Raw genomic sequence first — 68,767 nt, forward strand, 5'->3', positions numbered from 1 at the left:
TTGTTTATTAACCTCAAACCAGATTGTTCAGAAAAGGTGCTTGAAAAAGCTAACCCTTTTAGCATGCTAGTGATCTGCTATGATACAGGTTGAACAGTTCAAAGAGTTGGGTTGATATTCTAATACTTATGTCAACTTTCAGTTGCTATTTATCATAGCTTCAAGGTCTGCTTCAGTGTATATTGATCCTATGTTTATGGTTAATTTCACTAGTTGCGGATTACAAGCTTAGGGCCCTTAGCTTTTGCCCAGTATGAAGAAGGACAGAGGTAGCCCAGCAATTGTCCACCACATTTGATTTCCCTCATGTTGCAGTCGCTTGGATAGGGGGACGACCCCAGAGGTTTGTCCTGAGGTGTTGTTATGCGATGTCCGCCAACATAACAGATATCACATGTTTTAGTCCATCAAAGAACTTCTTTGTGCCCACACTGATTTCAAGAGTGTATTATGGGTCGATCCAATGAAGTGTGGCCAAGTAAAGGATATGACCACAGTCTAGATCAGTTGGGGATCTTTATTGAGTAATACCTTTATACAAGTACTATGACTAAATATTAATAGTACATATACTCACCCCCTGACTAAAAAAGCCCTTCTCACTTTGTTTTATCTTCTGGGACCGGGGCTTGGGTTTCTCCGAGGTTCTTCTTGAACTGCGTTACCTCTGAACCCTGTCAGCCGACCATGTGCCCGGGTCATGTTTTAGGAAAGGCATGTTGACATTTGCGTGCGTATGGACTTATAGGTCAGGCCAGCTCATGGGAGGGGGGAGGTGGAATATGACACAGAAACACATATAAATACAAAACACTCAAATCCAAAGAAGAGTGTTGGTCTTAGGTTCAATACTCTAGGGCCCATAACGCCTGAAAGACTTGAGATGTTTTTGTTTAATGTGGTAATTATAAATCATCGACTCATGCAAATGTAATTTGTGGTACACCGTTAACTACTTTTTATAGAGATTCTAAAAAACCCTAGCAGTAATTAAGAATCATACATCTTAACGTTTCTAATTGACATAAAGTCTCTGCAAACTGAATAAGCTGGACCGACTTTGTGTAAATATGTTTGTGTGTCTTTAAAATGCTGATCCCTGGGCTTACCTGTAATTTAGAGCTAATTAACCTTTAATGCATTAGTAAGGATTATTTGTTACATTTGCTAGGTTTGATATGTCAGGTTCAGGTGCAGAAAAAACAAAAAAAACAAACAATCGACCTCTGCCTTCACAGTTACAAAATGTCTTTCCCTCTCAGTGGAAAATACCAGCGAGATAAGAAAAAACATGGCCCACATCAACACTAAGCCACAAATAGTGCTGTTAATCAGCCACAATTGTGCTTTCTGATATAATTGGATCATTAAGCATCCAGTCTTGTTTGGTGGAGTTACTTAGGAGATGAACAAAACCACAGGTGGAGAGAAAATAAGAGTAAAGCAGGAGAAACTACAAATAGACCTTTTAGTTGCCATGGCCACCTGCACTGCTGTTATTTAAACCTGTCAAACTGGACTGGTGAAGCAGATGTTTTCATTTGCAAAGGTCTGCATCAAAGAGTTTGACTTATCTCCTCCTGAACGGTTGCTTTAGTTTGTATAGTTTGCCTGGAATGCCCCTCTTTGTTGGCTGACAGCAATAATTTAATATTATTAGATGGATGCCAAACAATGTAAACTTTGTTGTCCAGTCTCTTAAAGACATGGCCAGGGCTGTGTCTTCAGCAAGAGGCTGCAAAGTTTTTTCCAACCACAAACTGTTTAGTTCGGTGTAAATTGGAAGACATTGTCATCTTTTTTTTATCCTTTGCCCACGAAAGAGAAGCTAATCATCTCGAAAAATGCAATAGCACTTTAGCAAAAAGTTTAACTTCTAGTCTTGGTCTTGATCTTTTTCAGAGCGAACAAGCGTCGATTGTTTTATTAAAACAAAAAGGCATTTTCTATAATTACTTGTTTATAAAGATCCCATGAGCCAGAGCGAAATGCATCCACGGATAATACGAGAAAACACCCCAAATCATAGCTATGATTCACTATGTGTAGACTTCGTCCAAAACTTCCCATAATAAACAATCAAATACACATATATCCGGAAAACCCTGCTGCTAATCCATAGCATGAAACGAAGAGGAAAAAATAATGAATCAAGGAAATTCTTAATAAAAAGAGAGCCAGTGGAAAAACATCGATAAGGACGATTGGCCTCAACACATATTTTCTCATAGTAAGGTAATATACATATACTCCTAGAGTACCTCGTAAGCTCTACTTTTGGATCAGATGACCTTGCATTTGGATCGTTCCATCTATAGGGGTGTCCAATACTTTTTGACTCTATGAACATAACAATTGTTATCTTCATATTAACATTAATATATACAATGTAATATTATTTCAATTTTATAATTTATTCACATGCATTCATCAATATTTACGACTTATTCTTTATGCAATGCCACAAACAACCAAAATGTACTCCCCCCCTCTCTAGGAATGGACTGGTCTTCTGCTGAAATTCCGAGAATTGAACCTTCGTGTTTCTTAGAACTGGATTCTCAGAACTGGTGATGCACAAAGTTTCGAGGAACCTTTTACAAGGTGACTTTTTTTCTATTTTTCTCAGTATTATGTCAGGGGACTTATGAACTTGCAGATGCGCATTTGGCTGCGTTGATAGCTATTGGGCTTGTATATAAACATTAGAAATATTCAATCTGTTCATGAATATAGGTTAATTTGAGATGGCATAGTTTAACTTCTGAACTTGAGTGTATATTTGGATGTTTAACCCTAGGATGCCTAACGTTGTACTTCTGAGTGAGGGCGTGCTAGGGAAGTTTAACACAATCTTTCTTATGTCTGCAGTGTTAGGCTCTTAAAAGCTATATGTTAGGATATATTTACAGGACGGAGTTCCTCATGTCTTGCACTGCCGCGCAATATTTTATCCAGGCAGATTATTATACGGATTGCCTTTAATTGGCGTGCACATCCTATTTCCAGTATTGATTGAATTTTCCTATGTTTTCATAGTCGATTTATTACTGAACTATTATCCCGTTTTCGCCCGCTTTGCTGAGCCAGACTAGTGTAATGTTAGGTGCTTGTTACAGTAGCCTGCTCATCTGCTAATGCTAAACTTCTAGTGTGTAAGTGAAGGCCACGCGTAAAAATACAGCATGAGTCCTAGAAGGAAACAAGATCTCACCAATCTGGCTCATAGGTAACATTTCAGATATAAATAACGTGTTTCTCTCGTGTGTCAGTAGCGTTGAACGCTAAAGGGAAAATAAGGTGTGCTGTGCTCGTATCGCGGAACAGGAAACCTGCGGGTCGACTGGCCACAGATATCTGCTCCGGGACGGAATGTGCTCAAAGCTAAACACACTGGTGGCATACTGCCTCGAACAACACCGGGCAGAAAGCCGCAGATCCGCTCGATCGAGTGATCTCTGGACACTGACAGCCCGATCATTACCAGCCTTATAATAATGTATAATAATGTACACACGGGGATTCTCAAGTTCAAAGCAACGTCGAGTTTTCCCTTCGTAGGAAAACATGTTATCGTTTGAGTTGTGCAGCTGTGGGCGCCCTGAGAAAATGGTTAGCAAACGCGATGTGCTTTTTAAAAAAACGTAACCCTGATAACAAAGCTACTATGTTGGTGTTGGAGTTTTCTTTTTGATATTCTACCCTGAAAAATAAAGTTTTTCTGAGTGCTCCGCCTCACTGCCGTTTCTGCCTTTACAACAGCGATCCCTATCGGTCACATGAGTTCATAACACGTTCTGAACGCTGTTAAAAAAAAATACAACTGTATAATCCCAATTAAATATGTTCCCATGATTTGCTTAAGCTTTTGTGCCAAGGAAGGCCGGTATGGCTTGGAGGATATGGATTTACTAACATTTCCGTGGTTCCCATACCTTTCTCCTCCAGATTGCGACGGCATGGCCACCACAGCTGATGGCTGCATACAGTTCACACGGCATGCGGGAGACGTCCTCCTCAACCTCAACCGCCTCCGCAGCCGCAACATCCTGACAGACGTCACCATCCAGGTGGACGGACAGCGCTTCAGCACGCACAAGACCATCCTGGTGGCATGCAGGTGCGCTCTATCACATACTCATGGTTGTTTTTTATCATCTGTTCATTGTAGTAATTATGATTTTGTCAACTTTAACTGTCCTAGCACCACTATGGGAATCGGTGGCATATTTGAGGAAATAAAACTAAAATGGCGGTCTCTGGGAAATCATGCTAAATTGATAACGGCACAGTTGAAGATTCCTATGTCGTGTCTAACCCCCCTTTCGTGCTCTTAGTGGGCTCTTCTACTCTATCTTCATGGACCCTGAGAAGGCGGACCTCAGTGTGGTCACCTTGGACCACAAAGTGGACCCCACGGGCTTCTCCATCCTGCTGGACTTCATGTACACGTCCAGCATCAACCTGAATGAGGACCTAGTGGAGGCCACCATGAGCACAGCCCTCTACCTCCAGATGGAGCATGTGGTGGACACCTGCCAGAGGTTCATCGAGTCCAGGTAACGGACCTCGCCGTGGCGCTCATACACCACGTGTGAACACACATCGTCCTCGTTGATGATTGTACTCATTTAAAAAGTGTCTCCAGGAAACTGCGGAGTTCTCTGAAGCTGCAGTTTGACGGCGAGCTGGGCGGCTCTGGCAGTCTGTCGGCCGAGGAGGTCTGGGCACTGCGGCCCCTCGGCGAGACGGAGACCAACCTGCGCTCCAGCCACACGGTGTCCCCCCCGCAGGGCTCGGCCGCCGCCGCCGCCTACGCCCCGAGCGTGGTCAGCGGCATCAACACATCGGGCTCGTACCACGTCTACGCCGCGCCGCCCCGCGCCGCCGCCGCCGCCGTCCTGGGCCGGCAGCAGCAGCAGGCGGAGGCGCGCCTCCTCAGTGGCCTCCCGAGGGAGGGGGTCTCGTCGTCCCAGACGCCCTGCCCCTCCTCGCCGCCCGGTGCCAACGTCCCCGTGGCCCCGCCCACGCCCAGCTCCACCCACCACGGCGAGGCCAGCCTGAGGAGGAGCGCGGCGGTGGCCAAGGAGGAGCCCGGCGCGGTCCAGTGCCCGCTGGCGCCGCCCACTCCGGGCTTCGGGAAGGGCGTGATCTGCAGCCCGCAGAGCCCGCTGCGCTCCGACGGCCACCCCAACTCCCCCACCGAGTCCAGCAGCAGCAGGAACGCCAGCCTCGATCTCAAGAGGCCCTCGGCGGGCGGGGAGGACACCGCCGCCGCCACCAAGGCCCGCAACTGGAAGAAGTACCGCTTCATCGTCATGAACCAGGCGGCCGACGGCGGCGAGCGCGGGGCCGAGGGCTCCGACGGCGGCGAGCGCGGGGTCGAGGGCTCCGGCGGCGGCGGCGGCGAGTTCTTCGGGACGTCGTCGAGTCACTACCAGAGCGGGCGGTCGGACACCAGCGGCGAGGGGCCGGCCGGAGAGGCGGGGCCAGATGACCGGGGGTTCCCCGTGTCTCCCATGGCTCGCCGCGCTGAAAGCAGCTGCCGGGACAGCAGGTGAGGGCTGCTGGGCTGACGCGCGCCGTGGCCAATCACCGTCACGTCCACATCAATCGCACTCATTGAGATTCAAATCTATAGTTCCAGAGCGCCCTAGTCACTGACGCAGCATAGCGAATAGACCCAGTTAGTTTGGGGAATGACCAGAGACCCTGCCTGCTGGCCCAGTATAGATGAATCCTGGTGTCTGGGGTATGTAATGCAATGTGTGGCGGTCTCTGTGTTCTGCTCCTTCAGCCACCTGAGATGCTCGTCGTGTGGTTATGACAGCCCCCAGGGGGTCGGGGACATGGAGCCCTACTCCCCCGGCTCCTACAGCAGTGAGGACACCAACAAGGCCCTCTCTGAGAACTACCACTCCAGCTCTGGTGAGGCTTTCTTCCACTGCAGTGCAGAGCCTCCCTGTATTCAGGAGGAAATGGAACGACCTCGAAGGCACGCCTACCGATTTGAACTGTTTGAACTACGCGAATTCAGACCACAACATGCGTTAACGAACGTACTAACAACTAAGGCCTGATAAAAACAAACCTGTACCAGGCCACACACGTGTACAGGCCCCAGTAACAAGTGCCCAATAAAGAACATTAAATCAGGTCCGAGGCCCCACGTGTTGCTGAGACTGCTGCAAACACTCAGACCCTCTTTCGATTTGAACTTGATTTCACATGATTTTGCATTGAAAAGCTGCAGCATAACAAATCAATGAGTCTGTGGAAAGCCTTTGGATAACTGATGTTTATATCGAAGGATTTCTGTGCACTTTACAGGACAGTGTCAAAGGATTACATGAAGGGCTCAAGACTGCAACCATTTATCTTGTGTGTGCAAGGTTATATTTAAGTCTAAATATCTAAATATAAGTCATCGGGGCCGGTAAAAAGTATATAGGCCTATTTGGTTCACCCAATGTGGCCTATACCAATTCCTAATCTGAATTGGAGTATATTACCCAATTAGCAACAGTTATTATTAGACTGAGACTCAACCTGTTTACGTCGGTGAGGGATTACCATTCAATGAAAATTGATCGTGTCACAAACTTGGCGTGCATAAGTAAAGTCTACAGAACCGTCATTTGTCTGAAAAATGTGCAAACAGGCCGCGGCCTATATTTGCGTAATCACGGTACTAACTGTCTAACGATGCAGGTTTTTTTTGTTCAGAAAGCCACACGTTCTTCTGCAACGAGTGTGACTCCAAGTTCACCGAGGCGGACTCCCTGAAGAGCCACATGCTCCAGGACCACAGCGACAAGCCCTACAGGTGTGACTGCTGCCAGGCCGCCTTCCGCTACAAGGGCAACCTGGCCAGCCACAAGACGGTCCACACTGGTAAGGCTCCCACACTCAGGGGGTGTGTGCGTAATATTGGCTTTAAAATTAAAATATGAACACGAACTCATTTTGCCGACCACTTGACCACTTGTGCAACGCAAATGTTTAACTATTCATGTGTTGTTGGTGTTGACCTTCTGCAGGGGCCAAACCGTACCACTGCAACATCTGTGGTGCGCAGTTCAACCGGCCAGCCAACCTGAAGACCCACACGCGTATCCACTCAGGAGAGAAGCCGTACAAGTGTGAGACCTGCGGCTCACGCTTCGTACAAGTGAGTACAAAGAGCGCTGGTCCTATGACAACAAAAACCAAAGGAAACAGTTTTTTGCCTTTTTTTTATCAAACTTTATTTAGGTTATTTGCCTGGTTTCCTCTGCCCTCCTTAACATTAAATGACACTTTCATGGTGTCTACGGTTGACATTGACTAAATTGTTTCAATTCGATCAGTTATTTTGGCAAATCATTGATTTGCTTTCGCCCTCGGTGCAATTCCATTAATAAGCCCAAAGTAATGATCTGAGAAAGGATTTAAAAAAAATTGTATCAGCAAACTTTGAATGAGGTCATTAACATATGTATGAACTTGGTTCCTCCCAAGGTGGCCCACCTCCGCGCTCACGTGCTGATCCACACCGGGGAGAAGCCGTACCCCTGTGTGATCTGTGGCACCCACTTCCGCCACCTCCAGACACTCAAGAGCCACATGCGCATCCACACGGGCGAAAAACCCTACCATGTAAGCCTCCCTCTGAGCTCCTCTCTCTCCCAGTAATGCTCTGTGTCAGCTGGTGAAGCCCTTCCGAGCAAATCCCTTCTCTGCCCCCTGTGAATCAACTGGCTATCAATAGGGACAAGCTCTTTGCCACCAGCGCTAATCCTAAAGCAATGTACGCTCTGAGAACCTGGCTCAGCCCAGACACTGCAGTGAAACTAAGTTGTTTTTTCCGATCTATCAACTCATAGTAGTAGTAATAGGTAGTATTTCCTGGGGTATTTCTGTAGTTTCTGTTAGTTCCCCTGTTGGGGCACCTAGCAGACCAAAATACCAAGAGTGTCCGCAGGTTTGGTTCAATATTCTTTTGTATGCATGTTAATTACTGGCTGTAGAACAAATACAACAGTCTTTTTTTTTTTTTAATTGACACACAATCCCTCTCTCCTCCCTTCCGTCTGCAGTGTGAGAAATGTGACCTCCACTTCAGACACAAGAGCCAGCTGAGGCTCCACCTGAGGCAGAAACACGGGGCGGTCACCAACACCAAGGCCCCCTACCGCCGCGCCCCCTCTGCCCTCGGGGTCTCTGCCTCCTCCTGATCCCCGTTACCACCGCCCCCTGGAAGATGTTCTAACAAAACGGTGGTCTTAGTAATCTACAACTGTGTTGTATTTTCTCTTAAATGTGAACAAGGTGTTAAAAAAAAAAAAAGAAAAGGCAATCATATATCCTATGTTTGCCTTTGTTAAAGAAATTCACCCTGTATGGGGTCTTGCAAAAATTGACCGTTACGAGAAATGTATGTGGCTTTCTTTTTCTGTGAGAATGACCAATATTGAATGTACACACGTGGATTGTGGCATTGTGCGTATTTTGTTAGTGTATTTACTGTGCGTGATCGTTTGGAGGCAGTGTTGCTGTTAAAGGAATGTGTCATTCCTGATCAAAGTGTGGTGATGCAGTGTTATCTACCCTAAATGCGGAGAGGAGAGGGGCCCTGCCCTGATTTAGTGCTGAAAGGTGCCTCGTTTCTTGGCTAGCTTATTTTCTGTAAAAGATAATATATATGTCTATCTATATGGGCAGATGCCATCTGCTGGCAGACTTCATAAGTTTTGTTTTTTTGCTAATGTTTCATGTCTTACTGCGATAGATATTTCCTTATTTTTGAGCAAAAATTACCGTGTACGTTTTTCAGATGTTCTTGTACAAATGCAGTATATTGACAGTGCCTTAAGAGTTGTTTTGTACACGCTTGTCTGGTACTTGTTGTCAAGCTTATTTTAAATAGTGTAAAAAGCTGTAAATACACCAGAGCGCAAGCTAAAACATCCTCAGGAATGTAAGCAGTATCCAATGTATTTGTTTTTAACCAGAGTTTATATAAATGTTTATATAGTTATATATATAAAATAAATGCATTATGAAAAAAAATCTGTTGTGGTACAATTCTTTTACAAAATAGGCTAAATGCTCAATGACAAACATGAGCAAATCGATAATTGAGAGTGGCAGGAATCCTTCCAACTTGGCTGGAGCTTAGTTTTAAGGGTGCTGACATGTTTGGCTACTTTCCCACTGTTGAACTTCAAGATAATTGCCATTTGATTAATAAGTGATTAAACAATCCAAAAAGAGCACGTGTCTGAACAAAGAGGGCACTGATGGTTCAAGGGGCAAGGGGAATTAAGGGCAGGGTGTTAAACGTGAGTCACTCAGGAGTCCAACATTCCTCCAAGGAGTTAAAACGTTCCTTGGTGGAACTTCATATCTAGTTCACCCTTTGAGTTTTAGTATGTCGCCATCTGCTGGCTCAGCAGCAAGATGACATCAATGATTTAGAACTTCCAAGCGCTGATTTAGTTGCAGTTAGATTGTTTTGAAATTCTATTACACGTTAAAAAGCACATCTACTTGCCATATTTCATGTATTTTTCATATTTATTTCATATTTCATAGAGGCAAAATGCATTTATTTTCCAACACCTCGTTCCGATATATCTACAACACAATCATCATAATCCAAATATGATTAACATGAAACATTAGTCTTGAATAACAAGCCAATCATACGTTTTTCATTGTTTAATTTGCCCTCAGATCATGTGGAAACAAAGCCATCCTTTTTTCCCATGGCCATCATAGATTTTAGCTACACTGCAACAGGTAAATGTCACCTTTTTAATCAAAAGAAAAGGCCTGACTAGCCATGGCACAAAAAGAGCAGGAATCGAGTTGGAGTTCGGTATGGTTAAGTCTCATGATATACTCGTTTGTAAATAGCGCACAATCCTACAGTTCCCAAAAATAAATCCCTTCCTTTGAACACCAGGACCAATCAAACCTTAAAGCGCCTCTCCCGTGCTGTTGTTTTACATGTTAATTTGATCAACGGTGAACGCCATTGGCCGCTTAAGAGAAAAAAAAAAGAGATGGAGGTCTGCCCCGTGCGTCATCATTAGAAAATAACCTGTTTGGTCTGAAGGCTTGATACTTGTCCCCTCCTCCACGGCACGCCGTCTACATGGAAATATTATGAACCTACGTCCCCAGAATATACCAGACCCCTTAGCACAAGGATTCTAAATGCCGCAGTGACCCAACTAGTGTTTCCTATGCAAAGGCCTTGATCTATTGATCAGTTGATCTATTGACACACACGCACATACATAACCATTCACACAGCGCACACTCTTCAACAAGCATTACAGCATCTTCAAAAATACAGAAGGACTGAAAAAGCAAGTGCTACAAATGGACAGAGTGTAATTGCATTGAATAAAAATACAAATCTAAGGTTAAATGAAGAGCATAGATGTTGGCAGTTGGTGGCGCTCAACCCTCCTTGTCTAAGATAGCCTTCACGTCAGCAAACACCTGAGGAAAACAAAGATAAAGAGAATAAACAGGACTTAAAGGTCAATCGGATGGTTTCCCCCACCGATTCAATCCATATGCCCAGCAACAAGGCACACACCAAAAAATGATATATACAGCTTCTCACAAAAGTGAGTACACCCCTCACATTTTTGAAAATATTTTTATCAAATCTATTCATGGGACAAAACTGAAGAAATGACACTTTGATACAATGTAAAGAAGCCAGTGTACAGCTTGTATAACAGTGTAAATGTAGTGTCCCCTCAAAATAACTCAACACAGCCATTAATGTCTAAACCGCTGGCCCCAAAAGTGAGAACAACCCTAATAAGTGAAAATGTCCAAATTGGGCCCAAAGTGTGAATATTTCGTGGCCACCATTATTTTCCAGCACTGCCTTAACCCTCTTGGGCGTGGCGTTCACCAGAGCCTCACAGGTTGCCACTGGAATCCTGTTCCACTCGTCCTTGACGACGTCACAGAGCTGATGGATGTTACAGACCGTGCGCTCCTCCACCTTCCGCTTTAGGACGCCCCACAGATGCTCAATAGGGTTTAGGTCTGGAGACATGCTCGGCCGGTCCATCACCTTTACCCTCAGCTTCGTTAGCTAGGCAGTGGTCGTCTTGGAGGAGTGTTTGGGGTCGTTATCATGCTGGAATACCCAGGCCCAGTTTCCGAAGAGAGGGGATCATGCTCCGCCTCATTATTTCAGAGTACATGTTGGCATTCATGGTTCCCTCAATGAACCATAGCTCCCCAGTGCTGTAGCTAACCCTAGCACTCATGCAGCCCCAGACCATGACGCTCCCACCACCATGCTTGACAGTAGGCAAGACAGACTTGTCTTTGTACTCCTCACCTGGTTTCCGCCACACACGCTCGACACCATCTGAACCAAATAAGTTGACCTTGGTCTCATCAGTCCACAGGACATGGCTCCAGTGACACATGTCCTTAGTCTGCTTGGCTTCAGCACACTGTTTGCAGGCTTTCTTGTGCATCATTTGTATAAGAGGCTTCTTTCTGAGACGACAGCCATGCAGACCAATTTGATGCAGTGTGCGGCGTATGGCCTGAGCACTGATAGGCTGACGGCTGACGCCCCACCCCTTTAACCTCTGCAGCAATGCTGGCAGCACTCCTACGTCTATTTACCAAAGACCTGGATATGATGATCAGCATGTGCACTCAACTTCTTAAGTCGACCTTGGCGAGGCCTGTTCCGGTAGAACCTGTCCTGTTGAAACGTTGTATGGTCTTGGCCACTGTGCTGCAGCTAAGTTTCAGGGTGTCTGCAATGTTCTTATAACCTAGGCCATCTTTATGCAGAGCAACAATTCTTTTTTTAAGATTCTCATCGAGTTCTTTGCCATGAGGTGCCCTCAGTGTCGGTGGGTCAATAGAGGGCGCTAGGGCGCCACCCCTCCGTGAAATATTCACTTGAATATATCAGTCAACTATTAATCAACTATTATCAATACAAAATAAATCAACAAAAATACATAGCGTTTATCCTCATTTAATTGTGTGATGTGCTTGTCACTGCCAGCAACCAATTAAATGCATCTGAACATCAATGCTTTGTGCTAGGCTAGTTATTGGTCATTTTAAATAAAGCCCTCCTCAAAGCCCTCCTCTTTCATTGGCGGCGCAAGAAAATTCGCCCTAGGGTCGCACCAGTGTGCGCCCCAGGCCAATGGTATCGCTTTTCTTTTTTGTTTTCACCACATGATTGGACAACTCAGAGAATCAATCAAATAGGCTACCTCCCTCAGCAGCATTCGCGCAACACAACTACATGTAGAGAAGAGACAGATCGCTAACTAGTAGAGAGTTGAAAACACTTTCCACCCTTTTCAGTGGAGGAATTGGACTCTCCAAGCAATGTTATACTTAAAAGGAACAAGTAAGTTACATATTAATTTAGTCTTTCGGCCTGTTGCATATAAACAAAATTAAGCAACTGTCCCATATTTCTAACTGCATTTGAAGTAGACATTGAGACTCACAAAAAATGGACGCTATAGGACATTGATCATGATTTGTCTCAATATGAGAATAACAACAATGGGTCAAATAGCAATGGCTGGTGGACTGGCCATAAAGTAGGTGTGTATATGCAGTGTAAGCTTGTCCACCCCCTGCAAGTCAGGATGTAGGCTATGAATCTGAATGAATAGTAGGCAATGGGTAAACCCCGAAGCCACCGCCATTTGCGCCATTTTGAATTTCAGCCACCGCCAGTCAATAATTGTCTAAGCCACAATAAGCCGCCATCTGATAAACTTTGGCTGAGCCAGCTAGAATTATTTGCATCAAGTAATAATTCTATCACATAGTAGGGCTTTGACTCCGAATGAAGTATTGATTAGACAGCGATTTATTAGAAACCTAATAAACCGCTGGAACACGCAAGACCGGTTATCATAGCAACGCCGGTAAACAAACCTCGCAAAGCCCAATCAAGGTCTTACTGAAGGCATTTAATGGTCAGAATAATGAGATATAGTAAATCAGTATAACATAGACATGAAGTGTGGCAGCTTCAGCCATTTGTAGCCATAACAATTTGGCGGCTGCAGCAGCCATTTAGGTTTTGGTTGAGCCGGCTAGCCAGCCAATAACTTCATCAGCCAGCCATTATTCTCAAAACAAATGGCTTCGGGGTCTAGTAATAGGTAATAGGAAGTAGCCATCCCCAAAATGCACCAGAATACAGGAAATCAAATCTATTCAATTCAATTTATTTTATAGGGGGGGGGGGGGGGGGGGGGGGGGGGGGGGAACCCCAGATCCTCTGTCTATTACTGTGCCCCACCAACATTTTTGACCACCAGCCGCCACTGGGTGCCATGATGACTTCCAGAGACCAGTGAGAAAGCAATAACACCAAATTGAACTAACCAACTCCCCATTCACACCGGAGACCATTTAACACTAACGAGGCACTTGACACTGGGGAGGGGAAATGGTTAATTGGGCCCAATTTGGACATTTTCACTGAGGGTTGTACTCACTTTTGTTTAGACATTAATGGCTGTGTTGAGTTATTTTGAGGGGCAGTACATTGACACTGTTATACATCAAGCTGTACACTGACTGTGTTGTCCCATGAATAGATTTAATAAAATATTTACAAAAATGTCAGGTGTGTACTCACTTTTGTGAGATACTGTGTGTGTGTACACACACACACACGGGCGGGACTCCCCAGCAGGGGGAGCTCATATATATATATATATAAATAAGAGAGAGAGAGAGAGAGAGAGAGAGAGAGAGAGAGAGAGAGAGAGAGAGAGAGAGAGAGAGAGAGAGAGAGAGAGAGAGAGAGAGAGAGAGAGAGAGAGAGAGAGAGAGAGAGAGAGAGAGAGAGAGAGAGAGAGAGAGAGAGAGAGAGAGAGAGAGAGGAGAGAGAGAGAGAGAGAGAGAGAGAGAGAGAGAGAGAGAGAGAGAGAGAGTTAGGCCCGCCCCCTGGTGGGGAGGCCCACCCCCTGGTGGGGAGGCCCACCCCCTGGTGGGGAGCTCTCCCTTGGTTACCATGCGTTGCGACGGCTCGCTCACCTCATCCACCTTGTGGGAGGCGTCCACGGTGCGCACCTTGCCCTGCTTCTCGTACTGATCGATGATTGGCCGTGTGGACTGCAGGTAGGTCTGGATCCTGAAACAGGAGGAAGAAACATGTGGAGGCAGATACAGCAATTCATATGCTACACAAAGGCTGATCCAGACATTGAGCTTCTATATGCTGATATTCGCCTTTTGTCATGACATCATCAACGGTGGTTGTTTTATTGCATCTAAAAATTGTAAAGGTAATTCCTCTTTATGAAAGGGCTTATAATATTAGCTTGGCCAGGCTACTGATGCTTGAGGCCCATCTTCTATAGCAAGGATGCCTTGTATAAAGACACATATAGGAGCGGGATAGGGACAGGATTAGGATGTATGGCTCCCACTCCTCCTCCAAGGTACCTGGTTTGGTCCCCAATACCGATAGTGTACCTGTAGATAACACGATGCTCACCGCTTTCGGAGAATCAATGAAGGTACCTTTTTTGCAGGCTCTCTCTGTTGTCGTCGGTACGTCCGCTGTGCTGGCCTCGCTCCAGACATCGGTCGATACAAACCTGTTGGAATAACCCAGTATTTACCAGACGTGCCTTATTATACAACAACACCGACAACGTTTCTCAACCTGTGTTATGCTGGTTGGTACATGGGATTTTATTCCTAAGATAGACAAATGTAAAAAAAATATATATATAATAGAGATGATTGTAAATATGTTATGGCGGTTTTTCTATCAAGAGGGGGTCACTTGTTGAGTTCCATCATAGGTTTTCCACTGTAATGTCTTCCATTGATGTTTGGTTCATTTGTGTTTCCTCAACAAACACGACGGGAGAATAAGCAGCGTTGCTGACTGTTTCTACCGACTCCGGCATTCTTGCAGTAATAATCGTGTATAAAGGGGTGCTGGCACTCTTTGGTCAGCCACTGCATGTGTATCTATCTAAACATCGCAGGCTACTTGCATGAGGTGGAATATGAGGTAGAGGAATCTGTAAGTTCTTGACCATGAGTCTGTAGTTTCTTGATCATGAATCTGTAGACCTAAAGTCAAGGGCTGGGAACCACTGTTACAAACACACAGTAGTAAACGTGTCGCGCTACATCACAAGGCCATCATGCTCTTGGGATTGTAGTTTGTTAAAGGGTTTGATTAAGGGTTTAACCATTCAACACGGGTCCTTCTTCGCAGTAGGAAAACCCCGCAGACCAGATATTGTACAATGCGGTGACGGCCGGGTGTCGGTACCTCGTTGCTACAGTCGAAGAACAACACGAACTTGACATCTGCCTTGTCGTCCATGACGCGGCTCCAGCCCTGCAGGTTGTCCTCGTTGCGCGGGAAGCCGTCGATGAGGAAGCGGAACTTCTTCTCATCGGCCTTCATGGTCTCCTCCATGGCCTGAGGGTCCAGACGGAGGCAGGGTCAGCATGGAGACGCTCAGGGGATGATTGAAGTCGCATTCAATAAGGATTGCTTGTGTTTTAAATTGCTTTCTTATTTGTCCCATTCTTGCATTGTATTATTTACATGTATTGAAATGTTGTTGTGATGTTTGACCTACTGTTTATATCTATTGTACGTTTGTATTTCAGTTTTTAGTTTTATGTTGTAATCAGGGCGTCTCTCCTGCTCTCAATGGCCTTCCCTGAATAAAGGTTAAATATTTTCTTATTTTTTATTTTGTTGAGCATCACAGCAAAAAGAAAAAAGTCCAAAAAATACCAATACAAATATGCAATTTAAATGAATCACACATCATTGTCTATGCATTTAGTTACGTCTATATTAAAGATGGGGCCCTTGATATTTCAAAGAACAAAATCAGAAGAAAAAAAAAAAAATCTTTTAAGGAAGAAAAAACTAACATTTAATGAAGGAACCTTCTTAGCAAAGAGTGGCACACTGATGGAATATTCCAGAAGTCGACCAGAAACTGGGATTTTAATTAACAGAACAACCCTGCAACTTTGCCCTTTTGTCACTAAACTTTTCAAACGAAGTAACTAACTTGCTTCTTACCACATCTGACTGCATGCTTTACAAGGACATAACTGTGGTGGCTTTTTTAAATCTAGCGGCCGGAGCCACATTAAACTGTCCTCCCCGCGGCGGGACGCACAGACCTTCTTCAGCAGGTTGATGGTGATCTCCACGGGGACGATCTGGCCCTCCTTGATGTGGCGGTCGATGAGCTGACCGAACTCAGAGCCCTCCCGCGCCCGCTCGCCCCTCAGCAGGTCCCCGGCGGACAGATGGGTGTAGCAGTAGTTCTGGGAGGGAGAGACCGGAGCAGAGAGAGAGAGAATTTTTTTTATGAATGCTGCCTTTAATGAGAAAAGCGCAAAAAAAAAAAAAGGTAAAGAATTTATGGCTTGGAAAGACTCAGGCTTTTTCATATGAAGGAGATTTCTATACTCAACAGCCCTTCAGGTTTGTCTGGTAGATCCACTGCTATTCTAAGGCCAGAAACCCAACTCTCTGTCACTTAGTGACAACACGACAAACATGTATGTATTATGGAGCAGCTCAAATCTAGATATATTAAAAAGACAGCTCCCTATCAATTTAATTGATGTGGTTGAAACTTTTTATTTCTTAAGACAACCCCTATTATGTAGGGGTTGACATATTCTAAATCCGGTGGTCTGGGCATCCAAGTAACGGTCAACAGTGAGTTTGGTGCGTGGACCTAAAGTGACAAGTTCCAACAGTGCAAAAATAAATAGATAGCTCATAAAGAGTTGTGACATATCTATCAAATCAAACAGAAGACAGCATACACACATTGTCAATATAAAAGGTATAAATATGAACATAATTTATTTGGCTACATTTGCTGCGGACATTTAAACAATAGTAACCGTGTTCCACTTGAACACATATTTGTCTATTTAGCTAATTTCATTATGTAATCAAAATGGCAATTCTTTTTCTCATGTGTAACCCTCGTTTCATATGAATGAAACCTTCCCATGGGGAAAATTATTGTGATACATATTTATAACTGCAAAAATCGATTAACATGGTCAACATCGCACACAGTTAAGGGCAGTATGTGGTGTGGCCATTTTGTGAACACATTGCACACTTGATTCAAGGATTTCTTTGGTAGTCCAGGTGCCACACATCGTTTGTAGAGTGCTGAAACTCTTGGATGAGGGATATCTTGACTTTAGTTGGTTCTAATGGGGGTTTAGGAAGCAGCCTTTCCACTCTGGACACTATCTGTTACACATTTCTTCCTCCTCCCCTAAATTCTAATTAGGTCGATAGTACAATTAAAAAATTGCAATAGTTTATACTGAGCCTGTTCTGGGATGAGTTTCCTTTTGAGGATAAGGGTTTCCTTTTGAGGATAAGGTGCAAGAATTGTCAAGGACTGGTCCATAACAGGAACAGTGTTGCTAGATCGGACCAGATTTCCCACTGGCACTGGCTGTAGCCAGAGTTGTCAGGACCAGGACCAGCAATAAAGACTGAGGCTAACTAGCCGGCTAACAGAGGACAACCGGATGTGCGTTATTTGACAGTAAATTAAACCAATTGAACATTCGAACTGCAACTTTTTCATCCGACAATAGTAACATGAATCTATCTGAGCAATCTATCTCGCCCGAGTTCACATGTACCCGGGCTAAACGTCCTACCTCCGTGATTTTGGTGCACTGGGTGCCTTTCCCGGCGCCGGGGCCGCCCAAAACGAACACAACCTGGGGCTTCATCATCACCGCAACCCGGGACAAAATGTTCGGAACCTGCTGGTATAGAGCGAATACAGAGCGGAGCACCATAAACCGGTCAGCGAAGCCACGGAGAGATAAAATACAGACACGACAAACGAAGGAGAGACTCCTGAGCGCAGACTGAAGGAACGGTGAATGCGTGTCAGTGCTGGGATGACGTCACTCGATCAAAGCGCTTGCTGCACTTCCGTGATGGACGTGGGCAGCGAATTAGAACCGTGTTGCCAGATTGGGCCAAAATTCCCTCACAATCTGGCAACCCTGACTGCAGGTTGCCAGCGCCTGGTTGCCAGCGCTCAAGAGCCAGGGTTGCCAGATTGGACGGGAAATCGGGCCAAATCTGGCAACACTGATTAGAACCGCAGATGGGCGTGCCACGCGCCACGATGACACGCCCACTTGCACATTCTTTTTTTTTTCGTGATGCAGAGGTCGGGTGACGCCCCTCCCTCGCGTTGCCCTGTTTCCTCAGCATCAGCACCAAGTCGACACTGAACCGCCCGGCTAACGGACCAGGGAAGGATGCTTTAAGACTTGGGTCATTAGAAGCGACGATGTTGACAAGGTGAAAAACAGGATATTGATTTATTAGCACACCTCCTCGAGGCGATCTCGTGCGCTGGATAAAAGGTTTGGATATTTTCCGTACGCGCCCTCGGTGCATCCATTCACGACGCACCATTCATGCACACCTTATGTTTCAAGAATGGACGTGTGCTGCACGGCAGACGTTAAATTCAAACCCATCCTTTGCCCGGTGTGTCCACATTATTGGCCGAGATTGTTTTGATTTCTGCCACAACACCGGATCAACTGGGATGGAGCGCGCGAGCACCTCGTGGTCGTCCTGCAGCGGTTCCTCTCTTTGAGGGCATCGGGCGAATGTAGGCTAATAAACAAAAGGCATCTCGCCCTTCGTTGACGCACCTGCTGCCCCCGTCGTCTCCTGACATGACAACACGGAGCCCACAGCACAGCACGAGGATCGAGGGGCACCGACGCGCGGCGGCCGGACGAAGGGATTCGAGGCGGTGTAAAGGGGTCGTCAGGGGTCCTGCAGAACCGCCCGGGGGAGGCCGGATCGCAGTTTCTGGGGACAAGCACCAAGGGCAGTGCGGCACTCGGCACACCGAAAGGGGGAAGGAGGCTGCGGAGCTCAGTGCTACCTTCCCCCCGCTCTCAAAGCCGTTTCACTAATACATTGAATTAAAAATATATACAAAGCTGTATATTGCTTACTTTTATACCAAAACAATCCCCCCCCCCCCCCCCCCCCCCCGCAAATCCTTTATTTCCAGGTCGAAATGTCTTGGTATTTAACGTGACCCAGCACCATTCAAACATGAGGAGACACTCGGGAGATTGAACCTGCTCTTCTCCGAGGCAAGGGTCGAATCGGAGACGAACCAATGAGCGGACTGGCTCGTGGTCCTGGGCACCTTTCTTACCTGGTTCTGCTAAGTACTTTGCTGCTCGCGAGCACCATGGGATGCCTCCAGAGCATCGCATGCAAGCCGCGCATCCGGCGGGAGAACATCGTTGTGTACGAGGTCTCCGCCTCCATCGACCAGTGTGCCACCGTCATCGAGGAGAACTCGCCCATCGTGCTCCGCTACAAGACGCCGTACTTCCGGGCCTCCGCGGGGATCGTCATGCCCCCGGTGCCCCGCAACGAGACCTGGGTGGTGGGCTGGATCCAGGCCTGCACCCAGATGGAGTTCTACAACACCTACGGGGACATTGGCATGTGAGTGTGTGAGTGTGTGAGAGAGAGATAGATGTGTGAATGGGGGCCAGGGGGGGGGGGGACTTCATAAAGTATCACCCACAAGTTTAGGTGAAAGTTGTAAAGATGTGTGTGTGTGTGTGTGTGTGTGTGTGTGTGTGTGTGTGTGTGTGTGTGTGTGTGTGTGTGTGTGTGTGTGTGTGTGTGTGTGGTGTTTGTGCGCATTTTGAGTTACACCTGTGTTTCTGAAAAGTTCCATACGCTCTGCTGCCCTCTCCACACACACACACACACACACACACACACACACACACACACACACACACACACACACACACACACACACACACACACACACACACACACACACACACACACACGTACACACACACACACACACACACACACACACACACACACACACACACACACACACACACACACACACACACACACACACCCACCCCCAGGTCCAGCTGGGAGCTCCCTGAGCTGCGTGAGGGCCGGGTGAAGGCCATCAGCGACTCGGACGGCGGCAGCTACCCGTGGTACGGCAACACCACGGAGACGGTGACGCTGACCGGCCCCACCTCCAAGGCCTCGCGCCTCACCGTCTGCATGAACGACAACTTCTACCCCAGCGTCACTTGGGCCGTGCCCATCAGCAACAGCAACACGCCCATGCTGACCCACATCACCCGCGACCAGAGCTTCATCACCTGGCTGGTCGCCATGAACTCCGTCACCAAGGTACGGACACACGGGAACCACCGTTGAACCAGGGGTCGGCAACCCTCACGCCCTAAAGAGTCATCACTGGTCCCTCTCCCACCAAAATAAATCCATCTGGAGCCACAAGACCTGTTCGACCCTTAAAATGAAGATAACACAGCGTCTCACGTTTTGTGTTTAGTTATACTACATATAAAATAACCAATAGACTATAGTTGGTTGCATTTATGAAATGTGACCTAATACTAAAACCAATTTATTTATCTATTTTAGTGTCATAGGACCACCGTGATCTTCAAAATAAGAGGTGATCCCTTTGAGATAAAAAAATATAGATAAAATGTATTTATTAAAAATAAATTCCAAGCAACATGGAGCCACTGTAGAGAGGTGGAGGAGCCACATTCAGCCCCAGAGCCGCGGGTTGCTGGCCCCTGGGTTAGGCACACTCTGTGGGGAAACTTGCTGCACGTTAAATGATTCTGTTTTGTTTTTCTTGTCTGTGCTTTACATGCATTTGCGCTGTGTTTTTGTTGCTTTTTGGTTAGAATCCTCTGTTTCTGTCTCTGGCTCTCACACCACTCCAGAGTCACTATTTGCCCCACTGTCTGATGGATAATGAATAACGTTTTCAGGATCTGAACCAGAGGTGGACGCCCTCTATAGAGAAGGTGTCTGCCTCCTTATGGATCCACTCATTAAGAAGTTCAGACTGCTGAGTGTAACACGGCTGAGGCTGAAATGGCTTTAGGAAGAGAAGCCTCTTTAGTACAGAGATAAACCTGCTAGCCTCCAGGCCTCGGTTTGTAAAGGGACCTCTCCACGTCCGCCTACCCTGCAGGAGAGGATCGTGCTGCAGACGGTCCGCTGGCGCATGCGGGTGGACATCGCCGTGGACCCCGACCGGCCGCTGGGCTCACGGGCCTCCCTGGTGGGGCGGGCCCACCACGAGCAGCCCCACATCCTCAACTACCAGGAGCCCATCCCCCCCAACGCGCTGGGCCGGCCCAACGCCAACGACGCCCAGGTGCTCATGTGGAGGCCCCGGCGAGGGCCCCCCCTCGTGGTCATCCCGCCAAAATAAAAGCGCAAAATAAATAAAATAAAAGCGCAAAATAAAAGAGAGAGAGAGAGAGAGAGAGAGAGAGAGAGAGACAGCGGACGGACCGAGGGTACCCCGGCTCAAAAGCACCAGGGGCTCACCCTTTGGTATTTGGTTCATGTTTATTGGCGCATTATGACAAAAAGAGCAGGGAAGTAGTTCATCTTGGCCCACTCAGGAGGGCCAAGAGTAGCAGCAGGCGTGTGTCCAGCCAGTCCTTCGACGTTGTATTAAGCTCTGTTTGGCTTCTGGGCCACTTCTGGTATATTCCAGCGGACGGTCTGCCCTTGGGCCAGGGGGAACCAACTTTCTGCTCCAGTGTGTGTGCCACAAAGGGAACTGCATCCCGCATCATATTGTATTTAATCGCATGAGGGAGAAAGAGAAAGAGAAGTTAAACGGTGTTGTAGCGGCGTGGAAATGGCGTTACTTCTCCTTATTTTCTTTATTTTTACAACTTGATACCTGCTGATGGGGCTTTGGATGGAGGTGAATGTGCATTGACTTGGACATCCAGCGATGGGATGAAACTCATCTCTGTGGTGTAAGAACCACCACAGCCCCAAAATCGCCGTCAGTTGATCAATTACTCACGAATCCCAACCTGGAAGGTCAGAAAACAGTTGTCCTCTAATTTTCATGGGAAAAGTACTCCCATCTACAGTATTCAAGTAGTTATTCATTGATATCTCATTGATAAGCAAAGTTCTTATTTTGCTGCGGGTAATTTCAAAAGTTATATTCCATTGAGTACCACTTTCCATGGACACATTCAGAGCTATAAAGATAGAAACATTTTAAGTATATCCGCCGTACACTATAAGTTGAAAATCCATAAATACCATTCACAAACAGTTTGTAGAGCAGCAGCTTGGAATGAAAGGAATGGGAATCATCACCTGTCTATCAAATAATTAGAAACTGGAAGTAAGGTGCGCATCAATTAAAGGCTTTTAGATTTATTGTTACTGGTTTATAAAGGTTAAGTAAGTTTACTGAATTCCTTCACCATTGATATTTCATAAGAGTTACATTCTGTGTACCTCCTGGCTCCGGTGTAAGGATATCTGTAGGAGTTACAGGTCGTGGAAGGGTGTGCTGCTACCACATTGAATAAAAGATTAAGTTATTTATGTGATTGTTTCAATGATTCATGATTCATGATTCAAGTGCCAAGTGCATGATTTGGATTGTTGCCACCAAACATCCACAAGCTAGCAACAAACGGATGAGGTGTTGGTTGATGACTACTTACTACTGTAATAGCATCAGTGCTGGATGGAAGGTTCTTGAATCCGGATTACAGCCAGAGGAAGGGGGGGGGCTAGCTCAATGTAAAGATACTTGCGTAATGCTATATGAGGATGGTGGGGGGGGGGGGGGGGTACATTTTGGTTTCTTTCACAAGCAGTACACTTACATTGACCAATAATAAATTTAACTTTTAATGTATAAGACAACATTTGCAGGTAGAAACTGTCCATGAGAGACCTCAATTCACAGTCATTGATCATGTGTGATTAGATATGAAACGGCCCCATTTAATAATTTATTCGATTCTTTGATGGGTTAATTTCACAGGGACAGTGTATAATGCATAGATGGCACCAGAGCTGCTGCAAGCTTAATTACATCTGTAGTCCCCGGGAGGGAGGGAACAGCTCCACAAACACGCCATATCCACACTTCATTCAGTTTAGCAGGAATCATGTCAACTAGTTGAATAACCAAGAAGAACCAACAAAAGAAATGTCAACCTATCACTGCCTCATGTTCTTCAAGTCCCCCCCTCCCACCCCCATCTTATCCCACCCCTAGAGTCCAATGACTCAGCCTCCATCTGCCCTGCTCAGGGGAGCCCTCACCTGTCCATCTGTGGCCCGCTACCCTGGAACGGTTCTCTCTGCTCATACACAAAAACAGCGCAGCGCTTTTATCCAAAGTGTCTCACTGTAAGTAAGTGAATATGTTTTCTTAGACTGGGAGGCCTTTTTGAAAATCAAACCCTCAACCCTGGCAGTATTAATGCCATGCGCTACCAGTTGACAGAAAACGCTAAGGACTTAATTTCCAAGAGCGGGATCTTGTTTTAAACAGGATTAGGCTGAGTGACCTCTCCTTCTGTACCTGATGTCCCCATCTCAATAGTCCTTACAACTTCCATCTCTTGCCGTGGAGGCGAGTACGGATATTCCCTGCTCTCCGGCATTCGGAGATGGCGGTTGAGGGCAGTATGTGCATGCATGTGAAAGGAGAGGATGTGATGCGCTTCTGACATTTATCAATGAATTCATTAAATTTTAAGTGAGCTGCCAGCCCTGCATAAATCGACTTGTAACAGAACACATTCGACAACTTCATTTATAAAATTGCTCTCTATGCATGTCCCTGTAGGAAATACACATTACCATCAGAACCCTTACAAGTACAAGAAAAAAACACCCTCAATTCTCTAAACATGAATAAATGGTTTTAAATATATTAACCTATAAAAAAACATTCACATTGTTGCAACAGTTCATGGGTAGACGCTGGATTTGTTTTCCAAGTATTGAACAATGCGTGCCATGCCGTGTTTGCATGCGTGTGTGTGAAACAACAGAACAGTTCCCTTCAGTACCCAAATACAAATTTCAGTTTCTTCAAGACACAATAATATTAAAAAGAGTTAATGCCATTATTACGCCCCCCTTCTTCTTCTTCTGTGCAAGTCAGCAGTAACATTAGCTGGTCCCATTGCCATTGGGACCAGGTTATTGGAGATCTGGTCAATCTCAACGGGACACTTGATCATGGCTCTTCACCCGGTTCCACTGTGGACCAGAGGGCAGAAACTGTCCCTGATGATGAAGTAGGTGAAGGAGGCACTTGGTTCTTCTAGTATCCACACCTAGACTTTGACAGGCGAAGGGGCTGGCTTACGCTCAAGGCTGTAGAGAAAGGTGGCGGCGATGACCAGCAATGCACCGACCAGGAAGAAGCTACACACGAGAGAGAGAGAGAGAGCCGAAGAGAGAGGAGAGGAGAGAGAGAGCTGATGAGAGGAGAGATGAGCGAGGAGAGAGAGAGGAGGAGATGGAGAGAGAGAGATGAGAGGAGAGATGAGAGAGGAGAGAGAGAGAGGAGGAGAGAGAGAGAGAGAGAGAGAGATGAGCGAGGAGAGAGGAGAGAGGAGCTGAGATGAGAGGAAGAGAGCTGGAGAAGAGAGCTGAAGGAGAGAGAGAGAGAGAGAAAATTGTGTGAAGTAGCAGCCTCAGGTCATTCATTCATCAGGGTATTTTTGAAGAGAACCTTGCAAGTATTTACCTGGTAGGGACGAAGTCCCCCAGCCAGAAGAAGGAGATGACTGTGGACGCGAGGATCGACAGCGACCCGGCAAAACCTTTAAGGATGTTGTCTGCGTATTTAATTACAGCAGCGACCACCAACCCGCCCACAGCCTGCAAACGCACCTCTGTTAGTTTGAAGAGATACAAGATACACAACTAACAGTCATGCCACTCTCTTACTCGTACTCACACACCCACAATGATGACACCTACCTTATATTGATTCTTAGTATCGGCAGGGTGATAATAGGGTAATAGGGTCCAGGTGGAAAAGTCCCAAAGTTGTCTTTTAAATGGTGAATGTACTGCATTAATACAGCGCGTTTCTAACCAGTGGCCACTCAAAGCGCTTGACAATATTGCCTAACAATCACCCATTCATACACACTTTCACACCCCGATGGCGTTGTCAACCATGCAGGGCGACAGCCAGCTCGCAGGGAGCAGTTGGGGTGAGGTGTCTTGACCAGGGACACCTCGACACCCAGCTAGGAGGAGCCGCGGATCCAACTAGCAACCTTCCGGCTACAAGCCAACACGCTCTACCTCCTGAGCCACATTCCTTCTTAAACATGCACACAGGCAACCGACTGCAGACACTGGGGTCTGAACACGGCACCTTTGGGCTGGGAGTTCAGTACTGGCCTGGTCATGACTACACTATCCTGCCACACAGCAAAGGAGGACTTGATCGTACCTGTAAGAAGATCACCGTGTATGTGATAGTGTTGAAGCCTTGAAACATCCCATCATCCACGAGCCTCGCTCCATCGTAGAGGATCATCCCGAAGAGGCCGAAGACAAAGCTAAACACACCTGTCACAGCCAAGGAGCCAGCAGAGGAAGGAAAGATAGACGGAAGAGAGTGATGAGATGAAGTTTATGGCATTCTACTTTTTTTGTTGACATGAAATAAACCCAAATAAACCTTACTGGCTTACTGCTTAATGGCTTGACAGGGGAGTAATCCATCTGTTACAATATATACATATATGTTTATAATCTAACTCTGTCCCAATGAGTAATACCTCTGTCATTGTATTTGTTAAAGAAAGGGTTGCCAATAAAGTGAACTGAAACTGAAGGATTTACCTAATCACTTGGATCCCCTTGTTCCACACACACACACACACACACACACACACACACACACACACACACACACACACACACACACACACACACACACACACACACACAACACACACACACACGCACACACACACACACGCGCAGCTGCGCGCGCGCGCGCGCGCGCGCTCACCTAGCTGTATGTTGCGCAACCACACGCTCTGTTTGGTGTGCTTCAGTATTTTCTCGAAGTAGACGCCAGCGAAGCCGCTGGACACACAGGCAATGAGCACCGCGAGCACGCCCACAAACTGGGAGCCCGCCGACAGCTTCTCCGCCGGAGAATCGGTGGGCCACTGTCAATCAACATTAGCGTGTTGGGACATGTCAAACATGGAAATACGCGCTGGTCTTGGCAGACAACATTGTTTAATGTCTTAACGTAAGCCAGTAAGCCAATACTTGTTGTGTGTTGTGACTATTTTGTTTTGAATACTGAAGTTAAAATGGCAACGTCATTGAAACCGCCTTCAACTTAGAGACTGGACGTTTCAATACATTGCTAAACATGACTAATTACGAGGGAGCGTGTCTATGTTCCCCGGGTAACAAAGGGATAACCCCAATTACGACATCATTAAAACATAATTTAAAGATAATAGATTGTTCTAATTAGAATTAGCCTTAATTACCATCTGTCAATTTTATTTTATTTTTCTTTATTTAACCAGATGAAGTGCCATTGAGATATTGAAATCTCTTTTTACAAGGGAGCCCTGGATTACCATCTTCAATCCTCCGACCAATCACCTACTGGCCTCTTTCCGCTCAAGGCCCTCTTTGGCATCCAGCTAGCATTGAGAACTAAGATGGCCGCCAGGAAAAGAGGGCCGCAGTACTCTGTGGTCGGTACCTGCACTAGTGCCACGCCCGCCATCAGGATGACCAGGGACAGCCACTGGTAGAGGCCCAGTCTCCTGCCCAGCATAGACACAGTGAACAGCGCCGTGGTGAGGATCTTCAGCTGGTAGGTTACCTGGTGGTTACCACACACACACACACACACACACACACACACACACACACACACACACACACACACACACACAACACACAACACACACACACACACACACACACACACACACACACACACACACACAGGCTTCAGATGCCTCGCAGAAGTTGTGGTATCTTGTTGCAGTCAGTGCCTCTTCGATTGGTACCCTCCCCCTCCCCCTCCCCCAAAGGAGGTAATTTATCACCTGAAGGCGCACGGCAACGCCCCCTATTATAATCAACGTTTTTTTGACTTTTTCGTTGCTGTGGCATTCTAACATGTGACGTGTTCCCTCGCCAACGTGGTCACCCGATAAACTGGTTAGTGCTGTAGTTGGAGGAACGCAAGGATCTAGGAAGGGCCAGGACAGTGTAGTTTATGTTTTTTCTCTTACTGTCGACCCACTTTTGCTTAAATAGATTGATAGTCACAAGTCACAGAGTCGTCCTGTTGCTATGGCTCTGAGGAATCCACCCAAAATATGTATTCCCTCATATTCCATAACAGGGTTAGGCAGCAAGCCAAGCAGAGGACTTGCAGCGGCCGCTTGCGTGGGACTGATTCACTCATTTCAATGCAATGCAAATAACACCAGGTTGCTATTTACACATGGGCGGATAAAACCTATTGTACACCGTCCTCGAAAGACCGGCACGCACAGCGACACTCACACCCACACACCGACTACCTGGTAGGTGGCGGCATCCAGGTTGGACAGGGCCACGTACAGCAGGTTGTTCTGCAGTGTGTAGATCCCTGCAGGGACGGCCAGCTTCAGCGTGTCCAGCGGCTTGTGGACAATCTCCTCCTTCAGCAGCTGCTGGAAGCCCCGGAGGCTGAAGTCTAGCGGTCAGGACGTGGACGGGTTAAGACGCGCTCCATAAACCCTCCCAGGATGTTTGCATGCACACCCTAGTCCGGGTCAGCTGGATTAGACGTGGATCTGTTCAACTTTACTGCAGACATTATGCGATCAAACAATCAAACGGGGCCTCTCCTGGCTTCACTGAAACATCCGTGACCGATATAGTTAATCAGAATCCCTTTGTTGTGGCGATGCCCCGGAATGTAAACAGCCCTAAGCCTAGCCATTACAAACTCTGTATGGACGCACAATGATTCCCAAAGACCCGAGTAAAGTAAGAAATGTGCTGAATAACTATTGTGAACATTCTTGACCGGCTTCCTCACACTAAATAGGCAGAATCGGTACAGGGAGCTGATTGACCAATGATAACACGGGTTTGAGTCAAGCCAGGAGTCCTCCCCTCACTGGTTCACTGGCATATGGATACTCAATGTTTATTGGTCAAATACGGCAGCAGCGGTCCATTACTTCAGTATAGCAGACTGCTTCTATGATAATAGATAGTTGCAATGGACGCTTTGGACATTTATTCCAGTAATAAAATCCTTTTTAAATCCAGAAGATAACATTTTTGTTGTCGTTATATTTTTGGTCAAATATTGATTTCTTTAGAAGCTAGCCATGTAATAAGGAGATTATATACAGCAAATCATAATGGCCGGCGGGGTGTTTCAGGAACATTCCACCTCGGTCAACTTTATTTTGCGACAGTGTATTAGTGTCAAGGTTATTCTAGTGTCGCATCTTCACTGGTTTTACTTCCATTAGCTTATCTTGTCTGTTTTGTTGCCCATAACAGCGCGGGGAGAGGGCCAGACCTCCCCGTCCCCTGACCTCCGACTCACTGTGCTCCTTGAGGACCAGCAGGCAGCAGACCAGGATCTTCAGCCCCTCTGCACACACCACGGCCGAGGAGCTCAGGTAGCGCGGGCCGTCCTCCGGCAGGGTGCGGGAGTAGCGCATGGTGAGTACCAGCGAGGTGGTCTGCACCACCAGCACGCCCAGCGACAGGTACTTTATCCTGGAGGACTGAGACGCCGACGTCATGGTGCCCGCGGAGGCGCTGGAGGAACGGGAAGACGAAGGCTCCTTGGAGTCAGGGGGGATAAGGTGTTCCTACGGGTTGATGAGGGAGCGAGAGTGAGGGGTTAAAGGAAGTATACAAAAGTTAGTCAGAAGAAAAAGACTCTGCAATTATACTACACAGGGAGGATAGCATTTCCTGACACAGCCTTGTTGTCCCTCGCCGCATCATTACATTCCTCTTGTCAAAGGGAGGCCTTGAGCTAAATTGACCACCTGCAAGACATCTGTAGTGCACAGAAGGGCTTTGATCACGGACCCTCAACCCAGAAATATTTCTCCGGGGGCTGTCCTCAGGCACAGTAAGATTCAAATTCTGAGGTAATTCACCAGAGCAAGCCGTGAGAGAATGACAAGGGTAAGAATAGAGTAGTAAAACCTGAATGTTTGGCGTCGGCCTATGCAGGACATTGCTCTTATCAGTTACGATTATGATATGATATTACGGTTTATAGTCACACACACAAGCACATAAACACATGCAAATTGTACGCATGCATCAATAAAAGCTATACTCATTTTGCCTTCCTTATCTCATGACAGAAGGCAGTTTCTCAACGCTACTATTTATACACGCTCAGTGGCGGCTATTTACTTTTTCACCTCACCTCCTGGTCTCCTGACTCGCCGTTAACACAATCACCCCACCCCAAAAAGCAACAGGCACGGCAAACACAGACACTAACGGCAAGAGCCTTCACTAGCGTCAAGAACCACAGTGAGCAGCTTGCTTGAGTGCATTAATGCATGTTTCCTGGACTCTTGCTTAGACACCTCTTGCCCCAACTACAAAATAACTATCCAAAATGTAATTTGACTTTTTTGTGTTGACTGACTGAGGTTCAAAGTTGACGTGGCCATCTCATACAGAAGGAACCTATGACGTGCCCCAGAGTAAAGGCTGCGACACAAGGCGTGGATGTGCTGCGAGGGGAGCCGGCAGACATGGCAGTGAAAGGAGAGGTGTGGTCCGCGGAGCACACACTGGGACCCTTATGCTCCGCGGACCACTGGACAGGGCTGCACAAGCAAAGTCAAAATGACTAAATGCTAACACTATCCACACAGAAAGACATTGCCCTGTCGATGTAGTTACATTTACAGGAAGATTTTTCACTCTACTGAAGTTAGTTATTTAATTTTATTCTAAATGAGGATTTTGAGAAAAAATATACTATAGCCTACTTATTTCTGATTGAATACAGAATCTCTTTATAAGCATTTGAAATGTAAGTAATGAACATTAATGTCTGCATAGAAACGGCATTCCATTGCCATATAGTCCTATCTCTGTCAATGTAATAGGCTATTCATTCACACTTTTTCTGCAACTACCAGCGCTGTATTAACCACAAACTTCTCTTATGACACGCTTAGCAGGACTTTTGTGCGTCGCTTCAATCACAAGTTACTAATTAACCTTGCCCAGTATCGCATGGATCAGGTAAGCGTCCGAGCGCTACTAATGGCCTGTCCTCGCTACTTGTTTACAAATTGTTGTTTATGTAAGGTAAACAACAATTTGTAACAGGCAAATTCCAACACAGGTATAGACACACCGCTGAGTCCATACCTTGCTGCTGCTGCTGCTGTTAGTGGTTTCATTACAGCAGACTTCCAATGAGCTATCTGTTTCCATATCTACTTTAGACATGTTGGTCCTAGCCTTGGTTGCATGGGAAACCGCCAGTGATCTTCTTAGTTATCGCAGCGCTTTTCCTCCAACTACAGCACTAACCAGTTTATCTGGTGGCCATGTTGGCGAGGAACCACGTCACATGTTAGAATGCCACAGCAAAGAAAAAGTGGGAAATGCTTTGATTATAATAGGGGGCGTTGCCGTGCGCCTTCAGATGATAAATTACCTCCTTAGGGGAGGGAGGAGGGGGTGGGGGAGGGTACCAATCGAAGAGGCACTGACTGCAACAAGAACCGCAACTTCTGCGAGGCATCTGAAGCCTAAGCATGTATCACTGTTATGTCTACCTGTGTGTGTGTGTGTGTGTGTGTGTGTGTGTGTGTGTGTGTGTGTGTGTGTGTGTGTGTGTGTGTGTGTGTGTGTGTGTGTGTGTGTGTGTGTGTGTGTGTGTGTGTGAGGGGGGGGGGGGGGGGGGGGGGGGCGGGGGGGAAATGCGTTACTATCTTTCCTTCATTGGTTCTACAGTGGCTGACTTGTAAGTCATGCATGCCATCTAGATTTCCTGATGCAGAATCAGGAAATCTAGATCATAATATTCTAATCTTTTTAAATATAAGCAAATATATGTTGTGGCTACTTGTATATGCACTAAATGTAGGTATAGAAATGGGATGTAGAATACAAACAATAGGAACTGGCTTCACATACAAATAAATTAGAAACGAACAATCTTTCTTGCAAAAAAAAACGTAATTAATAATAATAATTTTTTCGAAATTATCCATGATCTTAAAAATATAATTGGGAAATAATAATCTTACCCTTCCGAACTTTTGGATCTGAGTTGAGGACCTTAAAGTTTTATCATAGCTCCGTGTATTTATCACGTCCGTTTCTCTTGGTGACTTGCGGGAAGAAAAAGTGTATTGCGGGAAGAAAAAGTGTATCGCATGGAGGCCACGTCTTACTAACTATTTTACTCTAGAAGTAATCTTGGTAGAAAACACAGATTTGGCGCCACCCGGTGGAAAATGGGGATGCATTCATTACAAGTAGTATTTGTAATGAATGCATCCCCATTTTCCACCGGGTGGCATGTTGGGTATTTGTCAAATACCCAACATCTCCGTATTAATAGCTTCTCAAGAGGTATTTGGCAAGAGGTATTTGGCTTATTAAATTTAAATAATAATAATATAAATATATCTATATATATCGATATATTCATTATGTTACACGTGAACCTCCTAAGATGGTGCAATTTGATTGGATCGCTGTCTCAGAATATTGGGCAATATCCCATGATTGAGTTCTCAAACTCGGGATATTGTAATATATCGCAAAATGTGTAAACGGTCGTACGTCACGCTTATAAAAACAAATAAACCGCTAATAAAAACAAATAATAACCTTCTTGTCCTTCGGTCTCGGGGGCTATTCCCCACTATTCGCTTCGCCTTCGGCGAATAATAGTTTAATATAAATAATTATATATCATTCCGAGCGGTTACCAACACAACATGCATAGTATTTACAGGACGCTAGAGGGCGCTGTAGCACTGGAGACCTGATAAAGGAAACACGTCCCCTTTCGAGGAAGAACAGCACATGTGTTTCCTTCCCTTGCTCGCATCGCAGCACCACCCCTCAATCACAAATATATCTTAGTCTCTGGTAAACTGAACGGTCAAAATGGTTAGGAAATTGAAATTTCACGAGGAGAAGCTTTTGAAAAAGGTGGACTTTATCAACTGGGAAGTGGACAACAACTTGCATGAGGTCAAAGTGCTTCGGAAGTATCACATCGAGAAGAGAGAGGATTACACAAAGTAGGCAACCTACTCATCTGTGTTCATTATATCATTATGAATCAAAAATGATCATCCATCTATTGTTAAATTTAGTGATATCGATTAACAAATGCGAATTACTTCATCAGCACGTAACATGTAAACCTCACAGTGCTATAATTCTCGCCAAACTTACTCCTACATCTGCATCTCACAGTGCCACCTAACGGCAGACATGTTTCAGGTATAACATGTGTCAGGTATAACATGTTTCAGGTATAACGATCAGTGTCAGGTGTAACTAACAGTAGACTTGTGTCAGGTATAACATGTGTCCGGTACAACTAACGGCACACTTGTCCCATCCCCCATGTGTCAGGTACAACAAGCTCAGCCGAAACATCCGAGATCTGGCCCAGAAGGTCCGTGACGTTGATGAGAAGGACGGCTTCAGAGCTCAGTGCACAGCCCAGCTCCTGGAGAAACTGTAAGTGCTGCACAGCGTGTTGCTTAGAAGACACAGTCCAGCCGCCAGCCATGAGGACGTGGCCATTCCCTCCATGGAGTGCCATGTTCGTGAAAATCAAATGCTTATCTGATTGTGTTTAATGGCAGTAAACTCGCCAATATTAAATGCATTCAGATAAGACTCATATTTTAACGAATAGGGTACACTCTGCAGGAAAAGCGACTGAAAGTTTGTGATGCTAGGCTACCTTAGTCGCTTGGACACAACCCTGCACTGGTGCCTTCGCTTCATGACGAAACACAATGGGATTCAAGTGGAGGGAAATCAGGGCCGATATTACCTGCATTTATTTAATCAATCCACACTAATTTAAGATTTGCGAATAGTAAATACTTTTAAATCTATCTATATTAATGCACATTGTTGTTTCTTTCAACTGTGAGACCTTTTTGTTGTGAGTTGCGGATCTGCTTTCGCACATTTCTCATCTAGTGGATACAACCTGCTATTGAGACACATAATTTTGGGATATTTTTACGGGACTACGGAGAAATATATCCACAAACCAGACACCAGAGGGGTTTTCCACAAAGCCGGTTTTATCACATAACCGATTAAATTAACCCAGGGTTTGCGGTAACTAAGGGTTTGCGGTAACCCTAGGTTTTCCGTTCCAAAATGAACACGGTATGTTAGTTACTATAGAAACATAATATGCTCTGAAACAAACCTTGTCGGAGCAGGTTTTGCGCCGGTTAAGTTTGGAACATAACCCGGTTTTGGGTATTTAAACCCGTGTTCACCGCAGATTTTGTGGGTTCACAATGGCATGCCCTTTTGATGAGAGGTGAAATCGGAGCACAAATTATTTGTGCAATCCACCAGGAGCGATTAATAAGACCACGGCTCGACATCTTGGCATATCCGGATGACTTTTTGCTGGAGAGATATAGATTCTCAGATTGACCAGATGACCCATCCACATCCGGACCAAGATTTTCATCGGCCTCCTATCATACAAAGAGCAATATTGGCTGAGTATGCTGAGAGGCGCTTACAACAGAAAGTATTAAAGTCCTAACGGACTTGCATCCACTGGAGAATGTTCGATCGTAGCCGGCGGCTCCATTACAAGCACTAATCCATCTTGATCTGTGAAGTTGGTGAATTGTCACTTTTAGGTTTTCTACCCAGTTACCAAAAAAAACACATTTGGAACATTTGCGCTGCGGCACGCACACGGTTTGCATGTGTTACTTCAAAGACAAACAAAATCTAAAACACAAGAAAAACTGAAAAACCAGTTCATTCAACCAGTGGGGTACCCTCACATGGCCTCCAGGTACCCCCTTCCATACCAGGGCGCCCTGAATGTATGTCTATTGCCAGCCCCTCCACCGGGGTCAAGACAATTGGGGGCCAGATCCCGTCTGCTGACTGTCTGTCTTTTTATGATTGGCTTAAAAAAAAGGGCATATTTAAATGCAGGATTGACAAATATGGTATGACAATTTAAATGTTGGACTGACAAAATATACCAATATGATGGTGGGAAAAGCTTAAGTTTGTATGATCCGCTGACCGCTTGGGAGCCATCGGAGTACAAGTTTTTTTTAGAAGAAAAGGGTTATGTGGTAGGAACATTAAGTATGCTTAACTTGGATATTGATGGATTCATGGCTCAAAAATTAAGGATCATGCTTTTGACATCTTGCGCATTCACGTAGTCAGTGATCCGCTGCCAGGCTTTGGTTCCATGGGTTGCAGAGGCTTTAGCGTTCCCTTTTCTTGTGATAATGTCCTTCTCCTCGTCATAGCTCTCCAGGAGAACCTGGAGTTCCATTTCATTGAAATAAGCGGCCCGTTTCGCCATTTCGACCAGGCTTTCCATGATCCATACATCACGTCTTTATAGGTTTGGGGTGGACGCGCACAACCCTGTGTTGATTGAACCAATGCATCACCCGTGCGGTGGAACTGACAGCTCTGGTTTAGTTGGCACAGGGTCAATCAACCTAGAGTTCTCTGTTTGTTAAACCTCCGTTCGTGGAATACCCCACTAGTTAATTATAGCCAATCAGAACATAGGTTTGCGATATCCAATCAGCAACATCAGCAGAACTATGATATTGTGTTTAATATTTCTAGTTAAATATCTTATGTACCCTGCAATTATTTATATTGACATTGATATGTTTAATATATTGCATTTTAATTTACCTTATTGTTCACTTTTTGCTTGAAAAGAATCATAAATGTATCTTTATCTTGCATGGGCTGAATCAGCTTTTGAAATGTTCCATTTAATCACATCCAGGCTGGACACATAAAACCACATAAATGTATTAATTTGAGCTGTCTTTTTACTATGCACATATTTACAGTAATGCAAATGTCTCCGAAATACTTGGAAACATTGCATTTGCATTTTTTTCACAGGAAGACAGGAAAAAATACGATTTATTAGGAAGAAATACGAAATATTTTATTATTTCAGAACCACGCTCAACCCATAAGGTTGGTTTTTACAATGTTTAGAAATGTAAATATGTACTCTCAATAACAGCTCTGTTCCTCCTTATTGAGTAATGTTTCATTTTACTAGTGTATATCCTCATTCACCCCTCTAGTCGCACAATGTTATATTTAACCATTTTAGAAGCCTTTTCTCTATAAAACAGTGTTGAATGAAATGCCATTAAGGGAACAAAATTAACTATTAATAGGCTGTTTGAGAATAGCATGATGCTAATTTTTTTCACTAACTGTCTAACATTAGCCTTAACTATTACCTGTTAATGTTCCCTAAAACCGACTCATTTAGTGGGGATAATCCAGTAACATGCATTAATGCAGATGTGCTGATAATATACAATGAGTTTTTAACAATTTACCTTTTTAAAAGTGCATCATAAATGGTCTCTTGTGCTGCAACTCCAATTGGTTGCTAAATCCATGGCTCTGGCTGATTTGATATTGAAAACATATGTTCTGATTGGCTATAAGAAACCTGGATTGTTGGATACAATTATGTATTTCTTTTGTCTGTGGTCATCAAATTGGTGCCAAAAAGATAACATGTACTTCATAAATGCTGTCATGTCCATTCAGCATTATGACTAAGGGGTCTCTGCGTTTTATTGATTAACTGCATTTGAGTATTTGAAGGTTAATCCCAATTCGGTTACTGATCGTACAGCTAACATTAACTGGAAAGGGGGAACTTGGAAGAAATTCCTGCTTTTTAAGTACTTCTGATCTAAATCTAAACTTTGAACAAACATTGTTTTGAATATTTGTATTTATTTATTTCAGATACTGTATAGGTTTGATTCCTACCAAACTGAGTCTGGCCCTCACGGAGAAGGTGACCGCATCTTCATTCTGCAGGTAATACAGGAGCATCGTTGTGAGGGTTTCAGAAACACAGATGGGGCTGAACCTGTGAAATGTTGGGGAAACAAATCTAGTTCAACTCCAACCCGTCAATGTCACCTCCACACTGAAACCAGTTTGTTGCCAAGTCGCAGTTCTCCAGTTGAATGATGTGTCTCAGCCCTTACTCTACAACTGCCGTTCAAAAAAATGCATGTGCCTGTATCATGAGCTTTGACGGTCCAATCCTGCGGTGGTTGATGTTGAATGCCTCCCTCCTCAGGAGAAGACTGCCCAGCATCATGGTGAACCTGCGCATGGCCCAGAACCTCAAGACAGCCATCACCTTCATCGATCAGGGACGTATCCTTTGCTTGTGAACCAATGGCTATTTTTTTTTGGGAGCTCTGCCTGTGCCTTTGTTAGCAGTTTCTTGAAATTGTAAAATGAGTTTGCATCTAAAGGAATCAGTCAGCTATTGTACTCCAAACGGTTCAGTAGCAGACAGAAGCACGCAAGTTTACTTTACAATAAATAAACTGATCTATTGACACATATCAACCCTTTGTAATGGCCGCCTTACAGATGCACTATATACAACTTAGTGGCGTCTGGAAAGCTTTCTTGTAACCTTCGGTTGTACACACTAAATTCAATGTGTCAATCTGCAACCTCAACACTAGATGCCAAAATATATTTTTTAGTCAAGGGTCCTTGACCGCATGTCTAGATGTACGTGTTGGACCAGAGATCATCACAGACCCAGCTTTCCTCATTACAAGGTCAGTGTAATTTAAAAACTACATTTGACCCAATTGTTTTGACCCATCATAATCCCAGTATAATGGATTTATTGCTTTTCAGGAACATGGAAGACTTTGTGACATGGGTTGACTCTTCTAAGATTAAGCAGCATGTCATGAATTACAACGACGAGGTTCGATTCTGTTTTGTTTCAAGTGGTTCATTTCAATATCTACTGCATGTACAGATGTGTGTGCCATCAGTTTCACACTGATGTGTCGTGTGTTTGCAGTAAATGTCGGTTAATAGTTGTCCCTCTGTCTTTCTTTTTTCAGAGGGATGACTTTGACCTTGTGGTATAGAGTCCCCATGCTGAGGATCACCCATCACTACCATGAACAAAAGACCCAGAGCGCTATTGGTTTTGGAGAGGGAATGGTGAACACGCCTTGCCCGGAAAACTTGTTTAAGCTAGCGCTTTCTTCAAATTCGAGGTCTACTCCCTCTCTCCACTCGTGCAAAGAGCGTCAAGAACAGGAATGACATTCGCCTTGTCCTAGAGGCGCCTTGATGTTCGTTTATTCATGCTCAAGGAACATTAGAGATGGCCTACTGCTGAATCGACTGCTCCAAACATGTCGGCCTACACCATCTCCTTAGTGGATTCTAGGCGCCCAAATCTATGTTGATGTGAAATGCCTTCCCGTTACTCAACGTTATGTGACATCATTTTTCTACTGCCATTCCTTTGTGTACTTTTCGAAATGGCAAAATTGTTCTTGCTTTTGTAACTGTGCATATATGTAAAACACGTTTAAGTTTTGCTGACTTAAATGCAATGCGTAACAACAAAGAAAACAGGATTTGGTCACATTTTATATAATTCTACGATTATTTTGTAAACTTAAGTCGTCGGTGTCCTCATATTTAAAAAGTCCATTGCATACAATTGTTTTTTAAACCAATAAAACAGGGGCTACATTGAAACCTGAATAACCCGGCTTGTGTTAGGCCTATCTCTCAAGCTGTCCAGCAAGCTGTGTTGGCTTCATGGAGGGATTTTTCAAATTCAAATAACCGCCACAAATGTGGCTCTTTTCCAAAAGGTTATTATGCTTTGTTGAAATTCAGCTTGGCTGAGATGGATGTTTTGTTGAAATTAAATTATACCGTCAATATTGTAACAAACATTGCTGATGAATGGGGTTGGATCTATAACTGGTCGGGTGAATCTATTGCCAGAATCTATAATCAATCTTGAGATTAGCAGGTAGCCAAGGTGGTTAATATTCACGGGTTAGCCCCTTCACACCCTGCTGCTCTAACCCAGTAGTAGGGTTAGAGGGTTGGTGTACATGTGGAACATGTAAACATATCTTACAGGGTTTCCACGGATAGAGGGTACCCTTCTTACAAATCGGCACACATGACTTTCACATCATTAACGAGTTAGAGAAGTAGTTCATGTAAACATACTATAACTGACTCTTCAAATATCGCCCCATACAGGATCTTGTCTTGCTGTAAAAGAGGTATAGCCGTAAATAGTAAAGGAAAACATGTAACTGGTGGCCTTCGAAAGGCGAGATGGTAGATGGGTCCACTCCTTAGTCCTTTGTATGGTTCCTCAGAGCCACCAGAAACGCACATATATGATGAGTGTGATGAGGAACAAGGCCCCGGCAGCCACCTTAGCATATGTGGACCTGGTGTTCAGGTACTTGGCATCGCTTCTATACTTCTTGGAGAGGCTGGTCAGATTGCTGGCTTTAGTGTCCAGGGCTGGAAGAAAAGAGGAAATTCAAGCATCTTAGCGACAAGGAATAAATTAACCATTTGTGTTCAATACTTAATGAAAAAGGTTATAATTAACAGATTGAGGATAAACCCATGTATCTTCATATGAGATTTCTACCCATATTTTGGTTAGGAAACATTGAAAGTAATGCGGGGCTAGAGCTGGGTTATCTACTGGTCAAGCTGCTGGTCAGCTAGAGTCAAGTAAAATGCTGTTCATCCTCACGACCGTTGGGACGACAGATCACTGTTCTGAAGATTAAGACTTTAGCAATCAGAATCTGATTTAATCTGGAAAAGGTCCAGTACATAATATATAATCTTACCATGGAGGCTTCAAGTTTTTATGTTGGGGATGTGCGATTGTGTCTCACTAGCTGGGCAAGCTCGCGAGTCTACACTAAAGCCAATTGAGAGGCTATTGGCAAACACTAAAGGTCTGCGATAAAAAAACCTCTGCTATAAAAAAAATGTATTTGGCCTCCCTCCACTCTGTTCATATACATTTTAAAAAAGGACCTCCAAGAATACTGCCCTCCAACATCTGGAACCCCATACCAACAGATTGACATAACATCTCTTCTTTCATTTGCCAACACCGCCATAACCAGATTATTGGTTGTTCAAAAATACATGCAGTGTGGTAATTTAAACAGCAATACTGTGGACATTTTATAACTTGCAAAGTTTGGTCCTGTTATGTATTTTTCGTCCCGTCTTCTTTCCATCAACCACCTATCTAAATCTTGATCATATGTATGTTGATTATGTGCATCGTCTATTTTTAGAAAGATACATTCAAATCTTAAAACATGGTACAGTGAAAGTGTGGTTATTATGTATCAGCAACATTTGCTTCTAAGAATAATCTAAATGACTATAATGGAGAAAATCAATTGATAAGTTAACCAAGTGTACTTGCCAGAGAGAGCTTCTCCGCGTTGCAGAACCTCCTCAATGTTAGCCACCATAATTCTCTGGACGTCCTGTAGCTCTGTGTTGATGCTGCCAAAATTCCTCCTGGTCCTGCTGTCAATGTAGGACTTCTTCATCTTCTGAATGTACGTGTCTAGTTTAGTGGACACGTGTTGAAAACGTCACGGTCAATAACAACAAAAAATCAGATAATGTTTTCTTGACAGGAAAGCTTGATTTTACTGTAGAAGATATCAAATTAATGTAGAGAATATATGGACCAGTTTAATTAAAATATATAAAAAGGTGTAAAATGTATATAAGCATGGAGCACCTTGAGGGACCAGATCTGGGCAATGATAAGCTGCTCATGATTGACACTAGACGTGTAAAACGTTTTTATAATTACCAAATTCAATGAAGGAATATGGTCTGGTTACTGTGGGCACTTTCCTGCCGTAGTTGTCATAGAACTCAGTTTGAAGGTCCTCCAGGAACCCAAAGGCCATCTTCTTGGGGTAAACAGCCTCACAGAGGGTCAGGTAGCACACGCCATGTTCTATCAAATAGCTGGAAAAAGGTTTTGTTTACATTATTGTTGTCAAAAGTCATGTGCCGGGGGGCTGTTTAAACGCATGTATAACCCTTTCTGTGCACTCACTGAAAAGACACGTCACCGGCCTCCAGAGTACACCTGTCAGGGCTCTGCTCGTTCAGTTTTCGGAACAGTTGTTTGGCTTGGTTCTGATATTTCTGCAGGTCTCTTCCTGGCTGATGGGGCAAGGTTTGGGACAGAACAGCGGTTTACTTGCTCATTCAACAGATTTTCCGACAACATGACCACATGAGATGGTGAAGGTACTCCATCCTTACCTGTTCGTTCTCCTGCATGGAGGCGGCCAGCGGCAGGCCGTCTGCCACACGAGCGATCATCGTGAATAAAACCATTTTAACGGATAACCTTGGTTTGTTTTTTTGCAACAATTAGTCGAATCCTGGGTCAAAAAGTAAAGGGTGAAAATTCCCGGTGTTAGCTGTCAAGTTTGAGGATACAGGAACAAAAAAGTTGACCGGAAATGTGGCGTGTGTCGACCAAGTGGCTCCGTGCAGGAACTAATGTCTACAAGTTAAGAGATATAGGTTACTAAGTTCATTTAAAAAACACTGTCACTCAAATAATGTTGTAAACAATCATGTGATCAGCAATACATAGGCCTACTCATGAATCTGTATGTATTTGCATAAAACAAAACATACACTTTTTTATTGTTTCAGGAATTATTTTCATTATTAACAGTGATTTGATGCCTTTAACCCGGGGGGTGTACCGTACAGGACAGGCTCCATGTTATGAAACCATGGGGGGTGTACCGTACGGTGCAACCCCAAAGGCCGGCATATTCCTAAACATTTTTGGAGGACCGGTAGCCTACTCGATTATCTCCCCGTTGTTTTTCAACGTTTTCCAAATGTTTTTCGGTAAAAAATAATAATTAATACATTACAATTTAAGCTACAGCATGAATATTATAATATTATAAAAACTACAATTCATAAGAGAAACACAAGAAAAAGGCACCTGAGATTTAAGTGTATGGCATGCAAGTGTTGGAGGAAATAACATGACTTAAATTGTAATTTTATCTATTTTTTCTGAAAATATTTCAAAGCCCGCTTCTAGGGTCCACGGACCGGCACAGCGACAGCGTAATTATATATATATATATATATATATATATATATATATATATATATATATATATATATATATATATATATATATAATCTTGGTAAACGACCGATTTTCAGTCATTGCCTGCTATAGTCAGCTCGATTTCGCCAGCTGTGAAGGTATCACTGCACCATGAAGTTAAGTAGTGAATCACTGACAACTTTTATTTAGTCAGTTATTGATGTAGGATTACTAGGATCAATAAGGTTGAATAACGACGGGTTTAATCTGCTGAACCTGACGGTGTTAGCTAGTCAGCTGAGTACTGCATGTCTGATGCTAAATAAGGTTGCTTTTAATTATACCCCTGTAAATGCTGTTGGATTACATATATGAATACAAATTATTCCACACAAAAAATATAAGCCAGAGCTTTCAAATGGTATGACACAGACAGTGTCATTCTTTTTTTCATAATGTAAGCGTCCATCCCTTCCCCAAGTTGGCAGCAATTCGGCCATGTGTGGGGAAACTCATTGACCTACAGGCTATTCAAGGTCTTGTCTGATTATTTTCGCTCTCCTGCAGGTGGTGGCTGCTGGTGCTCTAGCTGGTGGCTGCTGCTGATGGTGGATGCTGCTGGCGGTGGCTGGTGGCTTGAGCTGGCAAACACTGCTGTTGCAGGTTGTTGCTGCTAGAGGCGATGGCTGCCTGAGCTGGTTGCTGTGGTAAAGGATGGTGCTGTCGACTTCTGCAGCTAGTGGTGGCGGCTTGTGCTGGCGACAGCTGTTGGTGGTGGCGACTACTGGTGATGGCAGCGGCGACGGCTGCGATTGTTGTCCTTCCTTATGACCTGATGCACTTCGCTATCCTTAACCTCAGCCTGATGTATTTTGTTTGTTTATTAATAACTTAAAATATTCCTCCCTGTTCTTGTTTTTCAAATTAGATATACACGCACACCTGTTCACACATTTGTTGCTCTTCTTCCACACATGACTACTTTGTTTTATTTGATACCCCCTGGCTCTACTTTGCTTGTTCACACTTACTGTATGTTTGCCTCGTTGTTCTTAGTCATTCTTGTTCCCACTTGTTTTTGGTTCAACAAACCCGAGCCTGATATATGTGGATAGTTTTTTTTCCAAACCACTCAGCATCTCAAACACTTGACTCCTTGCTCCAGCTTGCATGCGGCATCCTCCTTTGCAGCGTGCAGATGTTAGGCAGTGAAATCTGCATTAGCTGGAGGGTTTTAACCAGTGGTCCACTTTATTTGTATCACTATTTTAATTGTCTCCTTTCCTCACCGTATTCCTCTCGTTAACACTATATATATATATATATATATATATATATATATATATATATATATATACACACACACACACAATATTCATCCCTGTTCCTTTACTTTGTTGTTGTTTAAGTTGGATACACACACACATTCTTGTTGTCTCATTCATTGTTTAATAAAAACAAATGCTATTTCATTCATCCAAGCGTAATGATTTGTTATTCTTTAATATATTTGATACTTTGTGTATGGCTTAGTCATCACGGTTGTGTGGTCAGCTTCTGCCTCGTCAGAAGAAGTTGTCATTGGAAACGAAATGCTAAATGGACTGTTTCTACTCTGCTTTCTCAATCGCTCTCTGACACGGGTGTCGTCGGAGATTGAATCGGAATTACAAGAAAAATCAAGGAGATCCAAAAGTCTAGTTGCGCAAAAATTAACTTCTTGAATCGTCTTTGATTTCAGAACAGACCACCCTACCACTCCAATTGTAAAACTCAAATTGAAAAATATGCAACAAAGTCAGGAAAGTATGGGTAGCCTATGTGTTTTTTTAAATTTATATTTACCATTCAATTACATGGCGCGGCGTGTTTGGAACGATAGAGGCAACATGAACGACGTGACCACCCCGCCGGCGAGATCACAGAGTGTCGCAACTCTTCTCTCTCTCTCTGGCTCTGAGCTGACCGACAAACGCTGCTCGATTGCTCTGGTCTGTGAGATGCAGATGCGCTCTCTTGATACGGGCGCTCGCCTACAGCCTTCACGAAATTATACTTTACACTAAAATAGCACGTAGGCTCACATTATCCATGGACAAATCCTGCACAAAACGGTAATGTTACCTTGCATTAGCTTGTGTTTTGTTATAGGTGTGTGTCTGTGTGTGTGGTTTAGCATGTCTTATAATATGGCTCCGCAACGGTTGTTTTTCCGCATTTTGTTGTATTTAAAAGGAATTTGCTTGTTGTTCAATCGCTTCAGATCTGTTAAAATAACACCGCTTATCAATTGATAGGCCTTGCTTCTGCAAGTGGTATAACAGATATTATAACCCTATTAATGCAGGTCAACTCCAATGGTGTGTTGTGGTGAATGATGTAGGTCAGTTCATATGCTGTGTCGTCAGTAGCCGAAGCTCTTATCTATAATTCACATATTGGATTTGCTATATCAGGTTATTAAGATGTGACCAGACCAGCTGACTGTAGCCCGGTGTTTCCGCTGTGGGGGTTCACCATCCAGATCTCGGACTGGAGCGTCACTCCTTCTTGGGGCGATTTTCTATGCAAGAACTACTACTGCTGTCTGCTGTATACGTCTAGACATAGGGTTTCAGATCGGTCTTGGTGTTTGGGGCCTTTAAAGAGAGCGAAGGGGCTGATTGTGCGCGGACACATTCATCTGCTAAGTGGCAGAGAAACCCCCCATTCACTCATAACATTTCCCGGAGTGCTGGCACCGTGGCATGGCCAATATGTTGAAAGAGCCATTGTGCAGCCTACGGTGCAGCTGGCGACGCCGTGTGTTGTGATGGGTCTGCCCAGAGAAATGCATCAATTGCAGTGAATGAGCCGGCTAAACTCTATAGGTCACCCGGTTGTATTTTGTTTCTATTGCAATAATTGATTCTCCGATCACCTGTTCATTTCGTTTTGCCTATTGATATCTAGCTCTATTAAAGATCTTTTATTTTTTTTTTACACGTGAGGAATTTCCGGTAGGCTACCATGCTTATATTTTCAATACCCGTGATCCATGTCATCGGTCCCGCCGTATTCCCCTCCCCAGGTCGGCCTATAATGCCCCGGCGTGAGGGGAGCGGCTAAGCAGGAGATGGGCTGCACTTCGGCCAAGCAGGTGTCGGCCGTGCCCAACGGTGAAGATGGCCGGAATAAAGCCCAGAGCAATGGGGAGATCCTCTCAGGTGAGTGGACCGGTGGAGACGGTTACCCCTGCCAGCTATCCGCCTTGGATACACATGGGTGCGGCAGATATGGCCAGAAATTTGTCTCCATCAAAATTATTTCCCACCGTATCAGGTTCGAACCTTGTGAAAAGGTCAAGTTTGTATACTAGCTAATAATGTATGTAGTTGTGCAAACATCATGGCCAGATTCTAGTTACTAGCAAATCTACTTTGTTTAATTTCAACTGATGGCAGATTCATAATACTCACAAATTACATAAATATAATCAGATTTATTGATTATGCATGGCTGAGAAGCCCTGAGAAATGACTTAGTAGGGTTAGAGCTATTATATTGCCCTGCAATATTGCTCTACTCTCTCATTTCCCCTCCAAGTTAGTGGAAGAGAAAGCCTTGTAGAGAGAATGAGGAAGAGGAAAAAAATGGTTGTAAGCTGCCAACCGTTGTTGAAAGAGGATTTACTTTCTAAGCGTCATAATGCAAGCACATAATTACTTTGCCAAGTAGCGGGGGCAGCGGGGCCTCACTGAGCCGGATTCTGCTGATGATATGCGCTGACGAGGGGAGGGGTCCAGCTAGCCCACCACTGATGAGGGGTCCAGCTAGCCCACCGCTGATGGGTGGAGGGGTCCAGCTAGCCCACCGCTGATGAGTGGAGGGGTCCAGCTAGCCCACCGCTGATGGGTGGAGGGGTCCAGCTAGCCCACCGCTGATGAGTGGAGGGGTCCAGCTAGCCCACCGCTGATCAGTGGAGGGGTCCAGCTAGCCCACCGCTGATCAGTGGAGGGGTCCAGCTAGCCCACCACTGATGGGTGGAGGGGTCCAGCTAGCCCACCGCTGATCAGTGGAGGGGTCCAGCTAGCCCACCGCTGATGAGGGGAGGGGTCCAGCTAGCCCACCACTGATGGGTGGAGGGGTCCCGCCAGCCCACGGCTGATCAGTGGAGGTGTCCAGCTAGCCCACCGCTGATCAGTGGAGGGGTCCACAGCTAGCCCACCGCTGATGGGTCCACAGCTAGCCCACCCTGTGTGTTCCCCCAGCAAATGTCTTAGTCAAGGTGGTCGAGGAGCGGGGGCGGGTGGGGGGCATCAAGCTGGTCGAGGAGCAGGGGGGGTCCGCTGCCATTTAAATTCCATTCTTATCTTTATTCTTTGTAGCTGGTGGAAGTATGTTTCCTTACCCTATGAGTTTTGTACTTTGTTAATGCATTATAATAAAAAAAAAAAATATATAGATAGATTTTTATACATTGGTAGTCAAGGTGGGGCCCTATTGTTATGGCGGCCGCCTTAACCATACAGTGCCGCTGATGTCCCACGTGAACAGAGCCTCCACCGCCATGTATTTTTCTCTCGCCCTTTTCTCAATGCTCCCTTCTTTTCTAACTCTCCTCTCTCCCTTTTCGTCCCTCGCCCCATTCTCTTTCACTCACCACTCCTGTTCTCTCAACCATCTGCGGCCCAGACGAGTACAGGATGAAAGGGGCCGAGCAAGAGAGGTATGCCGGCGGGGAGCAGGAGCGAGAGGACGGTCAGGAGGACTGCACGGTACGGTGTGGTCTTAACTGGTGTTTTAACTGTTTTACAAAGAACCGCCGTTTCCCTGTGTTTCGAAATGGTGTTGATTGTGCTTTTATTGTGTTGTTCGAATGTGCCCAGGAGAAAAGTGCCCTGCTGGGTAAAGGCCAGCACACGGAGGATAATGGATCCAATGGAAAGATACTGTAAGTGCCTCTGACACATGGGCGATGATAAGCTGCTCATGATTGACGCTATATCTCTTTGACTGACTTGCTGTTCCGATTCCTCGTAGAAGCATCCACTCCTCAGAGAGCCAGCAGGAATTCTTCCGTATGTTAGACGAGAAAATTGAAAAGGTAAAACTAAGAAAACCGTTTAAATGTCAGTCATTTCCAGCCCCCCTTTTATCTATTCCAAACGACATACAAGGCCTAGGATTAGTGTATTCCTTCACCCTTTAAAATAAAAAATGTCTTGTTTTGTTTTTCCCTACACAGGGGCAAGACTACTGCTCTGAAGGAGAAGACCTGACATAACACTGTGGTCTGCCCCTCTAGTGTCAAGAGGACCTTCTAGTCCTGCCAGTGGCATGGGGGTTGAACTGTCCCGACACCTTCCCATGTCCGCTGGCCCCTTGTAGGCGAGCCCACTGAGAACACATGGTTGACTGACTGCAACTCAAGCACCTTTTCACCGTTTCTCTTCTACCTGCAACCCCTTCTTTGGAGGAGGGGGGGGGGGGGGGTCGTTAGCACCTCAATATCTGCTTGGCTGTTCCCCTGGACTCCTGAAGCAGTGTTCTCCGATCACGAGCAGCTTTCGTCATCATGGTGATGAGGACTCTTTGCTAGAATATTTTAGAACGTCTTGCCGTGTCCTTCCCACCTCCTACCCTGAGAAGCGCACAAGGACACCTTTACTTTTACAATAAAAACCATGTCAATACGAGGAATAAGACACAAAGCAACCTGGGAACGCATTCACCCCCCTCCAATATCGTTGGCGGACTTGATGAATAGCACCCAATGGCGTTGACGTTATCGGTGTTGGCGTAAACCAACTTGCAGGAGATGTAAATGTATTCCCACTGTCAATCCAGCAAAACTACAGAACGTAACGTCCCTAGCTGTCAAGATGATGTAATCTCTAAATGCAACCATGTTCAAGAATAATAATCAATGGGTAGTGCACTTCTTGCATTCCAAACGTTTTGTTTTGCCAGTATTACCCTTCTATACAGTATGTCTTTTATACAGTATGTCAGCCATAAATGTACATATGTGTTATCCCGTCCATGTCTATTTATCTTGAGGTGTAGGGTATGTTTCAAATAAGTCTCAGGGTTCATTTGTACTTATTGTGGTCTCATGGAGTCAAGTCTTCGCCTCACTTTTACCACCATGAAATGAGAAGACGCACTCACATTTGCAGACACTACCAGTTGGCAGATAATGCCCCTTTCCAGTATCAGTTTGAATCGCAAATATACACATAAGTTGCATTTTCTTTCTCATTTCTGTATTTCTCTCACCAGAATAATGCCACAGTGAATGTTTTTGTAAGTATGTTTGATTTGTTTTTTGTTTTTTTTGTAAAAATAAAAGTGTTTCCAAGGCCAATGACATTGGGATTCAGAATAGGAAATTAATTCACAACAAGACAACCAAGGCCATGCGCCTAAAACGATAATCGACTATATGATTTGCACATGAAGTGACTTCAGTTTCTATCCTTAACAATAACATTCCAGTCCTCGTCACAGTTGGCCATACTTATGAACATCACCCATGGCTTTGTTTTCTCTTAAAATATAATTTCCAACATGATTTAAAGTAAACCATTAGGGTTCCCCTCACACAGGCTGCAATTTTCTGTCTAATTTTTACTTCACAAGGATGGATCATGGAAACATGGATCGTTACCATGGTTCCAAAACAGGATTGCAACAGTGCTTTACTTTCTGCTCTCTGATGGTCAATGTTGCTGGTGTCTTTTGCGGTGCTGCCGGCGACCGTGGTCCTGGATTTGGCCAGCGGGAGGGTCCGGCGTCACAAAGCCATCAGTCATCCTCTGGTAAACCAGGGTGGAGTCAGACGCGACCACACACAGCAACAAAGGGAAGCCGCGGCCCAAGACGGTACGCACACTTAGGAAATACAAAAGATAAGGGGAAAATGAATAGGGACAAAAAACACGAATCTATGGATTTACAAAACAATACTACCTTGAGCACTTTTCTACGTCACCTTTTGTGGTTCAGATACTGGTGAACGGGAAGGGGTAGGATGCTCTGCATGGGGGCCCCCTCCTTCTCCCGTCCTTCCAACAACACCACCTGTAGCTCGGGACATTTAAGGCTAGAAACGTCCTTCCAGTGACGCACTAGAACGGCAGAATAAACCGATGTTTGAGATGGACAGGCATCGTTCATTTAAGACAGTTGTGAAGGACTTTGAGCAGGCTGGTCAGACTCACCCTCGGTTAGATCCATGTAAACAAGGAAAGCTGCGTGGACCTGAGCACCGTCCTCCACGTCCAAACTCTGCATCCGCAGATACTAATAAGGAGGGGAACTTCAAAACATTAGATATTTGATTGTTTTACTGTTAGTCAACAGTAATTGATATCCCAGATGTCATCATTTTCTGTTGCATTTACCATTGGGTGGTGAAGGATCCAGTTGTGAGGGAAAAGGTCATCAACATCATCAACGCATAACGTATCTGTTGATTCCGTCATCTCGGTGACTTCATTCATTAATTCATTCCTAAACACATCTTTATTACATAAACGCTTGGGACCGGGCCATGTGTCCACAAGTTCTGCTTCGAGCCATTTCTATTGTTGGTTTGCCGATGCGCAACATGTTAAAGTATCCGGGTGGAAACGTTTCCCCAAACGCTTGGACTTCCTTTAATAAAAGGGTTTAATCCCCGCCGTTTATTTCCGTCAAAATATGTATCCATGGATTATGTTTATAAATATATTTAACCACAAAACGCTAAATATATGCTAAATATTTAGTTGAATAATAGTAACAACCCAACAGAGAGCTAAGGAAGAAAGTTAAATAAAACAACATCTAATTCAGAGGTCTAAATCTCACTTTTATACATTTATGAAGTTCAGAAGTTCAACGATAGATAGCGCTATGATAGTATCGGCTATTCTATCGTCCACTTCACCTGTGCACAGTGCACATCACATATTAGTATACGTTACATGTGAACCTCCTAATTTGAGGCAATTTGATTTGTTCGCTATCTCGGGATATTGGGCAATTTCCCATGATTGAGATCTCAAACTCAGGATATTGTTTTCATTGTAAAATGTCTGTCTCGTTACTCTTAAAAAAACAAATAAACCGCTGATAAAAACAAATAAATCCCGGCACAAAGTGTTATCTTGTTTATTTTTGGAGTGTTCACGTTTAGTAGCCTACATACTAAACAATTGTTTACTATGCCAGACAGTTTTTTTTCCTGTCCGTCTCCCAGTATAACGAGATTAATATATTTAATCCTGTCCTAGACCCTTACACGACCCAACCCATGCATTTTGAATGGGAGCGTTTCTCTGATCGTTTCGTGCCACACGTCACAAAACGACATTTAAACCGATGTATTTCATGTGGAGATTTTTTTTCGACTTCAGAATGGAGTTCGGGGTGCATGAGTAATGGCTACGTCGCAACAATAATCTGATTTTTCGGATTTTTGAAGACCTCCTCAAAAACTGAAAACGAATCACTTAAACCCAGTCTCACACCAAAATTTAGTAGGCTATAACTACGTTGGTCCAAAGCGTAAAACGCAGTAGTTTTATTTAATTGTATATGATGTTTAGTTAGTCTACTGCTCGTGGCGTTTTTCAGGCTTATTTGGGGGTTTCGAGGGACTATAATCGGGGTAGGCTATATTTGTTACGTCGTCTGCCATGGATCCTATCGGGTGCTAAGTTCACTGTGTGGTTTGTCTGTGTGTGTTACATGTTATAGGAGGAGCTAGTGGACCCCAGCTTCTGCGGACTCCTCCTTTCTCCGCCCCAATCAGACACACCTGATGATCATCTTTCAACACCATAGCCGTTTCTCAATTCGCGTACTTGTGCGTGCTCGTGTGCTCGTGGACTCGTGAAACGTCATCAGTCGTTGCCCGAGCACTGTTCCAATTCGAAGCACGCATCAAGCGAGTACTGTCGTAAAAACCCGGAAGTGTTCTGGATGCGTGCTCGATATCGCCGTTCAACCGAGCATGCATCGGAGGTGGCTCGTGTGTGCTTGCTCCCGCTATAAATCCCAGGATGGCATTTCGCACTCGCAGCAGTAGGCCTACGAGGGCGGACAATATGAGTAAGACGCAGACAAGTACAACGTAGCTTAAGTACTCTTAACTTATATATATATTTATATAATATATAATATAATAATATATAAATATATATATGTAAGGTCGTGTGTGTATAGCTTATACCATACAGGACACTCATATATTTCAATTGTTATTCATTCAGAATATGTACATACTATTTGAAAATAAAAGAGGCTGGGATTTGTTTTGTATCATTTGTTTATATTGTTCAGTAGTAGATGCCTAAATGAGGCCGTAGCACAGTTAACGGACGAGCAGAGGTGGTGACGTCATCGAGTCCGCTGCTGTTCCAATTGCAGGTACGTACTCGCTTGCTCGCAACATGTGCTTGAAGTACAGACTTGCCAAGTACGTGCTTGCAAGTCATCGAGTCCGTAGTACGCGTGCTAGGAATTGAGAAACGGCCCATCTCACTACCGCGGGTCCTCAACACCGACTTCCTGGTTTCTCCACCGACCCCGCTGGCCTCTTGCCTCCACTCATTCCCATCAAATAAACATTCAAACTCTTACAACCCTCGTCTGTGTCGTCTGTTTGGGTTCCCCCAACCTTGGGCTGTAACAACACGATCTAGCCAAGAATGGCCCCAGCCGACACAAGTGGCGTCGCCAGCGGCCCTGGAGATTCACCGCCTGGGTGTTCTGGTGGAAGAACACATGCAGAACCTATGAGAGGTCTCTTCAGCCCTCACCTGCTTCACCGTCCATTCTGGCTACCTTTGAGGCTCGGCTACCACCAAGCCCAACCCCGGCTACCGGACAGCTTTTACCGACGCCTTTTGCCCGCCGAGAGTCCCACGTTCCTGCTCCAATGCCATAAGAGGGCCACCCGGAGGCTGCAACGGTTTCCTCCTGTAGGTGAACGCCAGCCGCTCACTTACGCCACCAAGGCCTCTCCCATCGCCTTCCCTTATTGTTTGTCTACGAGGAGTAGCACTCACCATGGCCTCTGCGTCTCATTGGAGTCCCCCACCTACGAGGCTTTCTAGGAGGCACTGCGACAGCCTTTCGATCACCCAGTCCGGGGACGGGAGGCTGAGCAGCGTTTGTTCGAGTTCCATATTGACTCGCCACAGAATCCTCTGGTGCTGGGTCACCCCTGGCTTCATATACACACTACCAGCATCGATTGGGCGACGGGTAAGATCACCGCCTTGAGCACACTCTGCCTTTCTAACTGCCTCCGCTCTGCATCAGCACCTGCAGCAGTTCCTCCCCAGTCCGTTCCAGAACCCCGGGACCTCAGCGCAGTCCCCCGGTTCTATTATGAACTAGGAGCAGTGTTCGACAGGCAATGCGCCTTATCGTTGCCACTACATCGCCCCCACGACTGCACCATCGCCCTGTTGCCGGCTGCGCCACTACTGACCCCAGCAGCCCTCCGTTCAACCTCTCCTACATCCGGGACTCGCTCGTGGCAGGTATTTTCCGTCCCTTCTCCTCGTCAGTAGGGGCAGGGTTCTTTGTGGCAAAAAAGGACAAGACCCTTCACCCCAGTATCGACTTCTGCAAACTCAATGACATTACCGTCAAAATGTAATATTCACTGCCTCTCATTGACTCAGGCTTTATCCCCCTGCAATGCGCCACCATCAGGTCTAAACAGGACTTTCGCAATGCACTTGGTTCGCATCAGTGAGGATGCAATCCCCTTCTCATTCCCATCAAATAACATTCCATAACATTTTAACTGTTACAGCCCTCGTCTGTGTGGTGTGTTTGGGCTCCCCCAACCTCGGGCCGTTATACATGTTTAAAACTGAAATTTCCTTAATTATTTTATTTTATATTTTTGAACATTCCCTTCTTTTCATCCACCTTTAATCCATACAGAGACACATCTTGCCCGTGTTCTGCTGAACTCTGAGCTACCCAACTGTCTCTCATCCCCCTAGGGACGTAGATCTAGAATCCTTTTTTTAATATCTTAGCTTTTACTTTTTTATTATTTTTATTATCTTAAATTAAACTTTTAATCTTTGAACTCCCCTCCACACCTTCCAACGACCCACATGCTCTTCCCTCTGCCAACACAACATCCACAGCACCAGCCACGTCACTCCCTCACCTTGCCACAAGATAGCAGCATTCTCACCCCCTGAACTCTGAATGGGTCATATTTGTCCTGTTTATCAGCCAATTAGGATCGGGTAGCCTAGGTAAGCGCTTACGATGAATAAAACAAGCTACAATTAAAAAGGTAAAAGTGTTGTATGTACTTTTTATGTACCATTTTACTTTTTTTTACTTTTATGATTTTACCCTTTTCATTTTAGGGAAGAGAATGTAAACATGTTCCTTCTTTCCTATCCAAAGTTATAGGGGGACAACCCTACTTAAAATGCACACTCTCTGTCCTAGAATCAAGTGCTTTATTTTATATGAACATATTTCTTCTTTCCTAGCCAAAGTTATTTGGGGCTTGGGGGGGGCATATTCTAAGGAACAGGGCGAGGGGACCCAAGTAGTGATGGCAGTGTGACACTGAGGCTGTTTCTCAATTCCTAGCACGCGTACTACGGACTCGATGACTTGCAAGCAAGTACTTGGCAAGTCTGTACTTCAAGCACATACTTGCGAGCACGCGAGTAGTACGTACCTGCGATTGGAACAGCAGCGGACTCGATGACGTCACCACCTCTGCTCGTCCGTTAACTGTGCTACGGCCTCATTTAGGCATATACTACTGACAATATCAACAAATGATATAAAACAAAATCCCAGCTTCTTTCATTTTCAAATAGTATGTCAATATTCTGAATGAATAAAAATTGAAAAGATATGCGTGTCCTGTCATGTGTATAAGCTATACACACACAACTTTATATATTTATATATTATCTTATATTATTATTATATTATATAAATATATAAGTTAAGAGTAACTTAAGGTACAGTTGTGCGTCTTCTCCATATTGTCCGCCAACGTACTGCTGCGGGTGCGAAATGCATCCTGGGATTTATAGCGATTGCAAGCACACACGAGCCACCTCCGATGCATGCTTGGTGAAACGGCGAGATCGAGCACGCATCAAGAACACTTCCGGGTTTTACGACAGTACTCGCTTGATGCGTGCTTCGAATTGGAACAGTGCTCGGGCAACGACTGATTACGTTTCACGAGTCCACGAGCACACACAAGTACGCGAATTGAGAAACGGCCTGAAGCTTCGATACGTGCTTCAAACCAACTCCCAAGAAGCACTGCTTCGAAGCTTGCTTCAGAGCAAAAAAAACCACGTGACATGTGACGTCCGAAGCAGCAACTGGTTCGTTGCCTGAATGAATCACTTGACTGGTCCGCGGCTCGGTGAGAAGCTTGTGAGCAAAAAAAAAGAAACCGACTCAATCCATAAGGCAGCCTACCTCAATACAAATCTTTGAGTGTCTAACCCCCATCCACATAATCACCCCCTAGAGTTACTCAAGCACACCCAACCAACCTTGTCTGAAGCCAGCTGGTCACCCGCCTAATTATTTAATGAAAAAAAAACAACACATCGATGCTACAATCGTTTACGGGAGTTGTGGCAATAGTACAGGTATGTAATGTAATGAGATCAAACGTAAGTGTATCGATTAGAGTAGACTAGTTGCAGCGGTCCACCAACCCTTTTCAGCATCAAGGAACCGGTAATGATTCTCCGAAAAGTTTCATTCACGGACCGGGGAGGGGGAGGGGGGGGGGTGGTTGGGTTATGTTGCGCAGAGGTTGCCAAAAATGCAAACATGTTATATGCAATCTAACAACTGCATATAGACTTATGGCATGTAAAAGAGTGACAGTATTGCGAAGTGAATAAAAAAAATAAAAAAATAATAATAATAATCTTTCTCTGCGGACCGGTACCAAATGACCAACGGACCGGTACCGGTCCGCGGACCGGGTGTTGGGGACCGCTGGACTAGGGGATAACACACTGACTGTGGAGTGGAGGACCCGGACTCGAATCCCATTCCTGGGGGGAAAGTTTTTATATGCTGTTTCAATTATATCCTAGCCTACATCAGTTAGCCTATCTGGACAGAAGGCTAGGCATATCCCTTTAAGAACAATTTAGACATCTGTATTTAGATCAATCTGTATTCGTGAAAAGATCATGCTATTAAGTATTTGGGTTTGTGTGTTTGTGCGTCAAATCGTTTTCAAAGCAGGGATACGTTGAATCCACTGCAGCCTCGAACTTCGCCAGCAGAGGTCACTGGCACTGAAGCTTCGAGTAATGAACCCATTTTCGAAACATTAGCTGTGTTCGAAATCGTTCCCTATACACTCGTTCCCTATTCCCTATATAGTGTACATGATATAGTGCAATATATAGGGAATAGGGAACGAGAATTCGGACACTACGCTGAACATTTCTAAGCGTCAGTAAATGCGCCGGGTATTTGTGTGACGCAGAAAGATGCGCCCACATCATGTAAACAAACCAGGCACTCACGAGGAAAGCTGGAGGTTGTATTGATTTTGAATGTTACATTTCCTTGTTCAAGTATTTTGATTGTTAAATATTCTATGTTAAATCCCAAATAAATTGTTGACATTTCTAAACGAAAGCCGGAGACTCCATCATTAAATGTATTAGTTTTCGCGGTTATTCAGCTTCTTCTCCTCCGGAAAAACACGACCGCATTGCATTGTCGTATACGGGAGTAACATGTAGGGAACATCGTATGTACCCTATTTTAAGTCCACTATATAGTGCCCTATATAGTGGACCACTGAGAATTCGAACACCCTACAAAATGGCGTGCACCCTATTTAGTGCACTACATCCATGATAGGGAACGATTTCGAACACAGCTATTGGCTCAACTGGTTCGATGCTTCATAAAAGCTTCATTTGCCCATGCCCATCACTAGACCCAAGCGCTGGACACGGGGAGGCAGAGACGGGGTTAAAGGAAACAGGGCTTATTGGGACACGGGGTAGGTGGCAAGCTGGGGCGAAGCAAGCGGTAGTCAGGCAGGCGAGGGTTCGGCAACAGGGAGTCAGTCAGGCAGGCAGGGGTTCGGCGACAGGCAGACAGTCAGGCAGGCAAGGACTCGGCGACAGGCGGTAGTCAGGCAGTCAGGGGTTCCGCGACAGGTAGGCAGATTGACGGATGGAGAATGTAAATGTAAATGTAAATGGACTGCATTTATATAGCGCTTTTCTAACCATTGGCCACTCAAAGCGCTTTACAATATTGCCTCACATTCACCATTCACGCACACATTCACACACCGACGGCGGAGTCAACCATGCAAGGCGACAGCCAGCTCGTCGGGAGCTAACAGTCAGGGTTAGGTGCCTTGCTCAAGGACACCTCGACACTCTGCTAGGAGGAGCCGGGGATCGAACCAACAACCCTCAGGTTACCAGCCAACCCGCTCTACCTCCTAAGCTACTGCCGCCCCGAGAACTAGGTAAGGGGAGAGGGTTATCAAGAGAACGGGAACACTGAACTGGGTCTAGAGAATGCTGGTAGGACCGATACGAACTGGGTAGCTGTAAACGACGAACTGGCGCCGGCTGGATGGAGATCCCCGGCTGAAGTAGGAAGTGGAGATTGATGATTGAAGACAGGTGTGAAGGAAGAATGAGGTACAGTGGCGTCAAGTGGCCACTAGATGGGGACGCCCCCTACGGACGCCCAACAACAGACGGGTGATCCCGATGGAAGTCCCGGACGAGCGAGGCATCCAGAATACCCCACCCAGTCGATGAGGTATTGGTGTCCCAGGCCGCGGCGTCGTACCTCCAGAAGGAGATGGACTGTCCATGGGTCGCCGGGTGGTTGTCGATGACCCTGGGTGGAGGTGAGGGCGGAGCGGGGGGAGACAACGTTTGGGACGAGAGAGATTGAACAGGTGGCTACCAGGGAGGGGAGCCCCAGAAAGGAGGTACAGTGGCGTCAAGTGGCCACTAGATGGGGGTGTTGGACCGCGTAGCAGGACGTGGCGTAACTACTTTTGACCTGCCAAAATAGGCCTTACTATAAAATGCCTCTGTGTATTCTAGGAAATCTGTGAAAGGTTTGTAGGCTTATATATATTTTTTACTTGAATTTGTATTGACTTTTTCCACTACATCTGAGGCCTGCATTTCTGTAATAACTGAAATTCCCGAGGAATATGATCAATAAAGTTTATCTACACATTAAGGCAAGTGAGGGCTCGGCCTTGGACAAATATGCAGCTGTAGTTCTGGTACTACAGACGATGCAAAATTCTTTACATACACCGCAACATCATTGCTCATAAACAAGCTGTTGAAATAGAAAAGCTCAAATACAAGGAAAAATTTTCAGAATAAAGTTACAGAGTTAAGCTTGTTTAAGGAGACATCTAGTTCGTTCAGGGAAGCCTATACTGTTGCTAAAGTAAGGTTGTCTTCCACAAAGTTGCATCCCATTATGAAACTTAATGAAATAAATGGAGCGGCCGTCGGAGTGGCTCACCGATCTGATCATTTATGTGCCCAGATTGCTGAGCACATTGAGAGATTACAAAGAAATGTAACTCTAATGTCAAATCACTTGATTCCCCGACTGGCATTACACTGGACGAAAGCACAATTCATGGACGTGCTTACGTGATTAAGATGCGATTTCACTGGAAATGGGGATGTAGACAATGTGTTTTTCGAAATCGTTGAACCGGACCAGGGCACAACCTCAGAGTCGCTGTGTAGTGCACTGAAAAAAAGACTTCAGGAAGCGGGAATGGACGAAGAATTTCTTTGAAAAAAGCTATTAAGCATAGCAACAGACGGAGCTTCTGTTCTAACCGGGAGGAAGACAGGTCTCATAGCTAGACTGAAAGAAGATTTCCCTCGGCTTCAGGAGCAGATCACTTAGAATTAGCCGTAAACGACTCCTTAAAAGGCGGTGGCTGGCGGCAATAATTTAGAGTTTTTTATCTCAAAACTCTATGCGCTTTACCACCAGTCCTCTAAAAACGCAAGGGAGTTATTGGAAGCAGCTGCGGAATAAACATGCAAATTGTGAAGATCGGACAGGTGTTAACTATAAGATGGGCGTCAAGCAGTTTCCGCACTGTCAAAGCAAAACAAATTCCAGGTGTTAGCACATCACTTTAAGTCTGCAGGCGAAGACGTCTCCCGTCCTGGTGTGGAGAAGGCCAAGTACACCGGTTTACTTAAGCATCTGACTTCAACTGGATTTGTTGCAGATTTAGCGACAATGAAATATGTATTACGCAAGCTTCAAAGTCCCTTCTTGAAACTACAGAAAAGAGACGGATCCCTGGTCAAAGCCAGGAAGAAAGACCAAGGGGGGAAAACAGAGCTGAAAGCAAATGAAAGCATAAGCAGCGGCGACTTCAGAGGTGTTGATCCCACCGAAACTATACCTAAAATAAAAAAATCTCAGGTCTACCAATCAATAATCGATAATCTGACCAGGCGTCTCCCTGATAGTGAGCTGGTAACAATATTGAAGCCTCTTGATCAGCACTGACCAAAAGAGAGAAACAAACTTTTTGAGAGAGTGAGGTGAGGAAGTTTGCTAAACTTCTCAGGGAGTCCGTCACTGAAGCTGTAAGTAAGTTCAGAGACTGGAAGTTAGAAGGCAAGGAAAGGCAGGGAAAAACCTTGAAAAAACGTATAGTGGCCAGCAACACTGTTCTCCCGACCTCCGCAGAGTGTGAGAGGGTTTTATCTGCATGTAAAGACACTGACTGTAAGAACAAGAACCGGCTTTGAGTCAGGAGCCTTACTGCCCTGTGGTTCGTGGACCTCAATGGGCCTCCTATGGACTAATTTGACCCTCTCCCGTTCATCCAATCTTGGCTAAAGAAAGGACACACACACCGGCCTTCAACATCTTGGTTTCCGGGACCGCAACCAAAGCCTGCTGAAAGCAGACCACTTTGGTCTACTCTGTCTTCGTAACGGTAAGATGATTGCAGTTACTATTTATTTATTTAATTTATTATTTATTCTTGAGACCCCCACAAAGTTCAGATTATAACTTGAACACTGGATAGGTCTATATACAATTGAAACATTGATGCTAATTGCCTGTGGGGTTGGTTCCCTTGGGGTTTCCTATTTCAGAGACAAAACTTTTAAATATTATAGTGAACTTTAATTAATTCTAGACAACTTGTTACCTTTGTAGTTGTCCTTATAGATGTCATGGCCACTGTTGTGGTGCTGTCTCTTCTCCCCCTGTGTTGGCCACACCTCCTGTCTGTCGCTGTGCTTTGCCTGCCACTCAACTGCTTGCACTTGGCCTGCATCAACTCATCAACTCCCCTTCAAATACACCTGGTTTCCCTGCAGTCATCGACAGATAGTACTTCGAGATACTGTGCTAGTTACTCGTTCCTGGCTCCAGTGTATACTCTCTCTAGTGTCTTCTCTTGTTGAGTTCTTGTGCCTAACCTTTGTTTCCTCTTGCCTATAGTTTTTGGAGCGTCACCTCCAGCCTGCATTCTTCACTCCCTCCAGCCTGCAGTCTTCACTCCCTCCAGCCTGCAGTCTTCATTCCCTCCAGCCTGATACGACCCACTCTCCAACCTACCTTCTGCCTCACTCCTGGTTTTACTCAATAAACCTGTTCACCGTCACTCCAACTCCTGTACTGTCTCCGTGTTCTGCTCTTGGGTCCAGCAGCTATCGCTCCCCTAACAATAGAAGTATTCAAATGCATTAAATATGAAGCAAAAAACATGCATTTAAAGATTCTAGACATTGAGTGGGGTCAATGATCTCGAGTATAAATAAAATAATAGAAAGAATTGACTCCAAGGATAGTAGGAGGGTTAGGGTTGGAGCCAATCGGAGGTCAGAAGGTTAATAGACGTGTCAACATGTCATTAATCAGTCGTTGTTGAGCAGGTTGGTTTACGACAAATTTTTGGATCCGAAAATGTATTGAGAAATTGTTCTTTACAAGTAAAAGGGAAATATCCTTACGAAATATATATTTTCTCTTCCTCTTCCTTAATGTATGTAATTTGGTTACAGTAGTGATATTTTGGCCACGAATAAAAAAGTATATACAATCGCACTTAGGCTAATTCATTTATTTTATTTTATTTCAACATTTACAAAAGAATAGGGCCTGCTGGGAAATCTGTTCGACCAATCAACGTGATGTTTCTGATCATAGGCTAATGCTAGGGTTGTCTTCTTGAGAGTGAGTGTCTCCAACTCTAACATATTGTTAAAAGCTAAGCCATACCATTGCAATGTTTAGCAAGCTAAAAAGTGGTGCTAAAAAACGTAAAGAGAAGAAAGACCTGGATGTGCGCAGTTCGAAATTGCCGAAATTAGACAGATTTTCTTTTCTACCACCTCCGGCGGTCACTTCTAGAACTACCACCACCAATGTTAGCAATGTTAAGGAGTCCGACTTGGAGCCCACTGCCACCAACTCAGTGCCCTCTTGCTCCTGCTCCACTGAACCAGAAACGTCAACGGGTCAGCCCGAGACCCCCCTCCATCCCAAAGGTTTGGAATGCAACGTGACCAGTGGTGCTATTGCTGCTAGTGTTCGGTCGACCGATAGGGGACTCTATGGTGCTCAGGAGGTCCCGGAAACTCCTGTGAGGAGTAGCCACGGGTTCATACAAGCCCTGCGGACCACTCCCTAACTACAATGAGGGCAGGTATCAAACTTCCACGTTATTCGCCCATCTTGGACAGAGCATATTGTGAACCCTGCTGGTTGTTTGCAGACAGAAGTGCACCTTTTTACAATGATGCATGGGCCAGAGGTGTGCGAGACTGGAAATATTTGAGCGATATTATAGAGTCACACGCTAACCCTAACCCTAACCCTAACCCTAACCCAGATATTTTGATTAGGGAGGCCGTTTGGGGGTTTGAAGAAACCCTGGAAACCTCAGCTGGTGCATTGGAAACGAAAATACTCTACAACATTACAGGCAATGGGTTTGACCTGTCAAAGTGTCGAGGACAAGGATACGATGGCGCTGCTAATATGAGCGGTGTCTATTCAGGCGTCCAGGCACGTATAAAGGAGATGGAGCCACTTGCAAAATACGTGCATTGGGCCGCGCATAACCTCAATTTGGCACTAAATGACTCTGCTAAGGACAATACTGAAATGGGCAACTTTTACGACACAATCGTGGCAGAGAGGACAGAGAGAACTTCACCGAGGTCAAAAGGAGCGCTCAAGCCGTTGCGCAAAAGACCCTGAAAGTCACTTCAGGGTCAATGTATTTAATGCCAGCCTGGACATTATTATCGACCAGCTACTGTAGAGGTTTGTTTCCCTGCGTCAAACCAGTGTACTTTTCCAGGCTATCCAACCCTCAGAACGGAATAGTGCCCCCGATGATGTCCTGTATGAGCACACACAGCACCTTGCTGATCACTACAACAGGGACTTAAGCCCATGTTTCCTGAGCCAACTCATTGCCTTCAGAGCTAGTTTAAGGCTGAATTTGCAAAAGGACCATCAATTAAGGATATGGCTAAAATGCTCATTGTCGATCACAGCTCTTTGGCACCATCATTCAGTGATGTTTGCACAGCGTTTTTCCTGTACCTCACCATACCAGTGACTGTAGCCACGGCAGAGCGGTCATTTTCAAAGCTCAAATTGATAAAGACTTACCTAAGGAGCGCCATGGCATAGGAGCGATTGAGTGGATTGGCCATACTCTCCATCGTGATCTTGCCTCGAGGCCTAGCACAACTATGCTACGCCACTGAGCAAACAAATCTATTTTGGAGCAAATTCACTCCTACAAATATGTGTAGGCTTTGAAGAGCGTTTGTCTCTGTGTTGAGGTCATGTTTTCGGAGCTCTACGAGGTTGACGTCTTACACACGCACACACACGCACACACGCACGCACGCACGCATGCACGCACGCATGCACGCACGCACACGCACACGCACACACACACACACATATATTCTCGCCTTTCTCCTTTGTAAAGCGAGTTGTATTGCCTTTGGGCCGATATGAAGTTAACTGCGCCCATTCCTTGATTCGCACTGTTCGTCCAATCCACTCCAATAGAGGTCCAAAATGTTTAAATCCAACTCTAACGAATAAATTGTCCAGTTTTAAGTTTCACAGATGATTTATACATTTCCAGGGCATGTAAGTTCACTCCCCGTCACTTTTTTTTTGAACATTTGAACAAAATATTTATGATCCCCAATGTTGACCTGAAGTTGCCGCCACTGATTGATAGACTGTTGGAATGGCGGTACTATAAGGTGTCGGAATGGGGGCATGTCGAAATGGGGGCATGTCGGAATGGCGGCATGTCGGACTGGCAGCATGTCTGAATGGCAGCATGTCTGAATGGCAGCATGCAACCGATAATTATACTGCCTCCCTCCTGTGAACTTGGGTACAGAATAGACACAATTTATATATATACATAACAACTGAGGACATATTTATATACTTAGCTTAACAACTCCCCAGAATGATAGTTGTACGGCACCCGTAAAAACAAAAAAAAACGTTTAAAAGTATCTGGTGCGCACGAGAAAGTATCTCGTGAACACGAGAAAGTTACTCGTGAGTAGGGGTGGGTATTGCCAAAGAAGTCACGATTCGATTCATATCACGATTCACATGCCACGATGCGATTCTATCACGATGCATCGCGATACTTGAATTATTGCAATGCATTGCGATGCATTGCGAATTTTCACTGAACACTGTTAAAAAAAAATTAAGCCATTACCAGTGGCTGACTGGCTGTGTATGATCTGGATAGTGTGTTCAATTGATAACTCAAAGCAACTCAATTCATACATAGCTGTATTTATTGAAACGACTATTACTGGATACACTGACAAGAAGTGCTAAGGATCTATAAAACTTAAAATAACAAAATAAGGATAATCAGTGCCGTTTACATGGCCTCAGTGGTCCTTTAAACCAATGAAATGAAAACATTCAAACATTTCCCCTTTTGGAAGTAGCTGCCATTATAACAACAATATCATTTCATAAACATAAGAGGACAAACTGATGCCACAAAAAGTGAATAGGCTTTATAAAACTATATAAAAAAAAAAATCTTTTTTTTTTTTTATTATTCATTTTTTTAAATTAATAATCGATTCTTGGCGTCAACAATCGATGCAGTAGATCGTGAAAATTAGAATCGCGATGCATCGTCATGACGATTATTTGGCACACCCCTACTCGTGAGCACGAGAAAGTATCTCGTGCGCACGAGAAAATATGTTGTGCGCACGAGAAAGTATCTCGTGAGCACGAGAAAGTATCGTACGCATATCACTGGCAGTTTGTGTGTGTGTGTGTGTGTGTGTGGGTGACGTCAGCGAGTGAGTGAACGAGCGGGGAGAGAGATCGATAACACTTCACTAGTTCAGTGAAGTAATGAACGAGTCCGGTTGTGTGTAAGAATAGTACCCAGCCTGTCAAGAATCGGTGGCCGATTCATTCCAACCATTTCCTGACCTATAAACAGACCCACTGCCACATAATTTGTAGAACAGAGGAGCAGAAAAATAAGGCTTTAAAAATCAAAAGTATCTGCAGGAAAATTGTCATGAAAAGAAGGATTATTGGTGAGAATAGTGTGTCAAAGGGAGTCATAACAAGTATACCTGTGGAGGAAGATCTGGATAAACTAAAACGTGGAATTATCGATGGCATGGTGAGTGGAGCTAAGAGGCTGATGAGGACAGTGGATGGGAGGAGGGAGGAGAGTTTGTCTGTGCTGCAATCCCAGACAAAGTAAGAATTGGATGCATGAGCTTTCCTGTAAGGGCATATGTCCCTCCACCGCTCGGTTGTTATAGATGCCAGCGGTATGGACATATAACAGCCGCTTGTAAAGGGAAACAGAAATGCCCAAATTGTGGAGGAGACCACCGATTTGAGGAATGCAGAGACAGTAATCAGGACAAATGTTGCAATTGCGGCGGGAAGCACAGGGTAACATATGGGGGGTGTGAAGTAAGGAAGAGGGCGGTGGAGATCCAGCAGGTAAAAACACCAAGTAACATAAGCTATTCTGTGGCTGTAAGGAAGGTGCAGGGACAAAGGGAAAGAGATGAGAGTAATGGCAGAGAGCGGCAGCAGGGGGCAAGAGGAGAGGAAAGTCAAACAACTCAAAATAAAATAGAACAACTGACAGCTGAACAGATTATTGTTTTTATTGCATTATGTAATCAACTGCACGGATCAGGTCAAACAAAAAACCGAAAAAATTAAAATAATTGTCGTTGTCGTCGTTCGTGTAATTTCCTTTAGAATTATCACACAGGGATTGCTACATTCAGCAGCCAGTTCAGTGTCTCTCCGTCCAGCTGTACCAGGCCTCTACGGCCATGTGGGGCGCCAAAGGTCGGGCACTCGTTGATGATGTGTTAGACCGTCTGGGTAGCCCTACATTGGCAGGTGTCTGAGGGGCTTGATCCTGTCATTTTCTGGAAGGACTGGGTTCTCCCCCAGCCTGTCCGGAGGCGGTTGAGCCGAACCCATGCCTTCCGCGGGAGTGAACGTCCAGGTGGTGTTGGCTAAGGGGCGACGAGGGCGTGCAGGTTGGTGTTTGCGTCCTTCCATTCATCTTGCCACCTCATGTCCATCCATGTCTCAGAGACAGGGCCAGACCTTAAAGGGGTAGTTCGGAATTTTGGACATAGGGCCTGCTTCCCAAGTGAGCTTTGGTATTCTTTATCACTGGAGACAGTTTTCAACACATTTCATTCAGTCCTTCTAGTTGCAGAGTTCGCTCGTGCTAGGCTAGCGCACGTCAATGGGCAATGCTAGCCTGCTATTAAAAACAGTGTTACCCACTCCACAGTACCCGAGGTAAATCAATTATAACGACAGACTATAAATTTAAATGTCTGTTTATAGAATAATGTTAGAAATAAAACCAACCTTGCATTGCGTTGCATTTTGAGGGAATTGCTGGGTCACAGCAGCAGTGTTATATTCCTGGTAGTAGGCTCCATGGTAGTAGGCTCCATGGTAGTAGGCTACGGCAGCGGCGGACTGATACCTAGGTTACCGGCTCTAGTTTGTTTACCTGCCGCTGTCATTGCTACAAACGCAGAGTACAGTGAACGAAGGAATTCTATTAGCGTATTCAATTAACAAGATATGGCCACGTTTGGAGGACTTAGCGATGCATCTGCTTTTGAAGACGATTATGAGGAATTTGTTTTATCCAACGAACCGTACATGTACGAGCCGGTGTTTTGATGTCCAAGCCAGCAGCAACAAGCCACAGTTGAGTCCTTTCTGGATCTCGCACTGGAAATTGGTGGAAACTTTGTGGTGCCCATCTGTAGCGTATATTTCTACAATTTCTAAAAGCACACTGAACCACCATGTTGTCTAGTCGTTCAATTGCGCTTCTGTCCCACGCTTCTCTGTTTACGTTCTTGTGTCGTGATTCGGTTACAAAACTAACCGGCGCATAGTCAAATTCCGCTTCTGCTGAGAAAGTAGTCCCTCGATGATTCATGCGATGCAAGGTTAGTTTTATTTCTAACATTATTCTATCAACACAGACATTTAAATCTATAGTCTGGCGTTATGATTGATTTACCTCGGGTGTACTGTGGAGTGGGTAAGACTGTTTTTAATAGCAGGCTAGCATTGCCCGTTGCCGTGCGCTAGCCTAGCACGAGCAAACTCTGCAACTAGAAGGACTGAATGAAATGTTTTGAAAACCGTCTCCAGTGATAAAGAATACCATTGCTATCTTGGGAATCAGGCCCTATGTCCAAAATTCCGAACTACCCCTTTAAGAGATCCGCAGCTCTAGTGGCCAAGTGTTGCCTCGTGATCCTTTGGGGTGTGTTCTGCGGTGCTGGGATGATGTTATTTCCGTCAGGCTGGAGTGCCTTCTCCGCAAGCTTGGGGATCTGGAAGTCGCGCCTTACTTTTGGCTGATGGACTCCGGATAGTACAGGTAGCATCTCTGTTGGAGTTGGTTTCATGGTGCCTGAGATGATGCGCATAGCTTCGTTGAGGACAACATCGACTGATTTGATGTGGACACTGTGAGACCAGGCCGCTGCGGCATACTCTGCAGTGGAGTACACAAGTGTGAGGGCTGTTGTGCGCAGTGTTGTAAAACTGGCTCCCCAGTCTAGGCCGCAGAGGTTCCTTATTAGGTTGACGTGCTTGGATGTTATGTTAGCGCCGTTCTTCAGGTGAGGCCCAAAGGTTAAGCTGCGATCAAGGGTGACGGCCAGGTAGACGGTGCAGGGTCGAATCGTAACTTCTTGCCCTCCCTTCTCACTTCTAGCTCCTTTTTGGCAAGTCGGGTTGACAGGTGGAAGACCGAACATGATCAATATATGATCAATGCAGGCTCAACCTTCTAGAGCCCCACCTGCCAGAGCCCCAACAGCAACTCCCCGATATACTCGAGTAGTTGCAGATAAATGTACGATTTCTTATTGATTTCATTGATGATGCCAATATTCAAGCTCATTGCTCTTACAATTAACTCTCAACCTTAATGATTAACAAGGGACTGTGACTGTCTAATTTCTGAACAATTCAGTTACAATATAATATATATTGTGAGGGATTACATAGGAGATTGTGGAGGATGTGTTGCAAATTGGCAATTACATTTTACAATTTTGTTTACTGGATTTTTGAAATAATTTCTTTCTTATTTCCGGCAGATGTGCTGGATGCCTGGACAGGTACTAAGACCCATGTTATCCTCTCAAAAATAGGTGCTTCAAAATTATTTGACTGGGACATTCACCAAGTTGGACCCAACACAGAGTTAGGGTTAGTGAGGTACAGTGAACTTAATAATTAACTCCCAGTAATACCATCTGGACCCGGAATTTTATTGACCCTATTTCTCTTAAATACTGACCTAACATCTTCTTGTGTAATTGAGGAATGGTGTGGACTTTACCCAGCGTTGCTCCTCAGTTAATTCTTATGTTCATCTGAAAGTCATGAATATCAAAACGTGAAAAAAAGTGTTTAACGCTTCAGATAAATTGCTATCACTCTTATACATTGGGATATGGACTGGCTCTCCTCTATCTTATTTTTATATGTAATTTAGCCCTCTTGATTTCTGCTCTGACCTCCTTAGTTGCCTCTGTATTTTCATCCTCAACCCCATTGTGAAAAGCACTATCTTTTTTCATAAGCACTTGTTTCAGGGTACTAGTGACCCCAGCTTATTATTTGCATACACTTTTACATGTTTTTTCGGAATAACAGAATCCTCACAAAAGAGATATAACAGCATACAGTGTCAGTCAGCTCATAAATATCTGAAGCAGAGTCCTTGAAGACATTCCAATCCGTGCAATCAAAACAACCTTGTAATTTAGAAACAGACTCATCATTCCAGTCCTTAATCTCTCTAGTTTTTACTTTCCCCCTTCTTAAGCCCAGACCCCCGTTTCCTCTGATATCGATGGATCTTTTGCTCGTAAGATCATTCTCCCGAGGATCTTTCGAACCATCGATAATTTCCTTGTCGTGTTTCCCTGAACTCTCTAACGTGAACGCGCATGCTCGCTGCACTCACGACGTCGTAGGATTGTAACTGTCTACTGACACGGTGCTGAATGGGCTCCGTTAGGAGGGGGAGACGCAGGAATGTCGCAGGAAAATTGTGTTAAAAAGGGTTAAAATACTCCCCCTCAAGGACAACAGCAGAGTAGCCTACGAAAAAATAGACTGCATTATATGAATGCTAAAGACATTAAAACACAATTGATTAGGCTTAAGCCGACATATATCAGTCCTAATCTGAATGCACTGTGCGTTTCACGACATTTTCCCCCTGAAATAATTCCAATATGACAAAAAATTAAAAATACCTTGTGTGACAACTACATTTATCTTAATGGGCTGACTTCTGAAATATGCTTTGCAGAGCAAAGAGAGCCGACTTAATCTGATTCTGCATAAAGTTTCCTTGATTGATCATTTGATTGGCTATAAAAGACCCTCCGGAAAGAAAAGGGTAAGGCCTCATAGAAACGCGCAGTCATACAGCGCTACAGGCTGCCCAGGGAGGCCATCAGACAGGCTCTTGGGGCGATCAGGCAAGACCTCAGACGTGCTACAAGGAGGAGCTTTGCACTCACACCGCAAGTGCAGCTCTGGGCCGCCCTCCGATTTTACGCCACAGGGAGCTTCCTGCAGGTGGTAGGAGATGGCCAGAGGCCTGTGCAAGGCGTCAGTGTGCAGATCGGATCCAGGCAGTGACAGTACAGCCTCCTTCGTCTCGTACCGCGACACGTCCGTTTCCACAGCAGAGACGAGATGGGTGCGACCCAAGAGAACATTTTTCAGTCGTTCCGCATCCCACAAGTTGCCGGAGGTCGTGATGGAACTTTGATTCCAATTCTCACGCCCACGTTGATGGCCACGTCTACATCTGTCGGAAGGGATATGCCGCTGTCAACTGCCAGGTGGTGTGCGACCATCAGGGCATCATCCTGGATGTCGTAGCGAGATGGCCTGGAAGCACTCACGAGTCACGCTCCTTTGTGTTCCGCGAGTCCTCCATCGACGCTGGCTGCAGCCTCCAGGGGAGAGTGGCGGCTCCTCGGAGGACAGTGGCTAATCCGCTTAGGCCTCACCTTTCACCCCAGTGGCTAACCCGGGAGACGTCACATGAGGGATACGGTACAACCGAAGCCCACCGTCTGGCCGGTGCATTGTCGAGCGCACGATCGGCAGGTGGAAGTTGCGCTTCCGAATGCCTCCACAAGTCCGGCGGAGGGCTCCAGTTTGCAGCCAGCCAAAGTCGTGCGCTGTGATCTGCGTGACAGCAATGTTGCACAACATTGCAGGCCAAGTCTGGGTGGCGTTGGGTGAACCGGACGAGGACGAGGACGAGGATGAGTAAGATCCGTTTCGGGACGGCCTCCCGGATTACCCTGCTGGTGTGGAATCACGCCGAAGAGTGATCGCGGCTTTTTTTTAACCCCCCCCCCCCATGTCACTAATCATCCCCGTCAACGTGACCAATCCCCACCATATCCCAGCCTTTTGCCAGCCTTTTGCCTTTAATTTTTTTTCATTTCTTTCATTCATTATTTGGTTTCTTTTTTCTTTCATTTCATTCATTATTTTATTTTATATTTTTTTCATTTCTTTCATTCATTATTTTATTTAATATTTTTTTCATTTCTTTCATTCATTATTTTGTTTAATTTTTAATTTTTGGGGTTATTTTAGGCTATGAGTAGCCTATGTCACAGTCTGCACAAATCCCCCCACTTTCTCTCACACATTTTGAGTGCCCTGCCTGCGCAAACTTTTTCTGGACTGTCCCGTTTATTTGGCCATTTTAACATCTTTATTAATAAATTAATTAATATCTTTATTAATCACCAAACTAAGAACATAAGGCGCAATGCGTTTTAATAAAATGCATCCAATACACAGAATGTCGATGGTGACGCCACTGAGGCTATAGTAGGCTGACGATGCTCTTAGCGTCCTACGAGTACCCCTGGAGT

The 68,767-nt window shown here is 45.0% G+C and overlaps 8 protein-coding genes across 12 annotated transcripts; 4 read left to right on the forward strand and 4 right to left on the reverse strand.

Annotated features, from left to right (window-relative positions):
* Positions 1-2,546: 2,546 nt before the first annotated feature.
* On the forward strand, positions 2,547-9,253 carry LOC130387350 (B-cell lymphoma 6 protein-like). Its single transcript, XM_056596380.1, has 9 exons — positions 2,547-2,604; positions 3,949-4,120; positions 4,338-4,559; positions 4,649-5,557; positions 5,798-5,928; positions 6,727-6,894; positions 7,041-7,171; positions 7,501-7,638; positions 8,079-9,253. Exons 1-9 carry the CDS (start codon positions 2,574-2,576, stop codon positions 8,214-8,216), a joined length of 2,040 nt encoding a protein of 679 aa, XP_056452355.1. The 5' UTR covers positions 2,547-2,573; the 3' UTR covers positions 8,217-9,253.
* Positions 9,254-9,517: 264 nt separating this feature from the next.
* Positions 9,518-18,006, reverse strand: cmpk (cytidylate kinase). The gene is made up of 6 exons (XM_056596381.1): positions 17,722-18,006; positions 16,198-16,344; positions 15,320-15,472; positions 14,551-14,627; positions 14,062-14,158; positions 9,518-10,494 (listed from the first exon to the last, which is right to left on the reverse strand). Exons 1-6 carry the CDS (start codon positions 17,863-17,865, stop codon positions 10,453-10,455), a joined length of 660 nt encoding a protein of 219 aa, XP_056452356.1. The 5' UTR covers positions 17,866-18,006; the 3' UTR covers positions 9,518-10,452.
* A 1,280-nt stretch (positions 18,007-19,286) lies between these two features.
* Positions 19,287-21,359, forward strand: fam78ba (family with sequence similarity 78 member Ba). Its single transcript, XM_056596382.1, has 3 exons — positions 19,287-19,564; positions 20,014-20,293; positions 21,117-21,359. The coding sequence occupies exons 1-3, from the start codon at positions 19,302-19,304 to the stop codon at positions 21,357-21,359; spliced, it is 786 nt and encodes a 261-aa protein (XP_056452357.1). The 5' UTR covers positions 19,287-19,301.
* A 1,831-nt stretch (positions 21,360-23,190) lies between these two features.
* On the reverse strand, positions 23,191-30,589 carry slc35a3b (solute carrier family 35 member A3b). Its single transcript, XM_056597683.1, has 8 exons — positions 30,362-30,589; positions 28,551-28,821; positions 27,526-27,680; positions 26,691-26,813; positions 25,971-26,133; positions 25,404-25,522; positions 24,684-24,817; positions 23,191-24,358 (listed from the first exon to the last, which is right to left on the reverse strand). Exons 1-8 carry the CDS (start codon positions 30,440-30,442, stop codon positions 24,268-24,270), a joined length of 1,137 nt encoding a protein of 378 aa, XP_056453658.1. The 5' UTR covers positions 30,443-30,589; the 3' UTR covers positions 23,191-24,267.
* A 1,403-nt stretch (positions 30,590-31,992) lies between these two features.
* imp3 (IMP U3 small nucleolar ribonucleoprotein 3) lies at positions 31,993-37,663 on the forward strand. Its single transcript, XM_056596744.1, has 7 exons — positions 31,993-32,256; positions 32,597-32,704; positions 36,002-36,076; positions 36,345-36,424; positions 36,792-36,843; positions 36,926-36,998; positions 37,141-37,663. Exons 1-7 carry the CDS (start codon positions 32,120-32,122, stop codon positions 37,165-37,167), a joined length of 552 nt encoding a protein of 183 aa, XP_056452719.1. The 5' UTR covers positions 31,993-32,119; the 3' UTR covers positions 37,168-37,663.
* On the reverse strand, positions 35,241-40,633 carry sec22ba (SEC22 homolog B, vesicle trafficking protein a). 2 transcript variants are annotated; one of them, XM_056596742.1, is made up of 6 exons: positions 40,391-40,632; positions 40,179-40,288; positions 39,927-40,087; positions 39,525-39,671; positions 38,496-38,587; positions 35,241-36,128 (listed from the first exon to the last, which is right to left on the reverse strand). In XM_056596742.1, the coding sequence occupies exons 1-6, from the start codon at positions 40,463-40,465 to the stop codon at positions 36,105-36,107; spliced, it is 609 nt and encodes a 202-aa protein (XP_056452717.1). In that variant the 5' UTR covers positions 40,466-40,632; the 3' UTR covers positions 35,241-36,104. The 2 variants fall into 2 exon arrangements, with proteins under 2 accessions (XP_056452717.1, XP_056452716.1); XM_056596741.1 differs by lacking the exon at positions 35,241-36,128 and having other exon boundaries at positions 36,143-38,587; positions 40,391-40,633.
* A 2,539-nt stretch (positions 40,634-43,172) lies between these two features.
* On the forward strand, positions 43,173-48,103 carry zgc:55943 (uncharacterized protein LOC406337 homolog). Of its 4 annotated transcripts, XM_056597110.1 has the most exons (6): positions 43,180-43,324; positions 44,281-44,416; positions 45,885-45,967; positions 46,079-46,143; positions 46,233-46,296; positions 46,438-48,098. In XM_056597110.1, exons 2-6 carry the CDS (start codon positions 44,326-44,328, stop codon positions 46,474-46,476), a joined length of 342 nt encoding a protein of 113 aa, XP_056453085.1. In that variant the 5' UTR covers positions 43,180-43,324; positions 44,281-44,325; the 3' UTR covers positions 46,477-48,098. The 4 variants fall into 4 exon arrangements, with proteins under 4 accessions (XP_056453083.1, XP_056453082.1, XP_056453084.1 ...); XM_056597108.1 differs by having other exon boundaries at positions 43,173-43,324; positions 46,233-48,103; XM_056597107.1 differs by having other exon boundaries at positions 43,173-43,324; positions 45,885-46,143; positions 46,438-48,101.
* Positions 47,195-48,845, reverse strand: tsen15 (TSEN15 tRNA splicing endonuclease subunit). Its single transcript, XM_056597106.1, has 4 exons — positions 48,599-48,845; positions 48,416-48,497; positions 48,187-48,322; positions 47,195-48,086 (listed from the first exon to the last, which is right to left on the reverse strand). The coding sequence occupies exons 1-4, from the start codon at positions 48,695-48,697 to the stop codon at positions 47,915-47,917; spliced, it is 489 nt and encodes a 162-aa protein (XP_056453081.1). The 5' UTR covers positions 48,698-48,845; the 3' UTR covers positions 47,195-47,914.
* Between the last annotated feature and the right edge of the window lie 19,922 nt (positions 48,846-68,767).

The sequence above is a fragment of the Gadus chalcogrammus genome, chromosome 8 (assembly GCF_026213295.1).
Source record: "Gadus chalcogrammus isolate NIFS_2021 chromosome 8, NIFS_Gcha_1.0, whole genome shotgun sequence".
In the NCBI taxonomy this organism is placed as follows: Eukaryota; Metazoa; Chordata; class Actinopteri; order Gadiformes; family Gadidae; genus Gadus; species Gadus chalcogrammus.

Excerpts from the sequence above, each read along its gene's own strand:
- imp3 (XM_056596744.1), top strand. The coding sequence starts at position 32,120 with ATGGTTAGGAAATTGAAATTTCACGAGGAGAAGCTTTTGAAAAAGGTG. Across the intron at positions 32,257-32,596 it reads AAGAGAGAGGATTACACAAA|GTACAACAAGCTCAGCCGAA; the intron begins GTAGGCAACCTA and ends CCCATGTGTCAG. Across the intron at positions 36,844-36,925 it reads CCAGCTTTCCTCATTACAAG|GAACATGGAAGACTTTGTGA; the intron begins GTCAGTGTAATT and ends ATTGCTTTTCAG.
- fam78ba (XM_056596382.1), top strand. The coding sequence starts at position 19,302 with ATGGGATGCCTCCAGAGCATCGCATGCAAGCCGCGCATCCGGCGGGAG. Across the intron at positions 19,565-20,013 it reads ACCTACGGGGACATTGGCAT|GTCCAGCTGGGAGCTCCCTG; the intron begins GTGAGTGTGTGA and ends ACCCACCCCCAG. Across the intron at positions 20,294-21,116 it reads CCATGAACTCCGTCACCAAG|GAGAGGATCGTGCTGCAGAC; the intron begins GTACGGACACAC and ends CCTACCCTGCAG.
- sec22ba (XM_056596741.1), bottom strand. The coding sequence starts at position 40,465 with ATGGTTTTATTCACGATGATCGCTCGTGTGGCAGACGGCCTGCCGCTG. Across the intron at positions 40,289-40,390 it reads CCATGCAGGAGAACGAACAG|CCAGGAAGAGACCTGCAGAA; the intron begins GTAAGGATGGAG and ends TTGCCCCATCAG. Across the intron at positions 40,088-40,178 it reads GCCGGTGACGTGTCTTTTCA|CTATTTGATAGAACATGGCG; the intron begins GTGAGTGCACAG and ends ACCTTTTTCCAG.
- cmpk (XM_056596381.1), bottom strand. The coding sequence starts at position 17,865 with ATGGTGCTCCGCTCTGTATTCGCTCTATACCAGCAGGTTCCGAACATT. Across the intron at positions 15,473-16,197 it reads CCATCAACCTGCTGAAGAAG|GCCATGGAGGAGACCATGAA; the intron begins GTCTGTGCGTCC and ends CTGGACCCTCAG. Across the intron at positions 14,628-15,319 it reads TCTTCGACTGTAGCAACGAG|GTTTGTATCGACCGATGTCT; the intron begins GTACCGACACCC and ends TTATTCCAACAG.
- zgc:55943 (XM_056597107.1), top strand. The coding sequence starts at position 44,326 with ATGGGCTGCACTTCGGCCAAGCAGGTGTCGGCCGTGCCCAACGGTGAA. Across the intron at positions 44,417-45,884 it reads CAATGGGGAGATCCTCTCAG|ACGAGTACAGGATGAAAGGG; the intron begins GTGAGTGGACCG and ends TCTGCGGCCCAG. Across the intron at positions 46,144-46,232 it reads GGATCCAATGGAAAGATACT|AAGCATCCACTCCTCAGAGA; the intron begins GTAAGTGCCTCT and ends GATTCCTCGTAG.
- tsen15 (XM_056597106.1), bottom strand. The coding sequence starts at position 48,697 with ATGAATGAAGTCACCGAGATGACGGAATCAACAGATACGTTATGCGTT. Across the intron at positions 48,323-48,415 it reads TTACATGGATCTAACCGAGG|TGCGTCACTGGAAGGACGTT; the intron begins GTGAGTCTGACC and ends CTGCCGTTCTAG. Across the intron at positions 48,087-48,186 it reads CAGTATCTGAACCACAAAAG|TGTGCGTACCGTCTTGGGCC; the intron begins GTGACGTAGAAA and ends GTATTTCCTAAG.
- slc35a3b (XM_056597683.1), bottom strand. The coding sequence starts at position 30,442 with ATGTCTAAAGTAGATATGGAAACAGATAGCTCATTGGAAGTCTGCTGT. Across the intron at positions 28,822-30,361 it reads ACAGCAGCAGCAGCAGCAAG|GAACACCTTATCCCCCCTGA; the intron begins GTATGGACTCAG and ends ATCAACCCGTAG. Across the intron at positions 24,359-24,683 it reads GGGGACTTCGTCCCTACCAG|CTTCTTCCTGGTCGGTGCAT; the intron begins GTAAATACTTGC and ends TCTCGTGTGTAG.
- LOC130387350 (XM_056596380.1), top strand. The coding sequence starts at position 2,574 with ATGCACAAAGTTTCGAGGAACCTTTTACAAG. Across the intron at positions 4,560-4,648 it reads CAGAGGTTCATCGAGTCCAG|GAAACTGCGGAGTTCTCTGA; the intron begins GTAACGGACCTC and ends AAGTGTCTCCAG. Across the intron at positions 5,929-6,726 it reads GAACTACCACTCCAGCTCTG|AAAGCCACACGTTCTTCTGC; the intron begins GTGAGGCTTTCT and ends TTTTTTGTTCAG.